The sequence below is a fragment of the Ceratotherium simum genome, chromosome 14 (genome assembly GCF_057802395.1).
Source record: "Ceratotherium simum simum isolate JZ-2026a chromosome 14, ASM5780239v1, whole genome shotgun sequence".
Lineage (NCBI taxonomy): Eukaryota > Metazoa > Chordata > Mammalia > Perissodactyla > Rhinocerotidae > Ceratotherium > Ceratotherium simum.
Genome location: NC_141913.1, coordinates 31,242,363 through 31,314,451, shown reverse-complemented (window position 1 = coordinate 31,314,451; position 72,089 = coordinate 31,242,363). Strand labels below are relative to the sequence as shown.

The following is a 72,089-nucleotide window of genomic DNA, read 5'->3' as shown; positions in this document are numbered from 1 at the left end:
ATGGTTTTATTGATGCAGTTTTGGTCAAACCAGACTTAGGAAGCAGAGGCTAAAGCAAAGTGCAGCAAGAAGAAACACCTTGAAAGGGAACTGATTTCAGATACAGAAATAAAGCCACCTCATCCTATTACAAGAATACTTGAACTGGCTCAGTCTCTTCCTTATTTCTTATTCTCTCCCAGTTGTTTCAAAAGGTGCATCTCATCGCACGTCTCGGGCTTTTCCTCTCATCCGGAGCCGGCCTGTGTTCTGCTCTTTCCTTTCAGATGCTGCTGGTCTCCAAGACATCTCCTCAGCAGCTTTGCCGTCTGGAGCTGTCTGCCTTCAGCTTGGCCATGCAGACTCAGGCTCCTTGAAACTGTCATCTCAAAACATATTGATTACTTCCTCATGCCTGGGCTTCTTGGTGCCACGTGCCTTCTGCTCTTCTAATATGCAGGGCAGAGGCAGTGTTATTTTACCATCTGAATTAGTGCTAAAGGGTGCTGTTAGTGAGAAGAGTGCAGCCTTGGAAGGAGAGGTAGGTATAACTTGAGGCTGCCTGCCAGCAACCCAGGCTGCCGATGTTAGGTGGTGTCCCATGCAGCCCCGAGGCTGGCAGGCAGAGCCACCGTCTCCTCACTTCACTGCTAGTGTCCATTCTGTGAAACACAACTGATGTGAAATGGATCTAATGTGACTATTTCTCCCTCTCACTAGTCTGATAATGTACCCAGATACCTCAGGTGGCAATGCTCTTTAGGTCATTGCCCTTATTCTCTCCATCCTGTAGAAGAGCAGATCGCTCACAGAACAGAAGGGAAAGTTGTTTTAGAGACCAGAGAACCTGGATGTTCTGAAAGGCTCACTCCAAACAAAATGGCAGACTTGCTAAAGTCTTACAGACAAGACTGATCTACTCCTCCATGAACAGTGAAATCCATTTGCACATTTGTATTTGCAAAACTATCTTTGGGGTCCGTTAATCCCATGGTACTACATGGTTCTCTCAGTCCTTCTAGTAACAAAATCACATTTCAGGGACCCATGATAAATACACTGAACCAGAAATTTGAGTGTATCCTCTAATGGCAAGAGTTATATCTCACAGACATTGGATAAGGTTCAAAATAGATTTTACTTTTTTAAAAACATGTGAACTTCACTTGTTCAGTATCTTCATTCATACCATTGTTTCTTTGATTATGGATTCCCCTTAATTTATAACATTAAATGAATGAGGGTAAAAGTGACACCTAACGTGTCCCACTGCAGTATTAGACAGATGCTCTGATATGAGCTGCTGTAATAATGGAAAAGGAGGGAGAGAGCTCCGAAAGGATTTTAGGGTTCAGTTTTGGTTGAAGAGGTATCATCAGTTACATGTGAGAAATATTAACATTTTCCATTAATTCCAAAGAACTTCCCAAATTTACATGGATTTTCATGGCTACTGTTATGGTGCAAAGGTAATGGGGTCTGAGGAAGAGAAAGAGACTAAAGTTTTTGAGGGTCTACTAAATGTCGAGAACAATTGTATATCTTACATCTATCAGGCTGTTGAATCTCATAAGATCCTCTCAGCAACTATACATGGCAAGTATCGTAATCTCCATTTTACAGATGAAGAAACTGAGGCTCAGAGGACTAAGATCAAGGTGACCTCCTGATGAAAAACTTACTTTTAGGGTGTTAGTCTATCAGGAAAGCAGCTTTGCTGGTCTATCCTTTCAGAGACTCTGGCAAATAAATAATGACCACATAGTTAAAATCCCAAGAGAGCAAGGGATGGACGATAGGGAGGGTGAAGGACAATGAGGCAAAGATAAGATACATTTGGTGAATTCTACTCAGCCTCGGGGTTGCAGGACTAGAGAAAAGCATCACACTCCCTCTGGATCTATCTATTTGCTCAGACCTCCCTACCAAGGACCAGGCTGAGGACCAGGGCAGTCTGGGGGAAAGTCCTCCCACAGCACTCTCCAGGGGTCATTTTTGAAGTGGAATAAAATTGTTTTGCCCTATTCTTGCTTAATTTTCCCTTAGCAAAGTAAGAATTTGTGTTGGATGGGGAAATAAAAGGATAAGTTACTAACACCCTCTTGGACATGATGGATGGAATCAGGTTTCAAGTATTATTAAATTTTCACCAAAGACTGAGAGGAAGTGAAGGGCCTAATGTTGAGTTATTATTATTTTTTAATCTCTATTCTCATTCTTTATGCTCTTAAGAAAGAGATGGATCAATGCCCCCAAAAGTAAAGGAAATAGAAAAAAGTGCAATGAAACACTCAGACAAATAAATAAAATATAGGGGAAATATAAATGGTGCTTTCTGAGCAATGGGAAACCCAAACGACCCTTGTTGTCTTGAGATTTATAAGTCCGCATATCACAGATGCCCTATTGCTTTATTCATACTGTTAAGAGAGAAAGGCAGGCCCTAACCATCAGCACCCATCATTAAATCATTACAAAAGCACTATTGTTAAAGAGACAAGGCTTTAAAAAAGACACACACACACAACATCATGCAGTTTTATTTTACCAGAACTCAGGGTGTTTAGATACTTTTTGTATTGCCTGGAGAACACACAGAACCTTCAAAGCCACTATTTTAGAGAAATAAATACACTCAAATATACTTTTTTATTTGTTTCTTTTTTCAATCTTATCATTGTTTAGAGACCTAGATCAAGGGCAAGTTTAAGATGGGTTGAGGAGAGAGAAATGGATTGGAATGAGAATCATTTATTTCATTCCAATGCTACATTTAACAATGCTAAACTGACTGCTACATATATGCCTATGGGCTACACCATTTTTAGGAGGAATCTTGATGAGGAACACTCCCATCTTCCTTGAGTCCTGGCGCCATTTTGTTGTCTGCTGATTAGATTACACACACTTTAAATTTGCCTGAGGGGCTCTTGGATTCAAGTTTCCACTAAACTTTCTATCATATGTTCTAAATCAAAGCAAGGATAGGTGGTAAAAGTACAATCTGTCTTCAGAGAATTACAGAGTTGTGATTTCAGACAGTTGCTTCACCCTAAAAAATGACGTCTTCTTATAGCTTAGATTTTTAAGGCAAACACTGTGCTCATGTTGGTAAACATTATGGTGACATAAAATCCTGGGTCTCTTGCCCCCTTTGTAGATGAATATTCCTCAGCCATTAAGATCATCCATCTTTATAAATAGATATGTATAAATTAGCATGGTTTACAGCAAATTTTGTACATTCATAGAAGGGTGCTCAGATTTCACTTCCTGGGGAAACTTCCTGACCAACCAGCTCCCTGTGACTTCTGCACCTCTGACTTGAATTCCTATAGCATCATTATGTCTACTGTCCACTTTACTACCTACTTGGACTTTAGCAGAGGCTTAGATCTTAGTTTAGCTGGTCTTGGTTTTGAAACTTCAGGTAAATGTTAAACTCCTCAATGACTGAGTCTTGGTCTTCAATTCTCCTTCAGTAAACTCCCGCTCCTACAGATCGCTAGCACAGTGTTTCACAGCCTCATTCATTCACTTGCTCATTCACTTATTTGCTCATCAAACATCAATGAGTACCTATTCTCATTGCTTATGAGGATAGAGTAAGTGATTGTAGCCATATAAATGAGATATTAAAGCAATATAATCTATATAATAATAAAAAAGATACATTAACAGAATGAATCCAATTGTTCCCCAATCAGGGTAGAAAGGGGAGAAACTTAGATAAACAATATTGTCTGCAGTCATGGCAGATATCAGCAGAGTCTTCCAAACACTGCAGGAAGTTCCACATGACATTTATAACTGACGAAACTGTCTTGTTTGCAAATGTGTGCTGTTGGTTGAGATGTGCAGAGAGCCCATAACACTTGAATTGTTTACCAAATGCATCTTTTTTATTCATAGATCATTCCACTATTTTCATTGTATTTCAAAAACAAATAAGCAAAAAAAGAAAGTCTTCAAGTATTATGTATATTTTTTTATTTTTTGGATGTCTCTCACATCTTAATCAAAAGTTGGAAGAACATTTTAGGTGGCTTTGACCAAAAGAAGAAATAGATAGAAAAGAGTTATACTACAAAATTTTGGATCACTTCATCCAGTTGACTTGTGGTGAGGATGGGAGGTTGGTAGGAGGTGGAAGGTCAGGCTGAGGTGCTAATGACTCTCTGATGAGCCACGGGACTGTTGCTGAGAAAGGATCTTATGTGCCAGGAGGCCATGCTGCACAACCTGAAGTGACATTCATCTCAGAGTCCATGTTAATGGTGCTTCCTGGGGATGTGAGTAAAGTTGTGCAGGACACAGCCTGTGAGGCCTCCCTGCTTAATTGTCTGGGTCTGATCTTGGGTTGACATCTGGGTGTTACCACTAGGACCATTTTGAGTCTCATGCGTGAAAATTTCTATCCATGGCAGTTATGTTGTTAATGCCTAAAGTTTAGAGAGAATATTTGTAGAAAAATCCATTCACCTATCCTTACTCCAGGAAATTATGTTTCTACTTTGAAAAATGTTACTGTTCATGTGCATATTCTTTGCTTTTCTATCCCGTGGGTGCCACATACTTGATGTGAGGGTATTTCTCCTTCCTTTTTGGCAATAAGAGTGCAAAGGTGCCCATGAGGACTGAGGGTTTGGCAGAATTTTACTAGTGAACACAAGGGTGCCTACCGTTGGCAGACAGAACCACAACTTATTTTGAAAACATTCATTTGGGCTAAAAATGATAAATCTGTATTTATCTTCTAAAAATGCTCCCAAAGGGGAAGAAAAAGGAAAAGAGAGCTTGGATCTGGAAAGCATAGAGACCAGAGAAAAGAAGAAGGCAAAATCTGCTTTTCCCAATAATTTATCTTCTTGAAACTTCCCAGTGGGCATTGGGTACATTTCCAGTCTGTATTTTGAAAGATAAAATGAATATTTCATTTAACCAGCTGTATTCCAGAATATGTAACTACCCAAAGCCTCATTATGCAAAGCCAGAAGAGGCTGCTTTTCCTCATCATACATAAACCAAAAGAAAGTGTTTTCCAAATAAGAAATGGTATATACTATTCCCAGACATCATAGTAGCTGGCACTTTTGATAGCTCTGCAATATTTTCCAATAATTCTTTCTGGTTAAGTTAGTCATGGTTTCTAAGATGCTATACATATTACCTAAGACCATATTTTGTAAGCAAGAAGTAATTAAATATTTTGAAAGATAAATTGGAGTGAATGGAAGAATTTTGGATGTTTATGATAAAAGAAGCAACAGCTCAATTTTCCCCAAAATGGATAGTCCAGGGTCGAGAATTAGTCTAATTACAATACAATCATATTATAATAACACATTAATAAATATATAAAGGATTATTTTATCTATATAACCTAAACAAAATATTGTGGTAATTTTTTCTTAATTTTTTTGTCTTAGTTAAAGGCCAGCGATTATTTTCTTATACAATGCTTATCCAACTTTAGTGTGCATATGAATCAACTGGATATCTTGTTAAAAATGTATATTCTGATTTGGAGGACCTGAGTAGGGCCTGATTTTCTGCATTTCTTTTTTTTTTTTTTAAGTGAAGAAGATCAGCCCTGAGCTAACATCTGTGCTAATCCTCTTTTTGCTGAGGAAGACTGGCTCTGAGCTAACATCCATTGCCTAATCCTCCTCCTTTTTTTCCGCCAAAGCCCCCCAGTAGATGGTTGTACGTCATAGTTGCACATCCTTCTAGTTGCTGTATGTGGGACAGGGCCTCAGCATGGCCGGAGAAGCAGTGCGTCCATGTGCGCTTGGGATCCGAACCTGGGCCGCCAGTAGTGGAACGTGCACGCTTAACCGCCAAGCCACGGGGCCCGCCCCTCTGCATTTCTAATACGCTCCCAGGAGGTGTCAGTGCTGTTGGTCCACAGATCATACTCGTAGCAAGACTCCCTCTCCCTATTTAGAGTATTGCTTGGCAAATAATAGACAATAAACATTTGCCAATAGTTGAATAAATGGATAAATAAATGAATCTCATGCACATTCTTATTTTCAAATTCCTTTTGATATTGTCTCCTAGTTGAATTAATTATTGAATTTAGTTAACACAACCAAGGTTAGTATTTATACTACACTGGCAAGGGCCAAAATATAAGCTTTTCAAGCTAAAACTAACACCCTCTTGCTACAGGAAAAATAGATTTATATAATGTAGTGGTATCATTTTATTCAACAGATTAGGAAAGGAGAGCCAGAAAAGTCAAGGTCAAGAAGCCACGTGATATAGCTAAAAATAAAAATTGGGGAAGGATGGTGGTTATGTTAGACAGATCTGGTGTCAAACCTTACTTATTCATCTTATCTGCTGTGTGACCTTGGGTAGTCACTTCACTAAGCCTCGGGATGCTCCTCTAAAAATGGGGAGAATGTTTCCTATATAAAATTAAGAGGAGAGAGACTGAAACAAATTGTATAAATGTTAGGTTTCTTTATCTCTTCCCTCACCCTTGCCCAAAGTACCATCATAAGGAAGTGTCACAGCAAGATGGCAATTCCAAAGCAGTTAGTTGCCAAATCAGTTAGTTGCCAACTCTGCTCATAGAAGGAAAAATAAGATTTCTGTAGACATGCTCCTCCAGTTTTGGAGATCAGATGGAGGCCGGTGTTAAATACTCTTAGGAGTATTTATTTCTCCAGCATCGATTATCTTTTTACTATCTTCAGCATAAGAAATGACCACTAGCTTTATGTGGTCCGAGAGTCTGAGAAAGTTCCTCCAAACTCTCTACTTCAGAAAGCTTTTTCTCAGAAGAAAACAGGACATTAGCCTAAAATGCAGATCTCCTCCTGCTAGTTCTTCTTCTTTAAATTTTCACAATTTTTCTCAATAGCGCATTTTTGGTTTTGCTGTCCTGGTGGCAAGAAAGTCTTATGTGCAAATGCAGTAATTTAAATATATTTCCTTTTCTCTTTTTAGATGGAAATAGAAGATCCTAAGCAGCCTCTTCTTGAGGAGAGGAGAAAAAGAAGCAATATTTAATGTGCTATTTACTTTATATTTTCTCATTCAATCTTCTCAACAATCCTGAGCTGAGTGTTATTAAATCCATCTTATAGATCATGAAATTGAGCTTAAAGAAGTTAAACATCTTTCCCAAGATAGTAGCTAGTAAATAGAAGTGAAGATTTGACTCAAAGTTTCATTCATTTGAAAAATATGTGAAGATGAAGCATGGCCAGTTTGGTGCTCTATGCGTTGGATATGATGGTACGGGGTCAAGAAGGCACCTCTTCTGATGGATATTGTAGAATCAAGATGTGGACCACCAAGCAACCATTTTGGCTCAGCAGAGTAAATGTTCTTATGAGGAACGTCCTTGCCCAGAGCTATGCTATGGGAGCTCCTGACTAAGGAGCTGTGGGCTGTTTGAACCCAAAGGCCCCGTTTTTCCCCATGGTGTGTCACTTCTGAATGTTGATAACAAAAAGAGAATCACTATAACATACAGGAGCACATGAATTCAGTCCCCTCCACCCTGTAGTTCAGGTTTACATAAAAGGTAATACAAATACTTGGAATCTTTAGTCAGCCCCTTGGGTCCAGGACTTTATTTTTTCAGACTTTTCCCTGAAAAAGTAAATGGTGTTTTCAATAAAGCCAGACTTAGTGGAAAAAAAAAAAATGGGGGTTAGAAAGACCATAAATCAGGAGTCAAACGTTTCATTGATTTTCCTTTGGTAGACAATATGGGAAAATATCAGGTTTTGATTATGGAGTCTTTCTTCAACATAGGATTCCCCTCAAGATAGGATTCCTCTGATAGGCCAGGGAGAAAGCACTGTTTTTATTTTTGTTTTTAGATGAAAGCCTGACTTGGTGCATGGCTGTTATAGTCTTCAGAACTTTCTCCTGAATTTCAAAGAAGTTATAATCTGTGCCACATAATTGTTCAGTCTTTGAGTCTGTCCTCTATGCTTTTTTCATTGTTTCAGGCATGATAGATTTGTCCTCTGAGTAAGTTTACATATTATGTAAAGCAAAGTGTTGTGACTTCTTCCTCCTCCTCCTTCTTATTTTGTTCTCCTTCTCCTTTCCCTTCTTTTTCTTCTTCTTGTGGAATTTAATGAAGACCAACCAAATGAGAAAAGTAAAGGCTATTTATTTTGAGCTTGCTATAGCAACGGAGTCAGCCACCAATACTTGAGTAGGCAAGTAGAGGAGGCAGAGGAGTTGGAAAACTTTATAGTGGAAAAAAGGGAAGGCTTCAGGTGTGCCCTGATTGTTGGCTGTTGGTATGGAGAAGCTGTGGTTGGGCTAATTAGAAATGGGGCATCTATGTGATTGGTGAGCAGGGCATATTTGGCTTTCTCTCGTTAGTCCTAAATTGAAAGCAGGGACAAAAATTAAGGAAGCTGTTGGTTAATAATCAAGTCCTGGCTATTTTGAGCCAAATATCATAGAAGTTATTGTTTAGTTTCCTGGATTGTCAATATAGATAGCAACCTGGCTTCCTATAAGTCTGACTTAGAGCACGCTGGCTTCCTGGCTTATTTATTGTGGATTAGGGGTTGGTTTCCCATGCAGGTTGCTGCAGATGTGGATCAGAGTTCTATTTTTATGTATGATCTGGATATTGTCCATTTGTATATTCAATCTCTTACCTTCTCCTCTCCCTCTTTCTTCTTCTTACTTTGGTATGCTCCATACCAAAAGTCAGTATAAATATAATTTATGGAATATTTTCTTTTCTCTTAGAGACTTTAAAATTACAATATTTGTACAGACCTATTGAAAGGACAACGGAAAGTTCACCTCTTCCTTATCATGGTGGAATAGCCATTAATTAGCAGTTTGGTGCATATTTTGTAAGATATTTTTAGACACATACATTATTCATTTAAAAACCAAAATTATAGCATGCTATATATTTCAACTTACCTATTATCACTTATTAAAATATCACAGATGTCCCTCTAAGTCAGTACCCACAAATATATTTTATTATGCATTTAATCATAGACTCTGAGCTTACTGGAATATAAACTCCATGAAGACAAGAACTGTAACTCTATTGTTAACCATTGCTTTCCCAGCCTTGAGCAGTGTCTGGCACATTGTATGTAATCAATGATATTTGTTGAATGAATAAATTTAGGTTGTATCCTGTTTTTTTTAATTTTTTCAAATAATAAAGAACATGTAGTCTTGAACTAAAGTATCTGCACACTTGCGTTTCTGTAGAGTAGATTGCTAGAAGTAGAATTGTGGTAAGATGCACAAACATTTTAAATCTTGATATAGGTATCAAAATTTCCTCCAAAATAAGTTATTTGGTTATTAATTTTTTATTTTGTTATTATTTACATTAATAACAACAGAGGAAAGATTAGATATTATTGGCTGCTTACCCAGAATCCTTTGCCTACTCCTGTCTTACCAATCACCTCTCTTGAAAATAGACTAAGTTTTAATTGGTGGTCTACCCCTCCTCTTGTAATCCTGTTCTTTAAAGGACTCTGACCCCACTCCTGCTTCAGTTCAGAGACCTGGTGGGCACAAACCAGTCAGCACATTCTATTCTCCTGGCCGCACTCATTAAGCATCTGTTGTAAGCAATCTAATCAGAGTCAATTTCAAGACTCTTACTAGGGGTACCAGGGGAAGAAAAACATTCTGTTTGTCTCCTTCAGGATGATGTTGGCATGCAGATGGGAAGCCTGGAACCGCAGCATCAAATTTGTCCTCACTGGGCAGTCCAGTCATAGGATGAGGCTGGCACTATAAAAACAATTGGGAAGGTAGAACTGAGCCAGGTCTGAATCAATCCAGCCCTGAAGGCTGATCTGCTGCAGGACTTCCACTTACATTAAGCCAGTTGAATTATGTTTTCTGACATACAGCTCTACAGTTCTTCTCAATTATTTTATTCTGATGTTTTTCCAAATCATCTTGGAATTAAGGATACTCAGAAAGTAAATATCTTCTAAGCAACTCACCTTCCCAAATACCTCTAACAGAATCTGGTCACCTGAAGAGTTTCTCCTTGGACCTTGCATCCCATCTTCCACTGTATTCAGTTTTCCACAAAAATGCTTATCAATTGCTCAGGAGTGGAGGATACTGTGCCAAATTCTATTTTAATTTCATTTTCCTTGATCCCCTGTAGAGAAGAAGCATCTTCTCTCTCACTGTTAGCATCTACACACAATCAGCTTGGTCACGGTCTAGCTCAAGACCCAATTTTAAGCCCAAGTCAAAGGAAAACCTTCCTTGTGTTCAGGTGATTCAGATACTGTTGAGAATAAACTTGCACCTGAAAACAGAGTTTGGCTTCTGAGCCATCATGGAGCCAGCCAGTGTCTTGCTGGATTTGTCCAATAAACTTTAAGAGAATAATTATTAAGATCCATTCAATGAGGAGACGCTTAAGATGTAGAGGGAATGGAAAAACTCTGTGAGAAAATGGAATCTTAGTTTCTTGACATAGGTGGGGTTCAGACTGGCCACTGCTCGGGCAAGGCCAGCACATCTCATTAGCACCAATGAGAGCACAGCATAGGCACAGATGTTGGTGGATAAAACTTGGCCCGAGAAGTAGAAGGTGAAGACCTGGAGGTGTTCATCTGCTGTGACGCTACATACCAGTGCTTTATCAGTGGCTGCTCTGCAGGCTCACTCTGGTAGAGACTGATTTTGGTGTGCCTGCCATTTTTCTCTTCCTCTTCCCTACCATCTTTCCCCATCCTAGGTATTTTTAGACACAATCCAGGGACAACATGAAACCAAATATATATTTTTGCTGGACTTGAGAACATAATGTCGTGCGGACTCTGTAATACCAAGCATCTCTACTTGTTTTAAAACCAGACATAATTTTTTTCAGGTCTCCGGAAAAAATCTCAAATATTTCTTGAATCTATCAATCTTTCTCAGTATATTTTTCACCTTGTTAGTTGTGGCAGCCATACTCTGAGATGGCCCCCAATCCTCCTCATCTCCTAGTATTTACACAATTGTGTAGTGCCCTCCCACATTGTATGAGGGTGGATGGGGGCGATGACTGTTGATGGCTGACCTTTGGTTTCTCTAGAGGTGGGAAGCCATGACAGCACAGATTTATAACCAACAAAATAAGGTCATAGCCACTGGAGATGAGAGGATGGAGGGGAGAGGTGATCTTTTTACTGACGCCAACTGGCAAGGAAATTTCTAGCCCTTTCTGAGGTTCAGAACATGGAGCAGAATCCTGGAAAGCTGGGAGATAGACACAAAATTAATTACATCACAAAGTTTTACATTTTAGTTCAACAAAAGAATAAAATGTGAGAGAGAAGGAAGAACGGCCCCTGTGATTGAGGTCAGTTGGTTGTCCTCAGAATCTACTCACATAATGGGTGTTAAAAATACGGTAGAGCCCTTTAACTTCTTCAAACAGCTTTGAGGAAGGAAAGAATGCTTCTTCATTATTTCATGACATTTCCTGTAGGGCAGGAAAAGGTGATATATGCCATATTGCAAGATTCCATGGCTCAAATTATCTGTAGGAATTTATGAAAATGTGCAGAGATAGATATGTTACTCATATATAATAGAAAGATTGTCTCTAGTACTGCAGAAAGGATGCTTTAACCAGATATTGATTCTAGTGCTTATTTTGCCAATTGTGCAAGTGTGCTGTTTGGTATGCCCCTAAATCTACTTGAGACTCAGCATTCACATAAGCAAAATGGGACTCTAAAGAAATGATCTGAAAGTTCTTGACTAGTTCTAACATTCTGAGATTCTATCTCCATTGTATCTTGGATCTTTCAGTCACAGAACCTCTGTATACAGAGGTATACAACAAGAGAACTGTTCCCCTCCAGCTTTGCCCATTAGATCTTTAGCACAGTGGTCTAATAGAATGAAAACAGCCTGGTGCAAGGAAAGTTCCAGGGTAATCAAAAGGGGCTGAAAATAGAATATTTTCTCCCTAAGTCAATAGTACAAGTTTGTGTCAAGAGTTCCTGTGTTACTGAGGACAGTCAGAAATTTTAAGTAACTTGCACTTAAAAGCACACATGGCTGTTTCATCCAAGTAAGTGAAATGGATCCAAAGATGAAAGTCCCATCTTTTAATACTGTCACAAATCCAAATTAAGGAGAGGTGTCTGCAAAAACCTTTGATTATAGATCATAAAATCTCCAGCTTATATCAGATACTGTAAAATTGCTCAGTGTCAAATGAAATGCCTATGCACTAAATATATCTTTTATGCACCTTGCAGCTCTGGTACGTTTATCTCTGAGATACAATAGTACTTCTGCAGGTCACAGGTACAAGGTCAGAAGTGCTGGTTCTGCTGGTTTGGAATGTAACACTTAATGGCCCATTATTTGAGGACATAGAGCAGAGGCTTCAAGCAAATACACAGACTATATTTCATGTGGAAACTTCAGAAGCCAATAGACCAGCCATATTTAGAAATAATGATAGACCAGACCCAGCATGCGCGTGTATGGCTCAAAAACCACAGGCACCCACCAGGATTCAGCTTTGTAACAATAGCTTGCATCTGAGTAGTGTTTTGTAGTGTTTCAAAGAACTTTCACATACAGTATCTCATTTGATCTTCACAGCAACATTGTGAAGTTGGCAAGGCAGGAATTATTATCCTCAGTTTATAGAACAGGAAACTAGACTCAGAGAGGTTAAGTGACTTGGCCAAGGTCACCTAGATGGCATGTGACGGAATTACAGGATTTGAATATACGCCTTCTGACTTCAAATTCAATATTTGTTCTATTACAACAAGCAAACAGAAGCTGATAATGTCTATTTAGCTACACTGTTGGCCATTTCTAGTTCTAAAACTCTACACTATGGAGTCAAGCAGAAAACTGTAGTATGCATTTGACAAAATTGTTTTTGTCTTCCCTTGCCATTTCCAAATGCCTAAAGGTGAAACAGGAATATTTTGACAATGGAGATAGCAAACTATCTCAGCTGGATGGCCAATGTGAGAGGTTTCCCCAAGAGCAGATTTGGATATACAAGAAGGAGAGAAAGCAAGGAACCAGTGGATGCTGAAATATGAGAGTGGCAGGAAGAGAAAAAGAGAGCAAGTTGATAGTAATAAATGGAAATCAAAATACTGAAAACATACTTCTTGACGTTACATTCTGATCCAGTGAACACCTGCCTCATCCTCCTCCAATCCTTTCTCTAGCCATTTCTCTTTAGTGATGCTTTTGTGTATTGTCTTGCTATTTCTTGGCTGTTGAGAAGCCCAAAGATCTATTTCTCTCTCTTCAGGTAAACGAGTTAAATTCTGCCCCGCCTCCCTCTCCTTTGAAGTGACCGGTCCTATCTATCTCTAACTCCCTCAAAGCCCTCCCTTGCATCCTGCTAAACAAATGACCCAATCCACTCTACATGTGATATATGAAGCATAGTCTTCCAGGTCATGTGCTGGCATCCTACGAAGAAATACCAAATCTAAACTATGGCTGATCACCATTGTGAATACTGACATTCCTTATTCTCACTCCTATGGCACGAACCATCGATAGATCTCAGAACTATTTTTTCTATTGAGCTCTGTCAGGGTATCAAATTCTTTCTTTACCCAGTATTTTGGACAGCTGCCAATAATTAATCAGAAAAGGGAAGAGAGATGGGATCTATTTAACATCGTTGTTCACCAAATACCCTATGGGTGGAGCAGAGATAAACCTTTTCCACAACCCCTTTTCCACCCAAATAAAACCACATATTTGACCTAGAAGGCAGCAACTGGCTTTACTCTACTGTTTTTAGACTCATTCTAGTCCATCTCAGACTAGTATGTTCAGAAGCGCTAATAGAATACCTTGCAACCCATGAGTGACAGTTCCAAATCTTGCATGTAAAAAATTAATAATCTCTGATTCCAATGAGCATTTTGTTTTTAATACTTCTTTTTATCCTGTGATTCTAACTCATGGGACCAAAATAAAAATGCTAAGCAGGGGAGAAAGTGGGATAACTAACCATGTCAATCAGTGACTTGAGCCTTAGTATCTGCCATTTCTTTGAATTTTTCAGAGATTGAGAGAAAAATTCTTCCTTCAAATTTTGCTTGTTGGAAACTAAAGAGAGGTCATAGATATGAGTGTTTGGTCATTTCTTGCCTTTTCTATGTAGTGAAAGGCATGCAGACACTCCCCTGACTTTGTACAATGAATTTCTGGCTTCCATCCTTCTTCTCATCGAGGAAGCTCAGAGGCCCAGATAGTAAGTTTGGTTGAGATGATCAATAAAGGACTCCTAATTTCACCTTGCATCCAGAATGGCAATCCATAAATGTACTCTCGGAGGGTATTGGAAATAGAATTAGGCCTCCTTACAGGAAGGAGAGAAACCGATTCTCCTGCCAGGACTGCTTGCATTTCATCTCCAAAGGAACTTTGCTAGTGAGAAGCTTGCTCCTTCGAGGTGCTTTGTATTAAGACGTGAGCAGGCACCCAGGGAGGCAAGGAACAGAGATACAGAAGGAAATACCTGTAATAAAAAAGTGAATAAATTTAATTGGAAAAGAATCTTACAAGAACTCTGTGTTCTGATTTTGTTGGTGACTTGCAGGGAGCAGTGGGAAGAAAGACAGGTGCTGGATTTGTAAGGCTGTGCACTGAAATCAAGGTTTCAATGTAGGCTGTGAACAAGCAAGAGAGGGCAGTGTTGGCACATCTAAAGCAAGTCATAGAGTCTTACAGGCTGAGCTGCGAGAGGCATTTTTTGTACAAAATTTATGAATTCTTGTTGTTGTTTGTCTCAACCCCCAAAATATACCCCCCCATACACACATTTCTCTTGGAAGTTTTGCCTGACCCCCATCAAATAAGAAATCCTAAAGTAACATCTAGCTCGGACTAGCAAAGATTTAACTGAGATGAAGGAGTTGAGAATGGAAAACAAACCAAATCTGGGAAGGAAAAGAAAAACATGATAAATTACTTGTAACAAATGGAATCATTTCAATCAAAACCATTTTTTTTTTAAAACGAATGAACTTGCTTCTTTGCTTGATTCTAGCTTTAGCAAGAAGATCAAAGAGATTTATGACCTGTGTCTCTTCAAGCCTGATGCCAGAAATGAACATGTTCTCATTAATAGTCATTTTCTCGTCAAAAGAAGGCTTTTATGCAGACAATGTGCATTGCTTTCATAGCTTGGCAAAATTTTTTATTAGAAGTTGGATGGCTTGTCTTAGGGGATGATGTGTTGTATGTGTGTTTGTGTGTGTGTTGGAGACATTTAATTGCTTTTATGTTTCAAATGTTCCAAACTTGAGCGGCCTGTGTATATTTCAACTTGCAGAATCCTGCTTACTTTGTTGAAGTGGGAGATTCACTGACACAGTGAGAGGTTCAACAGATAAAGGTAAATCTCTAGTCATCCAGATGTTTTTAAGTCTGATGATGTGAGGGGATGCAAATTCCTTGGGAGTTCAAATTTTGCACATTTTAGTATGGGCAGCTTCACACTGAGACTCTCCAGGGTGACTCTTGTGGAGACTTAAACAATTATCTGCTGAATTTGAGCAGCAAAGTTCAAAAAGCCGAATAATAAAAAAAATGAAATAAATAAATACAAATCTTTCTTCTTCTTTCGGGAACAGGATGTTTTGTTCCTCTTCATTGAATGGTTTCTGTTTGCTTGTTTGTTGAGTACATCAGCCCCAGTCTGTGTTTGAGTATATGTTTAGACACACAAAGAAATTATCAAGTAGGAAGGACTGAAAAGTTCAGTTAAACAACCAGTTTGAATTTATGTCACGTAATTAACCAACAGACCAATTATGTGGGATATTATATAATCACAGGAAAGTAATTTGGAGAAATTTTTCAGTTAGGCTTTAAAACTAAGATGATGCCAAAACATAATATCATCTATAAGCCTCAAGTCACCGTAGGCTGGCTTATGTCCCCACCCCTACACCAGGAATGGCCTACGCTCATGGCAACTTTTTATCCCTATGTTACTGGGCACAGCATTCTCCCAAATTGACTGCTTTCTTTCTCAAAACATTTCATTTCTTGGCTTTTATGATTCTACACACTCCTAATTTTCTTTCCGCTTCTCTGGCTACTTTTGCTCTTTCTGTTCCTGATTCTTTCTCCACCATCCAAATATTAGAATTCCATCAGTATTAGTCCTGGGTGCTTCTGTTTTGCAGTTTCTCCCTAGGTTATCTCATCCATTGCCATTCTGTTAAATGGTATTGACAGGGTTTGGGATATGCCAACCCAAAGTATGGCACCTTGGCATACTGAATGTTTTAAGCTGAAGGTATTTGAGAAATGGCAGGTGCAAGAAGGACTCTCTGATCTCCCCTGTCTTCCCTGAAGCAGGTCATAAGACTTTTATGTGAGAGATGCCCTCTGTATACCCGGTGGAAAGGAGCATCCTTACATCAGAAGATGGAGGCATGCCCAGAGGAATCTGGACAAACAAGCCTTGCTAGATTTCTTCAGGTTTACTACCCTTAGCCCATAACCTTTGTCCTATCCCATTTTTCCATGACTTGCCACTCTTCATCAATCCTAGCATAAAATCTCTCAGGTTTAGCCATTTCTTTGAGTTTTCATTTCATTACGAAGCTTTCTGTATCACATAAAAATGATATTAAATAAATTTGTATGCTTTTCTCTTGTTAATCTATCTTTTGTTGGTCCAATTTACAGATCCCAGATGGAGAACTTAGGAGGGTAGAAGGAAAAAAGAAATTTTCCTCCCCTGGAGCATCTAGACATCAATGACTTCCATGTTTCAATCCAATCCTGACCTCTGAGTTCCTGATTTGTACAGCAACTGCTTACCCGATGTCACCACTTGGATATCTCACGGATGTTTCAAAGTCAAGAGGACCCAAATGGCATTCTCAATTCTCCTTTTCCCCTGTACTCTTTCCCCCCAAACTTTGTCCAGAGAGGCTACCACGATTCAGCTGTCTGCTCAATTTGAGTTCTCTCTCTCTCATCACTCAGCTTTCTTCATCTGCATGTCCAGGTGTGTGTATGCATATGGGTGTTTCAAATAAAAATAATACATAAATATATTTCACCACCACCATCTCTCACCCAGACTACTGCAAGTTTTCTACCTATTTTCCCTGTTTACATTCTTAGCTTCTGAGATTCATTCACTGTGTAACAGAATAATCTTTTTCAATAGTTTCCTGATTATTTTGCATCCCTGTTTAAAATTATTTGACATTTTTCTCTTTCATTTTGAGTTATATTTTACCTACATACTTGGGCCCACACGGTCCTTGCCTTCCTTTCCAAATTCATCTCATGCCTCTCTGCCCCTCATTCACTCAACTGCAGCAGCCCCTTGGACTTCTTTTGAACACACTTGCTAAATTTTTTTCTAACTCAGGGTTTCTGCACATACTATTCCCTTTGCTCTTCGCAAGAATGGATCCTTCTCAGCCTTTGTGTGTAATTTGAGTGTCAACTCTTCACCACCTCTGACCACCAGACATCACTAGTCTCCTGTCTAATCGTCTCTATATCATTGTACCCTGTTTTGCTCTCACAACACAATACAGGAGAACAGAGAACAGATTTGTTTTATTCATCAAGTGTTCACTCGGTGTCTAACAGTGCCTGCTACTTATATCCCTTAATAAATATGTATTGAAGAAAGAACTTTAAAAAAGAAGGAAGGAAAGGATAAATCTTTCATAACTAGTGAAATGGCTATTTTTGAAGGTGGGCTTGAAAAGGGTAAATTTTCTTAATAAACTAGAAAGGCTTCTCTTCCAGTCACATACGTTGCTTTATTTATAGAATAAATTAGCTTTTGTGGTTCATAGGTACTTTAACACATAAACTATTTTCTTTTTGTCAGATCAGTGACTACCTGCTTGTGATAGGGAGAAAGCAAAGGTCACTTGAAGATACTATCTGTCCCCAAGATCATGGTACTTTTCCTCTAATGAGCATGAAAATTTCTGCTTGAAAACATTTAATGTGTCAGTGCGAATATTATATTTAGTTGATTCTGAAATGAAGGTATTGATTCAAAACCACTTGTCTAATGTGATATGAACAATCATTTAAAATAGAATCTATGTGGCCAGGCACATATTTGGGGGGTTGGCAATTGCTCCCTTGAGACTGAGACTCTGCCTGTGATTTGTGGTATCTGCCTCCTAGTGGGATGGTGTCTTGTTCATTGACAGAGCCAAAACATTTTTAAACACCCCACTGGTCTAATTGGATAGTGAAAAATTACCAGAGCCATATAAATCTAAAACAAGTAAAAATAAAAAGCAACAAAGAATAAAACCTAGACTTGGTCCAGACAGTGAAGACTTCAGAATGAGTCAGAAAATTTCAAAAGGAAAACAAGATGGGATGATGTTCTCCTTTGTGATCTGCACGATACCATTCTGGTCACCAGTGTTTCCGTCATTGTCTGGGTTGCAGTGTAGTTTTTTCGGCAACCTGTACAACTTGGCCTTTCTATTTTTCTCTAATGAGAAACATGATCTTGCATTAGGAATAACACACTAAATAAGATTTAACTAGAAAAAGAATGTAAGAGAGTACAGAACCAAAGAAATTATGATGCTGAAGTTCCTAATCAACTCGATTAAAAAAAAACCTATTCATTATTTCAGCATTTTGTATGTACACTAAATATCTAGTACATTGAGCGAACTTTTTCACATTTAAAGTAACATTCTTTCACATAAAAACAATATGGGACACTAAAATAAACAGTTACAAGGACAACATCTTTCATTCTGAAAAAATTATACCAATCTGTGAATACTAGAATGTGTAATTATCGAACACACTGAAAGCCAAAATGTTAACATATAATTAACTGATAAGTTTTTACTGGAATCTGCGCCAGGCCTCACTCTCTGGAATGAGGTGGGTAACAACGGATATGTCAAAGATATGGGAAGGGGCAGACACCAAGGAACCAGTGTGTTCACTACTCATGCGGAACATTTCAATCTACAAATAAAAGTCAATTTAAGAGCAAATATCTGCCTGTCTTCTTCCATATTAAATGCACAATCCATAGATTTACATTCTAGGGTCAGCTGTCCCTAATTGGAACCCTCAGAGCTTTCCTATCTTATTTTCTACCACAACTTTATAAAATCATGTTCTTCCAGGTGAAAACCAGTTGTGGCGATACCAGGAGGGGGAACGACTTCTGAGTTGAGAATGCACTAAGATTCCTTGGCCTGCCATGGAGATTGTTTAGCAATTCCCAACTTTCTCTTTTTTCAGTTTGTTTACTTTTCACCTTTCCCAGTTATCTTTATTTACTTGTATCACAAAGCATGGCATCTGATTGGCAGGAGCAGATTTTAGTTCCGCTCCTCTCCCGCACTGCGTGCGCTAGATACAGTAGTGCATTGAACACTCACAAACTCCTCAGTGAGATGTGTCTTATTGTCTCACCTAATGGAGGAGAACTTGGGGCTCAGAGAGGATGTTACCTAGAATGTCAAAACTGAAACCGCAGGATTGGTGTTTTGCTTTCAAAGAATATGGAGTCTGTTATGTGTTGAACAAAAAAATAAACTCCTCTAAATAGAGCTCCTTTTATCTCACTCCAGATGCCCCGGAGTCTTGCCACCTCAACTCCAGAAAAAACACCATTTTAACTATCCTGCAGTTTTAGGAATGTATGCATAAAAAGAACAAAAGGTGGCAGTTGGTGAGGCTTTAGAAAACATAAGAAGAATCCTGCGGGATGAGTCGGGGCTATCCTAATTTTGAAGCTAGGTGCCCTGGCCATATTGTCTATCTTTTTCCGTTTTCAAGCCCTCCTACCCCTGTTCGGTTCCTCTGGTTGGGATTTGTGTGAGCAGTCGAATTTGACAGGTGTTGATCTTCTGGGTTAGAGAAAGGGAGCACGTAAAAAGGTTTGCTATAACGACAAGAAATTATGGAGCAGCAATATTCAGTGTGATACAGCACAAAATCCTCTCCGTGAGAGCTGAAACTGCACCAAGCCAAAGCAGGGCTGGTCTGTGCGGAATGGTCACAGGCCACCTTTAGTGATAACGTTGCTAGGATATGAAACTCCAAATGCACTGTTGGTGTGAAAGTGGGATTTCATATTTGAAAAAAAATGAAAAGGGAAAAAGAAAAAGAAAGAAAGAAAAGAAAAGTCAGGAAAACAGTCAGTCCCTGGTGCTTTTCCTGGGCATTAGAGGCACAAAGATGACATCACCAGCAGCCTATCAGAGCTCTCCAGCTTTGTTCAGGTTCCGAAGCCATGTCATCATCGCCGATGTAGCCCAGAAATAAAAATAGAACCGTCTCTAAATATACAACAGTGAGAGTCAAGCACTGCTTTAAAAGGATGAGAGAACCAAGAAAAACTCCTTAAATCAGAGTCTTCCTTTCATAAAGTATACATAAATCTAGAATTTGGCTCCAGGAGCCACTAACCTTGATATTTAATTTAGTCTGCTTGAGACTTTGCAAACTGGCAGTCAAAGCTAATTAATACAAAACCGAGACCACCACCCAGTCATTCCAGTTTGCCCCTGGATGTGGGACAGAGGCAGGCTCTCTTTCGTAAAAGGCAGCAGTGGGATCATGGCTGCAGTGTCAAGGGGATAGTCTGCCTGGTTTGGGGCCGACAGGGGGATATAGGGCTCTCCAGCAAGGTGGGTAAGTGGCTGTCATTGTCAAAACGTTTCACTTAGCTAAAAGCATAGTTTACAGTTGTTGAAGTTTGATTGATTTGTTGATAAACACTAATGTTTTCCAGTTGACAATTTCTCCATGTTAATTTCTTTAACGCTGGCAGACCTGCCTGGCAGGGCCCTATAAATAGTATCAGTGTCATCATCCTTTTTAAGTTATTAATGAGCCATCGTGTTTCAAGGGGCTGGGATTTGGGGACAGGTTGTGCTTGACTGCAGTTTCTGACATTGATACGTTAGCATTTAGAACTTGGTTGAGATGAGAACTTGTTTCTTAAAAAGATTACAGCACTGGCCAAATGCATCCATAATAAAAGAGAGTTGTTTATATTTAGTGACTAATTAAAGTTTGAAGAGAGGAATAAACTGCCAACCCCCTACACACAGCATGTCCTCGATGCTGGGGCCTTAGCACTGTCCCCACCTCAACTCCAGCTTCCCTCTGATTTCTTTGCTACATTTCTCTACATATAGCCTGTTATTGCTGAGATAAATGAATGCCTGACTCGATTGGAAATCATCTTCGGCCCAGACTGTTCTGTCCGCCAACTGGTGACAGGGGACCAGAGCAGACTTCTCCAATTAGCAGAGTCCCCCATCAGGCAGCTGGACGCACCGTGTTTACATTTGGGGGTGGCACACTGCAACAGCTGAGCCTCTGACTGAGGTCTCCTGCACAGATAAAAGAGTCTAAAAGTAAGACAGATAAAGGGACAAGATAGCACGATATCTTTTGATGACATTCTCTCAATCCAACTCTCCTTACTCCTTTAAGGTGGTTCAAATGAGCACCAAAGGTATTATGCAATAATGATGGTAGAGGTGACTTGCATGATGGCGGCAGTACTGCTGGTTAGGTGCAGGCTGCCTAATGGACATCAATCCGAATGGGACACCTGCGTTTGTTATTGTAGTAACTCAGGTATTTCTCTAGTCTTCAATTCTCACATTGCACAGAGATGACCCTTTGCAGGATTTTCTATTTAAATGCTTGTGCCCAAATCTTCCTTCTAGTTATCCTATTTCCTTCATTTTGGGCAACTAATTTCTAATTAGAGTTATCTGTTTTATTCAGAGTTGGTTTTGGATTCCTGACTTATGGATAAATATATTACTATTCTGATTTCAATAGTTCCCATATGTATTTTCAAAATAATTTAATGGCTTTGTTTCCACCCAACATGTTACATTCAAAAGATCCTTCTCAGATATCCTAATTTCAGGAAATGCAGGGGCTGATGCTCTGTTGTCTCAATTCCAATACATGCGACCTGGCAGCTTGGGAGCCTGGAAATACAGAGAACTTACATGTTTAGTGTCCACTAAGGGGATTTAGCTCAGCTGAGCCAAAATGAAAACAAGCTCTCAGTTTCTCTGCTGGGTCTGCTTCTCATTTCTTAGCAAAAGAACTCAGCAAAAGTAACTTAGGACAAACAGCAAAGCTGATAAAACCATTTTTTTACAATAATCTAATGACATTATCTGCCATCCAAAGAATATTATGGAAAATTTGGGTTTATATCTTTCTGTAAACCAACAACTTGCAGTATATAATTATTAGCCATAAACTGGCACCAAACAAATATATGAGTTCAACAATCTTAATTATATTTAGAAGCATTGAAACATATTTTTGAAAATGAAGGTTACTAATCTGTTCACAGTTATAATGAGAAATGGTTTCATAATACTGAGACTTGCTTCCATGTATAAGAAGATAATTTGAGATATTTAAGGAATAAATTCAAATTAATGAAAATTAGTAGATCCAAACATCGTATAACAGGAGGCTTGATTAAAGTTGAGATGTGATTATAAAACAATAGCAGTTAGAAGGAGAAGAAGTGGAGGAGAAGAAATTGTGTTCATCTTTTCTTGGGTGCGTTCTGAAGTAGCTGTCAAGGTAACAACAATGAGAATTGCCAGATCTGAGTGATGACAGCCTTACTCGGGCAGCTATGTATCTTCACAGGAAGCTAATGTGAAGAGGACATACACTCCACTAAGCTTGATTAAAGGAAAAATAGTAATATTCTCAGATAGCCACTGTCCATTCCTTAAGCATCACTACCAGAAAATTGTCTAAAGCAATCATGGGCATCTAAGAGACAATGAGAACAACAGAAGAAATTGTGGAAAAATAAAGAGGAGTCGAGTGGTTATATTTACTTGGTCCAAAAACTGTCTAATAACATGCTTGCATATATGAATTCCACATAAAAATCCCAGAAAAGGTAGAGAAAAGAAATGTTATGTTGCTTTAATTCAGAATAACAAAAAGCATTGTGGATATTAGACAAAGTATGGGACTAGAAGTGCAGAGACCTGGTGACTTGCAGAAGTCAAATTTTCTGGACTTTTTTGGTGCTCATCTTCAAAAAGAGAGGTGTAATAGATGATGTCTATTAGCAGTGATGGCCTTGATATTGAATTATTTTGTGTTTAACTATCTTTTTTTGTATGTGTGTGAGGAAGACCAGCCTTGAGCTAACATCCGATGCCAATCCTCCTCTTCTTTTTGCTGAAGAAGACTGGCCCTGGGCTAACATCCGTGCACATCTTCCCCTACTTTATATGGGACACCGCCACAGCATGGCTTAACCAGTGGTGCATCGGTGCACGCCGGAGATCCAAAACGATGAACCCCGAGCCGCTGCAGCAGAGCGCGCACACTTAACCGTTTGCGCCACCAGGCTGGCCCCATGTGTTTAACTATCTAAGTTGTGTATACATCTGTGTGTGTATATATATAATTTTGTATATAACCATCTAAAGTATACCATATATATATACACATACACGAATATGTAATATATACATGTGTATTCACGTGCCTGCATATGTATAAAGAATCGCATGGCCAATCTGGTAGAAAATTCACTTTCTGAAATCAAAGTATAGCTAAGCAGTCACGGCAGTCATCTTCCTCTTTATAGCTATAATTTTAATATGTCTTATGATAATCTCCAAAGGAAGTCCACATTTTTACATTTCGGAATACATTTCTCCGCCCCCAAAGTCTTTCGAGATTTGATTAAAATGTCTTTTCTCAGACGTAGAACAATTTAAAACAATTCAAACAAGCAATAAAAAATCTGTTTTAGGAAAGTTTGTTCTGTCACCTCAGGTTCTATGCCTCGAGGTAACAGTATAGGTGAAACAGGACAGAGTCAGGTGGGTTTTTTGAGGAGGAGGGAAAAAGGTGTGCTTTCAGTGGTGATCTCTCTTGGCCTTGATCTAAGGAAGACTCTCTTGTGTTCAACAGGACTACAGACAGTGTTATAGGGAGGCCTGTTGTTTCTTTTTTCTTCACTGAAACATTCACCAGCAACTTTACCTCAACAGTAATCACATTCCTGGTAGTATAGAAAGAAATCTCAATTTTTTTTCTCCCTAATAGTGCAATTTTAGGATAAAAGGGGACAAGTTACAAAGAAAGAAATGTCATTAGGGATTTAAAGTTTTTTTTGTAAAACACACTGCAGGCTTTGGTCATTGCTCATTTGGACTATTATCTACACCAGATTTTTGGAAAGAAACGTCATACAAGCCTGAGATAACAAACATATGTATGTTGACTGATGCCCACACTGCCTGCTGTCACAATGTCCTTTCTCACAAGTGCAATAGCCATCCCATTTGCTGCATTTCTGGGAGAGCAGGACATTGGTCTTCAACATGGGCTCCCCTGTTCATGAAAAAAGGTATTCCCCCCACCCTCCTTGCAGTGGGTGCACTATTCACAGATCCCACCTCACCTGATAAAGAAGTCGCACGGTCATCTCAATCTTCCCTCGCCTAAAACACCCCTCACACACGAACAGTTTCCTTCAGATGTCACCTGTTCTCTATTACCACCCACTTTTAAGTAGACAATGACAAATGGTGGCTATGATACACAGAAGGAACCAATGATTACACCATTATCAAAGAATGATGCAATTTTAGTCATCAAACTGCCCTGATTGGAACAGAAATAGGGCCTAGCAGAGAGTTTAGAATAGTCGCTCAGTAAATATTTTATATATATATATTTAGAGAGAGAGAGAACTGTTTGTAGACGTTTGTTAATTTCCGATAACGAACTGAAAGAAAGAAAAAGAGGATTTCAGTTAACACTTTACTGTTCAGAAATTCAATAAATCTCATTTAATCCAAGTGTTATAGTATTCGCTATTTAATTCCAATCTGAATTAATCTGTCTTTATTATCATCATTATAAATAAATATTTATTAAGTATTTACCAGAAAAGTGTTTTGGAAGCTATAAATGTTGACAAGATATACTGTGTTTACAAGTCTGGGTGGTATTCTACTGTGTAACAAAGAGAATGTCTCCAGAAATTTTACGTAAATCTAGAAAAAGATTCATGGTGAGTTCAATTATAGAATGATTAGCTAATTCTTATTGCTTGTTTTAGCTATTAAGCCCTCCACACAGACTTTAAAGGTGTTCTAATGAATACCCTGCCAGGACTTGCAGTGTAACGAGATTTGTATTAAAACCTTATAAGGAGAGTCCTGCAAAGGAAGGTCACTACCATTTATTCTTATTACGTGTATAGAAGGACACAAAGAAGATAGAGGTCTCCTGGTCTCTCATCTAGAAATTTTTCTGCAATTAGCTCACATGGATGCCTGTTGGGAAACTACTCAAGTTCCAATAGTGCGGACATTGTGTATTATGGGAAATGGATGGCTAGCAGACACTGCTCTGTGTTATTGCCTCTTCCATCCTGTGAGTGGCATATATTTAGAGAGATACTGCCAATGCCTCAGGATAAACACAGCCTTAAAACCTTCCACTCCAAAATATAAACTGCAAGCTCCCTCAAGCTAAAGCCTTCCTGGAATACTCTATGCTTTATTGATTTCCCTCTTCTCTGAGCTCCCAAAGCTCTTAAGGTCTGTATCACACCATTAAGAATGCTTTCATATACCATCTTGTACTATTAACTAATTGTTTCCTGTGTACCGGCCTTGTTCAATTTGATTGTTAGTACCTCTTGGGTAGAAACCCTTCTTCTTCTTTTTACCACCCATCACCAAGAAAATCTTAGGAATGTAATTGACACAAATAATCCATTGAATTACTGAGTAATGGATTAAAATAGCTAAATTAACCAATTATATCTTAAATTTGGGTTATGCTTCTGGTTTTGGCTGGATTTCAATAGGAGGATGGTATGATCAAGGGTCAGGAGTCAGGAATTAAAATAATACCTCAAATATCCACCAGCTGCCAGGTAGCCTATTCCCAAAGAACTCTAAATTGTTATTTAAGAAAATTACTTTGTCTTCCCAGGGAAGATTTTGAGAACAAGAACATAATTAGAGAAATAATCTAAAGCTCAGAAAATTTCTGTTGAAGAAAATTAAGGATTTCAACCCAAGTTACTAAGTTCAGTGTTTATCTCCATGCAAAAAGCCCTGTAAGTGTTGAACTCTTCAATATTAGGTAAAATAGAGTCTCTATCCTTAACCAGACACATAAATGAGTGTTTGTGGTTCTGCATTAGAAGCACAACGTTATATATATGAGGTGTTATGCAAGCATGGGGAGCCAAAGGTGGGAGGAATCCTAATGAAGAACTCAAAGAAGAAGATTTTAATAAAGTGGGTACTTACAGAAGTGTAGCTGGGGTTAAGAGGAACAACAAAGCATGTTAAAGTGCATAGGCGCTAACAACTATTGGAAGCTGATACTATTCCTAGGCCTGAAGAATAGGAGGAAGAAATAGTATTACTGGAACCCAATGATAGAGCTGGAACTATGGAGAATGTGCCACCCAGAAAGGAGTGCAGTCATGGATAGAATCAGCGACTGCCAGAGATATGGTTTGAACATGGAAGGGGGAAGGGAACTGTCCCTCTTCCTGCCTTTTGATTCCCTATTTGTGCCTCCCATTAACTTAACTGGAAGACAGTTCTCATCACATTTAATTGGCCAAAGTAAGTCACATGACCAAGACTGATGTAAATAGGGCAAGAAAGCATAATCCTCAACCAGGGCATGGCAGCTAATATTTGTGAACAACAATACAGTCCACTGAGCTCACTATGTCCATTGTTGCTGAAATTGGAAGCAAGTTCTTGAGTTATGTGGCTATGGGGGCTAATGATATGATGTATTGGTTGTTTATTTAAGGACAGTTTCACAGCCTGTAGGACAGCATCTTGACCTTGCAGGGTGCTGTGTCCCAGATGGCTTCTCCAACTTTCCTGAATATATGGGTGACTAAGAGGTGGGTTGTTTTGTCCTCTCTTCCTCCAATGGCATCTCCCTATTTGACCTTCCACATCCATTTCCTGCACTTCTTTCCCTTGTTCTGTGTCCCAGGAGACTGACTTCTATGGCTTGCTTTGTCTTGCTCCCTTCTGGTTGGAATTAACCAATGGGAAGCACTAGTGGAAAATCAGGGGGCAAGAACAGAGAGAAAATTAGGGTTACGTTATCAAAGATTTCTTCCTCCCTTTGACATCTAGCAGTGGCTGCATTCTCCCCAAACAGATGGAAAGCCCTTTCTGTGCAATGTCTGTGCCATACTCACCTTCTACATCCTCTTAATAACTATCTGCATCGTGATGGCAGTGTTGCTAGTCAGTCCGAATTGGTGAAGTTTGTAGACCACTGCTGAATAATTGTAGAAACTTGTTTGCCTGTGGAGGATGGAAAAGTATTTTTATGCTTTTGGTAAAATATCATTTTTCCATACTTATAACATGCATGGTATTATTTTTATATACTTTGCTGTCTATTGGGATATTTGAACTTCTATTCCTTGAACATTCTTATCCATATGTAATGGGATTCCCAGGAATGAAACCTTGCCTTTTTTCCTTTGAAAGACCGCATACCTGCTCACACCACCCAGTAAATAAACCTCACTCTGCCTTCCACTGATCATAGCACTGTTCAGTGAGTCTTATTATTCAGTCAGTAAAATTACTGCACATGATTCAAGACATCTCTTTATTAGGTGGATATATTGTATTTCCTTAATTTGGTATATCTAAATGTTACCTTTGGTTTATTACTTAAGTAGAAGAATAAATATTCTCTTTCCGTATTTCTATCATATGATATCATATAATTGACTTCTTGAAAAATATTTCTTATGAGGTATGCTTGCTTTAGGGTCTCCTGAAAAAGCACTCATCACCTTCGGGTTTTTAAAAAGAACCTATGAATCTTTTTAGAGTTTGGAAAGTTCAACAAGTTTTCTCTTCCTAGTTACCACTAGAATTAAGTTAATTTTCGTATGAAGCAAAGATTCTTCAAGGCAATAGGACTAGAATAGTTGCTTGGGAAGGGGGAGATTGGAGCAGATATTTGAGGAAGGAAAAGCAAAGTAATACAGGAACAGTAGGAGGAGCTGAGCACCTGGTAGTCACCAAGCTACTTTGGTGAAATGGTTCTAGTTAGAAATGTCTGATGTCTAAGAATTATTATTTATCTCCAGAGGAGAACTCTCAAAATTTCTAAAGACACTCCTGCCAATCATCCTTATGAAAGAAGAGGACAGATTTGATGCAGCATTTCTAACAGTTTATTTTATAAGCAAGTCTACAGACTCTAGATGTGCATCTTTTATCCCTGAATGTCCTCTGCTCCTCCCTCCCAGAATGCTTCCTTTCTGCCTCCATCCTTAACAATCTCACCATTGTTTGAGACCGAGTCATTGGGGCTGGCCCAGTGGCCCAGTGGTTAAGTTTGGCACGCTCTGCTTCCGGGGTTTCGCAGGTTTGGATCCTGATCACAGACCTACACCACTCATCAAGCCATGCTGTGGTGGCATCCCACATACAAAATAGAGGAAGATGGGCACAGATGTTAGCTCAGGGCCACTCTTCCTCAAGCAAAAAGAGGAATATTGGCAACAGGTATTAGCTCAGGGCCAATCGTCTTTGCCAAAAAAAAAAAAAAGATCTAGTCAAGTAAGACCCTATCCAATTCACCTGATCCTGATTAATCTCTCCTCTAAACTATAAGACTTACTGATTATGGGGCTCGCTGGCCAATCAATCATGTACCACTTACATTGCTCATACTGTTTCTTTGTATTATTATTGAACTTTTCATGCATACATATTATCTTTCTACATAAGAAAGTTATTCAAAAAGTAATTTTACAAGGCCAATTCAATTTACTACACTGAAAACTATACAATGCTTGTGTTGGTAATATACTATTTGGTTGAGCAAGTGGGGCAGCCCTACCTGTAAATAGAATTGCTTGTAGCTCTTCATGATTTAGAGCATGCTTAATGAAGATAGCCTTGAAATTTGAGTTTTAAATATGGAAAATGCTTCTGATTTGCCCTATTTTCTTAGATTGATGGAGAGAAAGAGAATATTTTTATCTAACAAAGAATATCAAAATGATGGGTGGAGATTTAGTGATGCTATGTGAAAGAGGAGATCCAGGCAGGGCCCAGTATTTTGAGGAAAGCTGGAGTCAAGATGCGGTGGGATGTAGGTAAGTGGGCAAGGCTCAACAGGACTCTCTAGGGCTTTCTAGATCTACCATGGTGTAAGGGGTGAAATACACAATAAGAAAATAGCCCACAGTGTAGAGAAGAAAGAGGCAGTTTGGGACAAGTCACAGGAATATAATTTCTGATTGGCAGAGAAGCCTTAATAGGAGAATTACTACAGAAAAAACGTATACATAAACTAAGATCCTTGAATTGTTTAATTATCATCAAAATGTTTTTCCCACATAAGATACATATATGAATCTATTGGTAAATTATTTAGAAAAAGTACAATAATGTGCTTTAATATTTCTAATGATTATTTGCCCTATAATAAGGTCTGTTCCTTACACACACAGTATATATGTGCTTTGTTTCAGACCTTAATGGTTGCTGTAAACCTCCATCCTCACACCAGAGCCACACACTGGGCACCACATAAAAAGAGAACTCGGGCTCTCTCTTGCTGTTCACAGCCTTAGTTCTGAACCACTGGTCTTGACCCATTTTTTTGTGCCGCATTCCAGCCTGCCTTTGATCATCTCAGCCTCAGCCCTGGTTGCTCATACTCTCCTTTCTAGCATCACCCTGTCTCAACCTTTATTCTTGATGTGTTGCATTGTAATTCCCAGTTCTCCCCCCAGTGATCCTAACTCTACTACCATGGGTAAATTCTCCTCCTCTTATGACCAGGTCCCAGAACCCCCTGGAGCTGTGCTCTTCCCTTCAGTCTCTGGTAACATCTCCTGCTCCCTCCCTCCAGGTAGCACACCCTCTCAGTTCATCTCAGCTTCAACATGGGCACCAGGAACACTGTTGAATAGCATACATCTCTCCATTTCCCTGTGATGAAGGACGGTGCCCCATTCTTACTTGCATCCATATAGTACATGTCAAAATGTTGAACACAAGTCAAGAGCCTGAGACACGTTTAATAACTTATTCATAGACTAAACAAACCTCAAGAACACAGGGGCAGATAGAGCTGTAGAAATGGAAGGTGGATGAAAAAGCAAACTCCTGATTTCATAGTTTCACATCAGCAAAGGCTTTTTGTTAATTATTAGCAAAGTATGAGAATGACTCAGTGACAGTGGATGACGAAGAGGAGAAGCTGTAGCAGGAAGATGTAGGAGGCTACCCTAGGTCCAGCATGTTCCCAGGTAGGCTTGGACCATGGTCCTGCTCTGACCCTACCTCCCCCTCCTCTCCTCATCTGGAGTGATGAAGTCACATTTAGGTATTACAGTCTCTGGGTTCAGCTCAGCTTTTCCCTCACTGAACCAACCTACTTACTCAGCCAATACAGAAGAGACTCTCTTAGTTCTCAGCACTAGTTTGTTGTTTTAAATACAGTTTTGCTCAACTGGTAGATTGGATGAGAAATTATCAATTACTCTACAATTTTATTATTATCTTTTTCTCACCTGAGATTAGACTGCAACTTCAATATTGCTTCATATTCAGCCAATAAGAGGAAGAGGGCAAGTCACAAAACTTTTTTACAACATGGAAGTTTAGGCAGGGGGAAATTAAAGACCCAGGAAGACTGAGATGTATATACTCGCTGTCAAGAGCAGCATTAAAGCTTGCCACATCTAGAGATTTGGAAGATAACTCAGGTAAATGGCGTGATCTTAGTCCACAAACTCAGTAGTATGGAAATAGTACACTTTTCCCCCTAAAATTCAACTTTGTAAGAATTCCAAGTGACCATTTTGTCATGCTGGTGGGAAATTTAACCACAGTCGTTCTGGGATCTTTTTGCCCTAGAAGCCCATTACATGCTGCACATTACAAAGATGACTTGTGGTCCTTGGTCTCCTGTTCATTCAAGTTCTTACATCAGTCCCAGTGCCACATTCAGTTGGGGAAGGACATCAAGAAATAACTAACTTAGAGATGAACAAGGCTGTGACTTGAAATGTATTGGAGTCATTTTGGCAATATATTCAAATATTTCATAGCCTGCTCTGTGTGACCTTCTTGTGCCCCTACCTATTCCGAAAGGTGTAAAAACTTAGGAAGGGACTTGTAGTCATAAATAGAGCTGTTGGCAGTTTCTAAATTCTGTGATTCAGTTTTCTTTGTTTGTTTAACAGGGTAAAATATTCATTAATCAAGAAACTCTAGCCATTGAAGATGTGGTCATAAATCAACACAATACATGTGTTTATATATAGTTTAGGAATTAGCTGAAATTGAATTTAGGACACTCATATCTATGGAAATAATTTTGACTCCTCTGAGAAGTACACACTTTTGCCATTATTTATATTATTCCTTTTCTCAAAGTAGAGAGAGAACTCTTTGAGAAGATTCACCATGTGTGCAGATTTTGGAATTCCTTCAATATCACAGAGCTGAGCCATAGTAAGTGTTCAGTAAATACTTAATAAATAAATTGGGGTCAAAAATATTGTTTGTATGGAATGTGTTTCAGTCAATCTGATTATTTTGTCACAACTCCTATTCAACTTGCATATATACCCTAATTCATATAAATCTGGTAAGAACACACTTGTAAACCCAATAGTATTATCTCACCATAGACATTTTAATTTCTTTATCTTCTTCCTAAGTGTAAATTACACTTGCACATATTTTAAATGACGCCATATCTCCTGATGTGGGAAAATGCCATGCAAGAGGAAAATGGCTGCAAATACCACAAACTATAATACCAAGGTGCCAGATGAGTTCTGGAGCCCCTGCCAGACATCAGCTGGGGAAACGTAAATAGGCCCAGGAGAAGCAAACAGGAATAGTGTTGGGTTTGAAATTTAGCCGACTTATAACTGTCATAGACTAAAACAAATACTCATCCTCCTAAAGATTGTCCTTTTTTCTAAAAGTTATCATTCTTACCCACAGATTTTGATAAAAATGATTCTGAATCATGGTTCTATGTCACATCATAGAGTGACTGGAGAATTTAGAATGCTCAGACTTGGGGGTCTGGGGAATTGTCAACCTATTGATCCCATAAGGGAACTGTGTACATTTGACCACGGGACCCAGAACAGCACACTCTACTGGAATGTTCTCCTAAGTCCTTGCTGGTGGCAGAGTGTGAAGGTCAGTCAGTCTTCCATGAGACCTAAAAGGCTCAGACCTGGAAGCAGGTGAGGTGTTGAGAACTAGAGGTAAAATGAGGACTAGGTGTGAAGAAGGGCGAGCAAACCTCCAATCTGAGTTTAACAGGACACATTTTACAAACTTTACTTTGTCTCTGCTTCCATGTTTTATAGTCGAAGGCTGTGTTCCACATTCACTGATCCTCAAAGGAGCAGTTCAGGTGTTTAAAAGCCTTGTGGAAGAGCCTTCCTGAGAACTGGGGTTTGCCACTTTAAGAGGAAAGAGCGATAGAACTATATTAGCATAATGCATCCACTCCCTCCCCCACCCTAAACCCCTAGAAAGTCAGTGTTAACCAACAGAGTAGCCAAGTAAAGGACAAACATCAGAAGTGTGAGAAAAAAGCAATTTTGGACTGCATTAGCCCAGATGGATAGGAGAAGAATGAGAGCTGTAGTCCAGGGGAAAATCAGAAAGGAGGTTTTCTTTTCCTAAAACAAGAAGGCAAGACAATTACTGTGGACCTGGTTGGCAGGCTTGCTTTGAGTTACTAATTCATGCTGAGCCTCACTCCTTACCCTGAAGGGTTGATAGGGAAACAGGATTGTTGCTTGAGGGGAAATTAGAGCCCTGTTTCCTTAATCCCTCCAAGGGCCACTCCCCATGGAACTCCTTAATTCTGGATTTGCTTTAGGCATTCCACCCCACCAGTACACAGCCTGGGGCACAGCTCTACTAATAAGCTTTGGGCAATGGGCTGGAGAGGGAGGAAGACTCCCTGTAGGAAGGACAGTGGCTAGCAAATAGGAACATCTCTGCCCAGACCACTATAGAAACCTGTTGTAGGAGACCTGGAGGGGTATTCCCTGATATAACAGCTTAAACCACTAAAAAGTAAAGGGAGAGTTTGGAAGAAAATAGGGATAGTTCTTTTCAATCTATTTTGCTGCCTGTCAACCTCTCTACTCACCTATGCAGTGGTTGGCTTTGGCAGTATCCTCTTAGGCTCAGTATGGAGGTTCTTAACCTTCCAGGAGGTCATAGACTCCTTTAAGAGTATATTTGAAACTGTGAATTCTTGTAGATGGGATGCACAAAGGATAAAGGACAGAATCAAATGCACACAAAATTTTGCATTCAATTTTAATATGTTAATAAGATCTTTGAAACCCATTCTTTAACACTCTAAAGATTCTTGGATGTGAGGTTAAGACCTCTGTTCTAGATATACACAAGCTCATTGATTGTGTTCAGATATTTCAAACAGACTCAGTCAATCAACATGTAATGATTATGGAGCAGAATAGTCTAATGGTTAAAGACATGGAGCCCGCCTGCAAAGCAAGTGCTTCACAAGGGTTGGTGGTCACACTTTATTGAACACACTGGTAAGTGTCTAGCATCCTTGTGTCTATTACCTGCCCATCTCTGTGAGGCCTGTAAGAAAGGAGAAAAGACTATTCCACTACATGGTTTCTGACCTCAAAGAATTTGCAGGGTAAGGTGAGGAAGGCAATACTAATGGACAAATTAGATAATGTAGTAAGATGTTAAGTGACTAGGTACCGAATGTAGTACAACAAATATGTGCAGAGAGAGGACACCTTAACTAGGTGGGGAAGATTGAGACTTCAACAGTGCCCTATGTGGTGAGTAGGATTTTAAGAGAACATAAAAATCAGAAAAAAAGCATGTGAAAATATGCTAAGGTGGGAATAAGGCAGCAGGCTGAATAATCAATCCTAACTAAATTAATGAGTAGGCATTGTAGGATAGTGGCAAGTAAACCTGACAAAGTAAGATATCCGTGAGACATTCTTATTGTCTTATTGAACTGATTCTATAGAACCCTGAAAGCTAGCCTGAGAGGCTTGAAATGTATCTAAAGGATGTGGGAGAGCTATTTCAGATTTCCAAAAAGGACCAATCTATAGTTCAATCTACTATAGAGCTCATTACCAATGGATCATCCCAAACCAAGAAGATGTGGCCAAGGGAAATAAAAAAGAATTCTTTACCAATCAGGAGTAAAATCATGTCTCATTTAAGTCAGGAGCCATAGGATACTTGAAAAGTTCAAACAAGAGCATTCAACATATTTCTTGTGCTTAAAATGATTAATCGGTAGTGATATTAATAAGTCACGTTGTCACTCTAAAAGCCTCCATGGAGAACTCCCACTGGAATGGAAACTACATCCTGTAGCCTCACAATTGGGGTGGAAATTGGACTCAATAATAGCAGAGGAAAGGAGAAATTAAATGTTATAAGCCTGATAGAAATGAGAGGGCATAGGCAATGAGAGTTGAAGAGCAAAAAGAAATTTAATAAGGGTAATGTAATAAGCTCTCTTGTCTGGCAGACTCTGAAGGAGATGACTCCCCCACCCAAAGGAAAAAGGATGACAGGGATGTCTAGAGAGACTGATTATTCAGGGGAAGTTCAGAATATGTCCTAGATGAGCTACAATCACAAAAAATGCCAGGTCTGGGATACTAAGGATACTCACCGACGCAACTCACCCAGCATCCACTCCACCTGCACTGCATCTGTGCGTCTTGTTACGTATTTTTGATATCAACTCTGATGAGCAGCCTGGCTCTTATCTTTGTTGCATCCATGTCATTGCTCAATAAAAGAAGTCCCTTAGCTCCTTGCACATGTCTATCACTACATACTTTGGGAAAAACCATTTTTATTCAATGTTTCTGCTCTTTACAATAATTCTAAGAAGGCGTTAAATCAGGAATTATTATCTACATTATACAGATGCAGAAAATAAAGTCCAATATGATAAGTGGGTTGTTCAAGGCTAATTATGAAGCTGAAACTTGAGTCTCCTGGTTCAGAGTTCTGCTAATACACCTTTCTGTATTTTTAAGAGCTGCAAAGGGAGAAATAAGTATTCTTTTCCCCTATGTTCTCAGTACAGGTCAGAGAGCAGGGCTCTGTGCTGCTAGCTGTGTAGAATAAATGCTGTCACAGTAAAATCTGATTCTGGCATAGAGCTTTACAGAGAGACATTTTGCATAACAAAGTCATTCTTGTATCCCGGGGGAATGGTCTACGGTAATATAATTTTGTTGATCTAGTCACAACAAATAATCTACAATTAATAATGTTATATAATAAATGCCTTCTGTCTTGCCTGTTCATAAAACACGCAGTCTCTAAAATAAAATGCTTGTCAGTTTATTGGTTAATTATTGCTTAATTACTGTCTTTTAAAAAAAGCAATCAATGGAGGAGTGTGTTTTGTTAGAACTGTAGGTGAGAAGGTGAGATCTCCAGCTTAGCACCAATCCAGCTCTTTCAAATTTAGCTTCTGCTCTCAAGCATTACTAGTCAATTCTCCTACTTTTCCCTAGCTTTCATCTACCACCATTCATTTGCCACTCTACCAGAAAAATAAAATGCTATGCAAACCCTAGCTATAATAAACAAATAATCTTGGAGGTGGGAAAGAAATATGTAATTAACTATATCAGATGACATCTTTTGATTTCTGAAGTCACTTTAGAACATGAATACTCTATAAATGTTTGATAGATTTTTGTTTTGTTTGTTAGCTCCAGCTCATGCCAAGGGTGAATGTGATTTATGAAAAAATGTCATTACGAGACTAAATAATTTGAATTTTTTGTATTGTTTGCAATAAAGTATGATTGGTATCTCTTTCCATTGTATACTCTTATTCAGAATAGGAAAATAGACAACCCTATCCTTTTGCATACCTGAGAATTCTTTTTGAGCAACATTTATTAATTTTCCTTTTTAATCACCTTTCTCCAAAGTCCTCCACTTCTTTGATTTTTGCCTGTCTTATATAACTATATATATGTATAGATATATATAAAACTATATAACTATATATATTTGCATAAGTACATCTACATACGTATATATATATGTGTGAGGTTTTTTAAAAATGTATTTGGATTGAAATAATGACAATAAAGAATTGGATGAGAAAGGGGCAGATTATAAAGTGCAATCACATCTCATTCAATGGGAAGTTTCTAAACTGGTTTTGATTGGGCTTCAAAAGCAGTTGTCACAGCCTCCATGTGGAAATGGCAAAAACTAGAACAATCATAATACTCAAGGCTACACCCACGCAGAGTGCCCAACCTGTGTCAAACCTTGAGCTAAACGATTGGCCTATATTACCTTACTAACCTCCTAACGTTCCTACCTAGTAGGTGCTGCTGCTAATTCATTGTGCAGATTTAAAGAAAATATAGGCTGAGAGAAGTTAATTACATTGCATAAGAGTAGATGACTAGAATTTTTTTTTTTTTTTTTTTTAAAGATTTTATTTATTTATTTTTTCCCCCCAAAGCCCCAGTAGATAGTTGTGTGTCATAGCTGCACGTCCTTCTAGTTGCTGTATGTGGGACGCGGCCTCAGCATGGCCAGAGAAGCAGCGCGTCGGTGCGAGCCCGGGATCCGAACCCGGGTCGCCAGCAGTGGAGCGCGCTCACTCAACCACCAAGCCACGGGGCCGGCCCTAGATGACTAGAATTTAATGAAACTGGGAGTCAAACCCAGATTTCTTCTACTCCAAGCTCTGGTTTTATATACAGGAAACTTACAGACAAACATAGTAGAGATGGGTTAAGAACAATCAAACTACTGCATAACGGAGGGGGTTTTCGGAGGTACCATACTCTTTTTCTGAATCAAAAAAGGTAGTACAGACAAGAGTTGAGCTATGAAGTTTTAGACCAATGCTTCTCAATCTTTTCTTCATTATTCCCCTACTTCTCCATGGAGTCTTTTTAGAAAATTTTTTTCTAATTGCTCTTCCCCTGAAATGTTGATTTCACAATATTCTGCATTTCTGTGTGTGTACTTATGTATATCTGCACTTTATACATAGAAAGAGTAAATTTTTTTCATCCTCAAGATCCAATTTACATCCCCGTCAAGAACACTATTTCTAGAGTAATCTAAGTGGTGATGGAAAATAATCTTAACATTCAAATATACAGAGCTCAGAATAATAACAACAATCTTCAATCTTTCCATTTCTATTCTTTTACCTGTAACTGAAGATTTTTCTGGTATTTATAAAAGGTAAATAAAATGTAATCAATATATAGACTTTTGCTTAATTAATTTTAAACATATTTAATTAGCTATTTGTTACTTCGCTTTATTATCAGCATGTTAAAAGATAAATACAATACCTGATAGTACTAAATTGACTTCAGTAGATGCTTCTGTTCAACTCTGACAGTTACCTGAAGTGAAGGCATAATTTTTATTAGCAGATTTTCATGTATTAGCAGAAAAGAAAAAAATAAAACTAAAAGTCTTAAGTGTAAGACAAACACCACTAGCTAAGGAAAGTTTATATGCAAAAATAAATTGCATACATGCATTCAATTTTTGCAATATAAAAACATAAACTCTTTAATACTGGCTTGCCTGAAATTCATACATTTTCTTTTCAAATATTTATTGCCACTGCCTTGCTCATTCCGACCCCTAAAAGTTTACTTTATTTCTCTTTCTATTACTCTGTAACTAATTTCTCAATTGCATTATCTTTACTTCTCTAAAACTCTTAAAATCCTCAGAAAGCATCATCATTTTCTGTCCTCAGAATTTGAAATATTATATTTTTTAAGTCCCTTAGGTACAACTTCATGATTTATTTGATTCCTTTACTCTTTTGATCCCATGATGAGTGTGTAATTACAAAGTTGCTATTCATTTATTCGTATATGGGTTGAGTACCTCCTACCATCATGTCACAGTAGTATCCCAGACCCAGGGGACAGCAAACGCACAAGTCAGGCACAGCCCCTGTATGCAGGGAATGGATGGCAGTGTTGGGTAATGCTAATAGGTGACATTCAGACATGAGTTTGATACTACTCATGGCTTTTGAAGTTAAAATGCTCTATCCCTTCCTATTTTTATGACTTTAAAAAATCCATTTAATCTCTCTCAGCCTCAGTTTCCTCTTATGATAAATACTTCTACTTTTCCTACTACTACCATTAATAACAATGGTTATTATTATTAAAAAATAATAAAAATAGCAGCTAAAATTTATAAGATATTTGCCACGTGTCAGATGTTATGTTTATTTACTCAACCCAGGAAATCTTGAGATATGTACTACGATTATCTGCATTTTACAGATAAAGCCAAAGCAAAGAAAATGTAGTCCTCTTGAAAGGGATGGCAGAGCTAGGCAATAACAGGATAAGATTTGAACACAGTCTTGAGCGGAAAGCCCATATTTTTAACCATTACACCATGTACACTGGATTAGGTGTCCCCTAAAGTTCCTCCAAACTCAGCTTCTTTCTGGTTCTGTGATTTTTCATTATTCTATCAGGTTTGGTTCAGCACTACAGAACACCTTCTTGAATTTAATGATGGTGAAAGCTAAGGCTTTCCTTCAGTGCATGCATGGAGTATAAGGGCAATAGGACATGACCACAGGAGCACAGGGGAGTCACACAGCGGCTACTTTTCTCTTAAGTCCTTTTTAACTCCTTCTACTTTCCTAGGCATGTTTCTCAAGTTATTAACCCAACAATGATTGGCCATTAACCATCACCAAAAATTTGAAGGAAGAGAAAAAGAGAGACAGAGAGAGAAAGAGAGAAACACCAAGGCAGCAGAAATTCACAGAGAGACAAAAAAAGAATTGTAAAGAGAAGAACCAGCTAGAAGGAATGCAAAAACAAGGAAACAGCCCCTGTATTCCCATGGATAAAAATTTAGAAGGATATTTATTTTGGACAGATATTAAAAGTTTTGGTGGAATTGGTTACCTATAAGCATGTAAGTTCCTCATCATATCTAACTCATGGCTGATAAGTTAAGCTAATGATTTGAATAGCCCCAAAGGCTGAAGTACTTTCCTAGCTTCCAAAATTTCACATAAATGGATTTGCTGCCTTTTTCTGAATTAACTGAATCTAGTAATTGATTTGATCTCTGGAAGACCCCATAGTCTCTGCCTTCTCAGAACTTCTGGTCTAAAATATACCTCATTGATATAAGAGAACCATATATAGGCTTAAGATTAAGCATATTTTCTGTCTCAATAAAAGGAACTCAACATTAGTCAATTAATAAAGTATGTTAATGAGTGGCTGCCATATTCCCTGCTCTACGTAGAATGAAATATCAAGACTCTTTTGGAGCATGTTGTGAAGCATTCTTTGCCTATGAAGAGAAACCCTGCTCTCTTTATGGTTAAGTCTACTTTTTGCATATCGCGTGTGCTTCAAAGGCGTGGGCTGTGTCTTTTATACTAACCTGGGATGAAGCCAGAATGCAACACACTTGGGTTTGTGTAAACATCATTGCTCCTGCTTCTTACATTGAGGAGTGAGAGCCTCAGCTGGAATGAGCTACTCTAATTTCCAGCCCTTCAAACTAACCACCAGACGATAACTACTCACAACAGATATTGACTTTCCATGCATAAGGATTCATTTTATGTGCAAAATATTTCATAGCATTCCAGTCACAGCTCACTGGTTGTTATTCCAGAAAGCATCTGTCTGAACCACTAACTGGGGTTTCTTAAACAAACTGCATTAGGCATCCCTTACTTGGTTTTGCAAATTTCTTATAGAAAAGATTCAAGATTTGAAATGCTTGTGTATTATCATCGACAATATTATCAAATATACAAGGTATAGTAAGGCCTATGGTAGGGGCTTATTTTCGTCTGATATTGGTAGAGATTACATGGAGGAATATAAGTTTCTCAGAACACGTTCTTTTGAATATCTAGAAAATGATCTTTAGTTAAATAACTCTGGGAAATAATACACACTGCATCTTTCTTAGAAATTTACAAACACTCCAGCATAAGAAAGGTTTTAAGAAATCCTGTTGCAGAGGGGCTTACTTCATTGTGTTTAAGACAAAATTTCCTCAGTGAATTTGTATTCAGTTGTTTTTTCTTCTTGTGACACATAATTCCAACAAAAAGAATTAGTGCCCTGGAGAACTCTGGGACATGAGGATATCATGAGAACAACTACTAGTGGAAGTTAGGAGCCTAGCTCCCGCTATAATACCACTTCTGTGACCTTGGCCTCAATTTCATCTTTCAGATTCAGTTTACTTATCTGCCAAATTCAGGTAAAAGTATTTATCATGTTAGATAAAATATAGAATTTGCCTAAAGGTCAATTGTTGAATAGCTTTGAAAGCACATTAAAGGTTAAGAGTAATGTATAAGTGTGAAGTACTTTTATATCTCCGGATCTTGGCTACAGCACACTACTAAATATATCACCGAAAGTTCTTCTCGTGTTTGTAACCCTCATCTTCATAACAAAACATTTACTAAAACAACAGTTAGCTAGTTAGGTCCTGTCGACTCTATTTAAATAAATTAGCTAGGATCTTTTCTGCTTTTGCAAAATCTAGACTGCTATTGATATAAATAAATTCAGAAGTATAAATTGAATGTGTATTCAGTTAAACATTACACAAGATTTACCCCCAGGTTGTGGTGATTGAGTGCATTGTAGCTACTTTATGATGCTGATTTTGGTGAAAGAATTGCTCCCTTTAATTATGTAACTGTCTTATCTCTGACTTTTACAGTATACACCTCTGATGTTTGGAAGAAGAGAATAAGCTCTTGGCAAATCAAGATTCATGACATAACAGGCAGCTATATTGTATCAATTGACAGATAGGGCTGTAAAAAGAAAAATATTGACACATTCTCTTGTTTTCTTAAGGTTTTTTTTTTAAACATGTGTAATGATTGATGTTACTTGATAGATTGGGGTTTGAAGGTCTGCATTCCAAATTACTATGCCTGTTATTGGGTAAGCTGTCAACAGGTCAACAGAAATGCCTGATTCTAGTCCAAATACTTTGGATTCCCGCTATTCAATCAACTCGCAGAGTTAATAACAAACATTTCTGATTAGTTGATCTTTCCTTCAATCAAAACAACAAGAAAAAACCTAGCTTTAGCTACAAAACATAAACATTTGCTAGACAATGTGTTAACACAAATTATACACAATTAAATCATTGCTTGTTTGTGTATGTACATTCTATTTTCTCACTAATCAGGGACAATCCTCAAATACTGCTTAATCTGACTGATTTTCTCCAAAACTTCAATAAAATTATCTCTCTCTAAATTTGTAAAATTTCTGTTTCTCTACTTGATGGTTTTATGATGCCCAGGCCTCTGGAGAGCCCAATTTAGAGACTTCATTTTTGTTTTGTTTTTGTTTTTTTCAGATAAAGTAAGTAAGTATAGAGAATTCACATTCTCTAGGTATCTCCTTGGAGTCTATGTCTTAAAACAGGGATGACTTGAGACCATCTTAGGTCTGAGCACTCCCTTTTGAAGGTCTACTCCTCATCACACCAAACATCTACATCAAACACTATGTTTATATGATTTGAGATGCAGCTGATTAGTGGAAGTTATGCTATGTTTTATAGATGTGATGAAATACTTATAATTTCAATTTTTAAATTTTCCTTTTTGATTTTGGATCTTGGATCTGTATTTCTTGTTTTAGGTCTCAAGCATTATCTTTTTGTTATTATTATTTTCTGTTATTATTTTTGTCTCAAGCATTACTATTTTCATATATTTTTGAGCCCCTTAGAAACCTCATAGATTTTAGACACTGTAACTAGAGAACTTAAAGGATAAACACCTTGTTACAAATACTCACATTTTTCTAAATATAGAATCCATACCACCCAAGCAATCCCTCTCCCTGCCCTTCTCTCTCACTCTTTGTGTCTAGCAAAATCCATCTATTTTCAGGGCCAAACTCCAGCCCCATTCGTAAAGACTCTCTTGTGGATTTCCTCCATCTCTGTACTTCACATCTGAGAATTTAATCCAGTATCGTATTTTTCCACGATTGTTGTCTAGGTGGTGCTTTTGTTTCCTCCATTAGCCTGCGAATTTTCTATGAGGAAGAACTGCACTTCATTCTCTCCTTTTTCCCTGCAGGTATGGACATGTGCTCCAGTGTACGGTGAATAGAACTTTAGGATACTGTTTTGGATTTAAAAATGTCTTCTGGTGTGTTCTGGTGGTGCAGTCAGTGCAGCATATGTCCAGAGAATGCATAAGGTCGTGCTCATCACTATTGCCCCTAGAGTGTCCTTTCCTCACACAACCAGGGGACAAGCAATCAGAGAAATGCCGCATATGGCTTCATGTATCACTGAGTTTTCTCCAATTTGCTCTCCCTTAATCTAGGGGGTGACACAAGCTGTTGTGTCTAGAACACAACTGTTTACTGATTGCTACACAGTTGAGTAAAGAGTGATTATAGAAAACCTGAGGAGTACACTTGCTTCCCATCTGACTGGCATCGCAACAGCTGTATTCATAAACACTTAGTATCCTCGCCCCAACTTCCAGTGGCCCAGGGTTGGCGTGGAGAGGTCTTGCTACAGTGCAGCCTTAAGAGCACCTGCCAATGGCTTCACACTCCTTCTACAGCCTTTTAGGAGGGCTGGTGACAATGCCAAGCCTGGGCAGCACAGCCCCCGTTTTACTCTTCCCAGACTGTTCTGGTTTGACCCCTGCCAAACTATTAGAAAGCAAAAGGCTCAGGTTCATTTTTGAAGCTTGCAATCTCTGTGGGTTTAGCAAGGTGCCATCTCTGGGATTCCCCTGGGAATTGGAATGAAGTTGGATGATTATTTTAAGATAATGATTCCTGACTTTCAGCCTGTCTGTATCTCCCAGCATCACACTTTTTCATACAACACACACACACACACACACACGTATGCACATGCCCCATACATATCACATATTCACACCATACACACACCAAAAACATATGCATACATGCCACATGCACCACATATAAACACACGCCACCCAGACTACGTAAGCCAACACATAAGCTGCACATGCACTTACATACACTACACACTCATCATATATACATGTGTGCACACACATATGATAAGAGCCTCTGCTTCAGTACCAGATCTGGAGTACAGGGATGTTGCTATAGGGGCTGCTTATATACAAAGAGTAAGCAGTGTGCAGAGGTTTAACCTGAATGCCGGATATACCAAAAACAGCCCTGACTCCCATGTATTTACATTAGCATATTGCTTTCGAGCTTTTAAAGTCAGGTACTCTATGTCATGCAAAGCTTGAAAACTACTCTGTAAGGGATCATCCCCAATTTGTAAACAAGAAAATTCAAACATAGTGACTTGTCCCAGCTATAAACAAAGTGAATTTGATATCCAAATTTCCAAAGCAAGTCTCCTGCACCTATTTTAGTGCTTTTCTCAGTATTTATCATTTTGCCTTTGGCAGTAGCATGAAGTTGGCAAATATAGAGGCTTGGTACCCCCAGGCAGCCTTGATTTTGTTGTCCTCTCCTACTTTCCAAAGGGACCTCTTTCTCAGACGACTAGGGCTCTCAAGATTGCTCACTGTGAAAGCCAGGGAAAGACTGGATAAACTCATCATGTGGAAGGGTAAGGAAATGAAGAAATGTAATGTGCTTCTGTTCTCAAGAGTTCCAACCACGTGGGCTCTCTTGCAGTTTCCTTAAAATGCTGAAAGTCTGCAAGCTTTCACAAATGCTCTTTCTTCACCCAGGCCACTTGCTTCCTATGTTTCACCTACATGTTTGCTATTCTGTTTTTGGGGCTCAGCTCAAATTGTACTTCCTCAAATGGGCTTTCCTTCGCCCCACAATCCAAGTCAGATGTCCTAGTTACTCCTCACATAGCACTCTAGGAATTTTCTTCTTAGTTCCAAAGACATATCAACATTCTGTATTTGTTTACATGTTGTCTAAATGTCTAGTCCCACTGGTGTGCGTAATCCAGGAGAATAGTGACCACACCTGTTTTTTTTTTGTTATTCTTGTTTCATCAACTTCTAGCATAAAGCTGGGTAAATGGTAGGATTTCAATAATGATTTTGAATAAATGAATTTGTGGGTCAAGAAACGTGTTCCTGTTTTTCTTCACCGGCTCCAGCTCCTTTCTCTAATTTCCATTAATTTGTGCTTGTTAGCACTGCTTCCAGGAGAGGCATTTTTTCATGGATTTCAGTGAATTAAATGATGAATCTGTCCCAAAGTTTCAAGTAAGAGATCTAAACCACTTTTATGAGATAAACATGGCTGTAAATGACAATTGAAACTCTAGATGGCCAATGTGTTAGAGGTTTTAGGAGGGGGAAGATCATACATGCTGGGTGGCTCAGGAGATACCATGAAGAGTATAACATTTAATATGAGTCTTGCGATGAACATCTGCTGCTTAATTGAGACCCTCCATACCCCCTTTCCCTTGGAGAAACTGTTTCTCTACAAGCTTAACTGTGTGATTCTGGTGGGATTTCCAATCCTATGGCCCCTGCCTTCATGTTTGCCCTGTAATCCATGCTCAACCATTGATAGTGCCCTACTCAGCTGATCAAGCTGGGCTTCTCACTGTCCTTCTTTGGAAATTTTCAAAATTTAGAACTGGAAGTTCAGAGGCCTTACCTTGAGGGTCAAGGAGGAGTTGAAAGGAGGTGAAGCTTGAGCTGTTGCAGTCCTGGACCACACTGCTTAAGAAATGCTTTCTGATAATAAGAGATAATTAAACTAGGCAGAGATAAGCCAGGCAGAGAGATAGGTGAGGGGGTGGATCAGAGAGAGTGAGAGAGTGAACATGAGAGAGATGGGACATGATGACATGATCTGAGTTGGTGGGCCCAGTGAGCAGAAGGCTAATTAAACTCTGTCCCTCTAGTTATCTAAGTCAGTCAATGTCCTTTGTTGTTCGTTTGCCTTCATTAAAGCTAGTTTCAGTAGAGTTGCTCCTTACAACTGAATAAGCTGTTCAGGTATTTATCAATTGAATTCTTAGATGATAGTCTTATAGGCAGGATAAAAGAAGCAAAGACACTGAAGTAAAAAAGAAAAGAAGAAAAAAACATGAAGTATATTCAGGAAATAGAATCAAGACCAAGATCGCAGTACCCAAGGGGTAGTTCTACTTCCCTGATCATCTAATTGTAATTATTATCTTCTAGGTCTGTGTCTTCCACCTGTGTCTCACTAGCACTTGGAGCAACGCCTTGAGTATGTGAGGAACTTAATATATGACTGCTGAATTGATGGATTCTGATAATAAAAAAGTAATAATCTGATGAACATTGGTTTATAAGACTATTTTCAGATTCTGGTTTCTGAGAGCTAGGATAGAAGGAATAACAACAATAAAAGATACAAAGGCTTTAGAATTAAACATATGAATTTGTATACTGTCCCCTTAATGCACTAGTTTTATGAACTTGGACAGTTTCATTTGCCTCTTTATAAAGAGAGCACAATAAAATCCAGGCTCAAAGAGTTGAGTGTAGTAAGGGTTGTATGAAATAATCTATATAAAATACTTCTAGAAATGTCTGACTCATTTTCAAGAAATGAGTCTAATGAAATGAGTCTAATGAAAATGTCTAATACATTTTCAAGAAAAGTCCATCTGTTGAAGTTCTAGAATTCCAAAGGATTGGTCTTCCCAATCCTTTTGGCAAGATAGGAATCCTCCTCATCAGATCTTTGTTAGATGGTCACCATACCTCTGCTTAAATATATTCAGTACTGGGTAGACCCCTGCTTTCTGTTCCATGTTTGGACCACTTGAGGTGCCTTGTCCTATGTTCATCTGTGACTTTTGGTCCTTCTGACTTTACCCATTGTTTCTACTTCAGCTGTGGAGCCGTACAGCTATCAGTCATTTTTGAGGACAGTTCTGTGGTTAATTTTTCCCTAAATTCAAAATTAAGAATACGTGAAATATTGTATTTTAATTTGGATGCAGAGATGGTTTTTGAAATCAGTTTTTGTTATAAATCAGAAAAGAAAATACACCATATATATTTTCATTTAGTTCAGTCAGTCCTTTGCAAATCAGTATGATTCTTTTCAAAGTTTTATTTCATAATTTGGATTTATAGACTGAAATTAAGAAAATTTTCTGAAAAGAAAGTTCAAAGTTCAAAATGACCTACCAAGTCCTACATGATCTGTCCCCTCTGTTCCCTCTCTGACCTCGTCTCTCACTTTGCTCTTCCTTACTCACCCACTCCAGCCCCACTGGCCTCTTATTGCTTCTCTTCTCTTAAATAAATCTCAGCTTTTCAATTAGGCCTCTCCTGACAACCCTTTTAATATGAAACCTGTATCCCATTCTCCTTCTTGCTCCTTTTTTCCCTTTTGTTTTCCATTGAATGCTTCAACTCCACATGCTATACAAGTCCTTTAGAATGTTTACTGTTAACAGTCTATTTCTCTTTGCTAGAATATCAAACCTTCAAAGGTGGATCTCTTTATGTTTTTTGTTTACTAATGTGTCCCAAGAATCTAGAAGCGTGCCTGCTTGTAGCAGGCTCTTCATAAGTGCTTGCTGAATGAATGAAATGAATGTGTACATACATACATGAAAGAAGAGAGAAGAAAGAGACAACAACACTCTACCTTAGGAGCAGTTCACTCCCCTATGACGAGGGATGATCTCTGCCCATGCAGAGAGGCCACAGAACCATGAAAAAGGGAGAACAGAATGGGATACCTTAGAAAATGTACCCGAAAGGCTTGGGCAGGAGGGGAGTCAGCTTCAGACTTGATGGGCAGGAGGAGAGGAGTGGTCAGTAGGAAGGAATGCCTGCTTTTCCTCATGAAAAGTGTTAACATATGCCTTCACTCCCAAACCCAATCACCCATAAAACCACTAAAGATGAGAGTCAGCTCGTGAGCCTCATTTACTGCCTCTGAACAAAAGCCTTTAGATCACATCTTTGTCTAGGTTGGTACTATTAGAGGCTTCCCAGGAAAATGACTTGATGACATTTATTGGATTCTAGCCATTGTACTCTGATTGCTCCACTTGCTTGTTCAAAATTCTTCACTACAAGACAGCATTCACTTTGTCCCATGTGTGCTACTCAGGTCCCTGTAAGGAGAATTTATCTGGAAGCTGCTAAAGACTAGATTTTATGCTTCTGTTTTACCCACTAGAGCTCCTAACATGTTGTTAAGGTTATAGAAGCTGCTCCAAGGATAGAGCCAGCCAATTAGCAACAATTGATATCTTATAAAAGCATTTTTACCACACAATGGGCATGATCTGCTCACCACAAGACAAAGCCAATCATCTAGAGGCAAGATGGTGGCAGAGAAAGAGCATTTTATTAAGCGATAAGCTAGCAAATCAGAAGATGGGGGGACTAGTGTCCTAAAGAACCATCTTAAGGGGGGCACAGAATCTTGATGCAGTTATATAGGCCATGGGTTATAGGGGAGGTGGGAGGGGGTTAGGAATGTTGATCCTCTGGTGTTACAGCCTGGGAGTGGCCACACCAGATAAACTCTCTGTCTGGGGGTCATCACATTCCTAAGGAACTCAAAAGAACAAAGTTATCGTCTTATCGCAGCTGGGAGGTACATACACAAGCAGGGGTCGTAAAATCTACAGAGCAGTTAGATTTCCTGGAGGGTGCATATCCATCTGGGTTAGTTTGTCAGAGGTCATTCAAAGTTACAATAAAGTTTCTTTTCTACAATATGGCTTCCCTTATGTCAACCTTGTGTCAGGCTGGTATCAGCATGATTGATTTATTATATTTATTTTGTAGTGTGTCACTGAGTGTTTATTCAGAAGACCACCTAATATAGGGGCATTTTGCAGAAATAAATATTTCCAGGGCACAAGTGGGCAAAAAATCCAACGACCATTTCACAAACGGAGCAGGACTCTATATCTTGCCCTCCTATGCATAAAAAGTCAAATGGCATGGAGTGCAGGGGTCCCCAGACCATAAACCAATCCAGCCTTCCCATTCTCTGACATCAGCCAATCTCTAATGGACAATGAGGTCAATCCCTCCCAGCTGTTCTTTCTATGCTTTTTGTTGCTATGATCTTTAAACTAAAAGAGAGAAATAACTGAGCCCTGTAAGAGTTCTGCACCTTGTGTTCGGTACTCAGTGCAACTTAGGAGGCCAATCCCAGCAGTCAAATTAATTGACCTGTGCTTGGCCAAAAACTAATTTAGAAGAGACTCTGTCACTCTTTTCAGTTTTACCCTCAGCTGACTTCCAAGCCTCAAACCATCTACTGAAAAAAAAATTGCTGGGTACCTTAAAAAGAAAAAGAACATAAATGCAGTAGGTGAACATATCACTTACCATTTATCATGCCTAATTATCCAGAAATCTATAGTAGTATCATGCGTATTTGCTTCAGAAGCTATTTGCTCTTTCAGACTTCCCAATTCAAAAGCTGACTGTGCATTAACGCACCCTTGTTCTCTGCCGCTTCTCTTCTCAGGTTGTATCTCTTCTTAAATTTCATTTCCTCTTTTATGTATTATGCCTTTTTACCACTTGGTCTTCATTTTTTCCCAAAATACGCATGTGTCTGTGTGTGTGTGTGTGTGAGTGTGTGTGTCTGGATCCTGCAGTAACTGAGCAATTTAAGTTTAATAGAATTTCAAACTCGCCTTTGGAGATAGGAACAGCTTTTCTGGGCAAAGAGGAAGAAATGTTTCCTTAGTGAAGCAGAGAGATAGTGCCAGTGAGGAATAAGATACTTCCATTTACAAGTTTTCTAATATATATGTCCAAAATATGTCCCAAAAATTGTTTTCATAAATGCCACATAACCCCATCATTGACAATAGAAAAGCAAAACGGAGCAAAACTTCCCCAAATAACAAGAAAGTATTGGAATATTTCTCAGGTTGCAATTTCATTTTACTCATACAAAGCATTAATATGGATCTTCAGTGGAGGGAAATGGGCTGATGTCAATCCATTTTTATAATCTTCTGTATAGAGTTTCAAACAATTTAACAGCTGTTGAAAGAAACCAGTATCTTGATGAAATAACAAAGGTGAGATTGTTGTGGAGAGGAGAAAGAGAAGAAATGCAAGGATCCATGAGAAATTACAAAGACCATCATAAAAAGTGGGCTACAGAGTTTAGAAATATTATAATAGATGTTTTAGTCCCAGCACATAGCAGACACTTAATAAATATTTGTTGGATAAATGGTTGTGAGGAAAGAAGGAAAGAAAGGAGGGAGAGAGGTAGGGAGAAAGGGAGGGAGGGAAGGATTCTGTTTTCAGTTCCTGTGAGCTGTTTCAATATGTGAAGTGTTGCTTCTGGGAGAAAAACCTTCAAGAATAGTTTGTCAGTAAGAGAATCCTGAAACTCCAGTCCACTATAAGCCTCCTGAGTTCTTCTTTATCATGTTCCAAAGACCTCAGCTTCTGACCCACTAGTTGTAAAAATGGGCCCCGAGGCTGGAGACTAAGCAAGGGGTCAAAGGTGAGGTGTATTATGTAACAGGAGGATCTGGAATAAGATCTGTACACATATTTCTTTCCCAGTGAGGGACCCCCATGGTCCTATGAGCAGAAAACAATACACTGGAAGAACACTGACTTTGGAGTTCCCTGAGTTTGAATCCAAAATCTATTAGAGACATACTTCTACTTCCTTTACCTCAAATTTCCAAAGGACATCCATGAGAGCACCTGTCCCATCCTCCCCACCACCTATTACTCAAGGTTCTCCAGGGAATGTGTCACTTACCTGTCTGGCTAAAACAGGACCCATCTGAGTACACTCACCTCAGAGGGTTCTCTGCTGCTCTCAGGTCCATGTGCTCTCAGAGGATGTGCTTGGGTCTGCTCTCAAGTACGCTGTGGAGAGGGAGGATTGTGGTCATCCACTTATGCCAGTGACTGAGTGGGGCAAACTGATGTCTCACTAACAGAGTCTATTATGACTATAAACCCAAGCCATACTCTCCAATCTCACTTTTATGTTCTCCACTGTAGTTTACTGCTAAGGCCTTGGGTAAACCACTCATTTCTTCCGGGAAAAAAAAAGGTATTTTCAACTACAAAAGATCATTGCGAGGAAAAGAAAATAAGACACTGATTATAAAATGCCTAATTCAGTGCCTAACACATCATCTATCCTTTATAAGTGGCAGCTGAACCTTCTTGGTAGTTCTGACCATGACTCTTTTGTAGTAAGTATTCAATAAATATGTGTTCATTCACTACTGTCAAGTATGGTGCCCAAGATTAAATCAGGTAGAAAAGCAAGATTTTTAAAAGTGTCCTTCTAATCTTAATTACTTTTTTATATAACTTACTCCTCACTAACCTCACAAACCTGAAGCAATATAAGAAAAGCAAAGTGTTAATTTAGGCATTTTTTGGTGACGTTGATTAATGCAGAAAGATATTACTCACTAATTACAGACAGAACCCCCTCATTTGAACTCAATAACAGTTTTAATTAAAAGTCTTAGTCTCCCAAAGCATGGCTCCCTTAACCTGGTTTAATTATTTTGTGGGTCTTGCCTATGACCTTGCATTAATTTGCATGGTGCTAAACATGTTTTTCTATTTGTCTGGCTATGTGCTATTATGAAGGAATTTCATATTTTAGTTAAAATAAACATTAACCAAAGATGCCAGCTGATTAATTGGGCTAAGAGATGTGTCACACATGCACTTAAAATGCAAATAAATGGAGGACTTTAACAGTGAATATTTAATAATAATGTGAGAGATTTCAGCTTGTTCATAATTTTCATTAAACATGAATTTGTTAACTATATGCCGCTTAAATAGTGCAATATCAGAAGGCAGTCTTCCTTTAAGGATTTTGCAAACTGTTATTCAAGATGGGATACAAATCAAATATCAGGTCTAGATCAAAAGTTAAAATGAGCATACTTCATTTTAAAATTTAAAATGATTTGCAAACGTATAACCAACTCTACTTTAGGATTTTGCCTTGCAGATACATAAATATGTGTACAAGAAGGTTTCACACGGAATTATTTGTAATAAAGAAAACCTGAAAATTACCTGACTATCTATCAATAGTATGCATCTCTACAACAAGACCAACGTATAACTACGTTCAGGAAACTATGTTCACGGTACACTGTGCAGCATTGCAAATGGGTTGCAGAGCTGAGAAAAGAGATGATGCCTGATACAAGGATGCAATCTATTCACCCGAGGATGCAGGACTTAAGGAAGGTGAAGCGATAGCACAGGGAAGGAGCAGGCACAGCCTGCCTTAGTGCAATTTGCCACTTGCTCTGGGTTCCCTACAACGAAAGCCATTCTAACAATGATCAAGGAGCTGAATTCTTGCTTTGTCACTGACTTCGTATAACCCTGTTCCTGTTCCCATTCCTGAAGAATGTAGACTAATAATCTACCTTCTATTTATGGTGATGTTTACAACATTGGGCCCTACTGGTCTTGATCTGAAGTCAGCACCAGCAAGACCACCTCCCATCAAAGGAATGGAAATAGAATTAGTGCACGGATGTCCTTATTCAACGTTTCTGCATCTAGCTCTCTGGGGACCCAGAAAGCCTGTCTCTCTTGAAATTACATAAAAAGTAAAAATAAGAAAGAAAGATATGAGCAAATGATAAAATAGTATTGATAGTATAAACACATTAGTCTTATACTCATTGCAAAAAGAGTAGAAGAAATTACATGAAAGCAAGAGCAAAGTTAGACTTTGGATGGTGAGTTCATGCTAAGTTATGTTTTCTTCCTTTAGTTTTTCTGTACAATCCAAGTGTTTTTTAAAATTGCACGTGTATACTTCATTAATGGAATCCTAAATTAATGTTTGTTTGATCAACACACTTGATCAAAATCAATTTAGTCCTTCACAAGTTTTCAACCACTAGAATAAAAAATAATAAAACCACTGCTTCCTGTGAAAAAAGTGAAAAAAAAATAGAACAAAGCAATTAATATGTCATTCACCTAATTAATATAATAGCTACCTAATTGTTTTAAAGATAACTCAGCTGAAATTGAGCAAAGAAGCTGAATACTATCCACATCTCTCTTTCAGTCTCACTGTTCTACACATATCTATGCATACATATATTTACACCCACAGTAAAGGAAATATATATATAATATATGGTAAATTTGTATTAAAATTAAAATCAAATAGGTAATTTAAAAATAACCTTTTTCTAACTGTGAACTTGCATCTGTACATTTCAGACTTTTTCTTATTTTTAAGACAAAATTCTGTCAGAATAAAGACACGACTTGATTCCCTATAACCTATCAGAACGGTATAACCATTCCTTATTAAGGAATGTTCTCAAAAATAAGGTACTGAATGCTTTCAAATATCACCTGCCCTCTGAACAAGCATAACACATTTTAGGAAGAAGTAAATGAGAAATGGTTTAAAATATCATAAAGAAAACATAACTGTGCCCAATTTCATGGCACACCCACCCCACTCATTCATAGCTCATGCTTCACAATAATTCTAAAATCCCGAGTTCGTATGTGAGATATATTAAAAGAGAAAAGATTTTCATTAATATTGCTTTAAAATTTGTGGCTAAACTAAATGATTTAGACATAATAAATTATAAATTAATAAAAGTATAAGATTTAAAGAGAAATTAAGCTTTATTACTTTAAATTCTGTACAGACAGAAAACAGGATGGCACTTTTTACAAAGTAAAATTCTTTAGAATATAAGCATTTTGTTCTGGGTAATCTTAAAAAAGAAAATAAAGAAACTACAAATCTGTTTCGCTTTGCCATGTTCTTCCATGCTGTACTTCAGCTCAGTTTTCTCCAAGTATGTCATTAATTCTATCACAAATACCTTGTTGAAGAACATAATATTTTCACAGAGAACTCAAGGGGTTTCTTATAATCATCACTTTCTTTTAAGTCTTTTGACACAATCTTTTAATAATTTCCCTTAGACTTCCAGGTCAATATTTTTCAAAACTCTTAAGTAGGCAGAATGAGAAGTACTAAGTTCTGGGAAAATTTTATTTAATGTAGTATTTTCCCCTTTCTGCTTTTCAGCCACCTTATCATTTCTCCGTGATTTTCTCCCCAGAATTACTAATGTTGATTATTTACAGATTCCTTTGTTTCCTTATGATATAATCCGCCTGGTTTAAGAATTTTGAAATTATTTAAAACAATCATTCATAACTCCCCTCCAAAGTTTCTGAAGTTTCAATTTCCTCTTAATCAAGTCTATCTTATCCTTTTAAGTGTGAAGATCATTCTTCCTGTTGTCAATAACGAAAGGAAAATAGAGGTTGATTGGTACTGCCTCCTCTGTGTAAAAATCTCATGGTGCCAGCTCATCTAAAGGTTTGAAAAACTCATAATCACGTATTAAAAATATCCAGGTGTTATTCCCAAGTCTATGACTTAATTAATCTGGCGTTGGATTCAGGAATCTCTATCATCAATAAGCTACAATGTATTCACAAACTTGTGACTTGGAACCAGAGTAAGAATCAGGAAAACTCAGATCTTATAGGATACTACTGAAAACCTTTACGGAACAAGTGTGTACCAAGGTGGCTCAGAGGACAATTCACTGAAGTGGGAGCCAACAGAGTGTAATTCTCACCCTTTACATGCTGCAAACAAATTATATCATCTAGTGAGCCTGGGATTCTTTATAAAATTCTAGAATTAACCTAAATCAATGTAGTTGACACTACAATTTGCCTGACAACACTATCCTCAATTCCTTTCTCCTTGGCTTGTCTTTAATAGAGAGGGTTTAATACATGTTTTCCTGACCGCCTCTTAATTTAGTAGTGGATCCATGACACAGTACGGACCTATGGGACCTAAGTGAAACTCTTCTGGAAAGGATCTTGAGGAAACTTGAGCTTTCCTGAGAAAAGGGACCAGACTCCATTGCTTTCTCTTTGCCCTCTTCTTCCCTGCCTTGAATGAGTACTCCATGCCTGGATTGTGGTAGCCATTTTGTGAAAACTTGTGAGTCAAAAAGTCATTAGCTTAGGATGAGGGATTGGAAAGGTTACATGTAACTGGATCCCTGATGATATTTCTAAGCTATGGGACCACTGTCAGGGGCCAGCTACTTCAGAATCCTTGAGTAAAAAAAATAAATGCTTCTAAGATTGAGCTTTTGTCAGCTAGCTACTCTGTTGCACAAGCAAATGTGTTCCTCAATCATTGTTTCTCAAATTCAACTGCTCAAAAGAATCACAAGATGATTGTTCAAAGTACAGTTTTCTAGATCTCGCCTTTAGAAATTCTATTACTGTAGGTTTGGAATGAAAGCCAGCATCTGTGTGTTTATTTAAAATTATCATTGAGATATAATTGACATATAGCATTACATTAGTTTTACGTGTGCAACATAATGTTTCACTATCTGTATACATTGTGAAATGATCACCACAATAAGTCTAGTTAACATCCATCACCAGATATAATTACAATTTTTTTTCTTGTGATGAAAACTTTTAAGATCTACTCTCTCAGCAACTTTCAAATATGCAATACAGTATTATTAACTATAGTCAGCATGCTGTAGATTACATCCCATGACTTATTTATTTTATAAGTGGAGGTTTGTGCCTTTTGACTCCCTTCATCCATTTCTCCCACCCCTCACCCTCCATCTGTGGGGAGTACCAATTTGTCCTATGTATCTATAGCATCTGTGTTTTTAACAAGAATTCCAGGTGATCCTTAGGTCAATGTTTCCCAAATTTACATGATAAAATACATTTAATAAACAAAATATTGTCAATTATCTAGAAACTTGGCTCTATTCTTCACTTGGTGTTTGTCAATGCAGGCCTAAGGTACGCCAGTAAAAATATAGAGCTGAGAATTTTTCACAGGTGCTTCTCATTACCTTCCCTCCTCTGATGCCTGGGTCCCTGCCACCTTGACTCACTCTCTTCCACCACCATCCATCACCTTTCCCGTTTTTTTCCCTGCAGTCTTTTCTCTTGCCTGCTGGAATTCTCACTTTCCCTGGAATATTCACCTCCCATGTGTCACTTTCTCACATTACAGCTCCCCTTCAATCCTTCTGTTCCTCTTTATTCTATGATTGACTCTCCCTGAGAAACCATTTGTGATCCCCTATTATGAAGAATTCCCTATAAAAATAAATTATATTGTGCTGTGTTTGGGAGATAAACTTGATGGGGTGAACAGCTGTACACAGCAGCTCTGTGCAAACAAGTTTAAAGCAAAATCCAACCAGCTGCTCAGCATGAACCCTCTGAGAGCTGAGATCAGCTGCTGTACTACCCAACAGTTGCCCTACAGAAAGCCAGGCTTGCTGGGAGAGAAATTAAAGAGCAGTATCACCAGGTGATCGAAGCAGGGGGAGCAAGTGAAATGTGTACAGTCAAAAAAAGGATGCTACGGTGATAATCTTTCTTTACTCACTTTGGCATGTTTCATCAGGAGCAAACCAAAATGATTTTAGAAACTGTTTTGTTGAAAGGAGGACCTTGATATTGGCATTGCTGAGGCAATTTGATGCATACGTATCCTGCCTTTTAGAATAAAACACCAGAGGTTGATGGTAGAAATTAAAATCCCTTCCCCCTTAGGAGGTTGTAGGCATATAAGTTTCTGATAAAACATTTTCATATTCAACTTGGAGATTCCTGAAGTTTCACTTTCTTCCCGTAAAGTTTGTTTTTTCTTAAAAAAAAAAAAAGAAAATTAACCTGTGTTTGAAGAAAAAATCATAAATATCAAGGGTTGGTTTGGACCTTAGTAGTTTTCTAGTCTAACCACTTTTCAATGTTCAAACCCCCTCCACCATACACTCAAGTGACCTTTAAGAAAAGAGAATCCCCACCTCCAAAGGCAGCCTATCTGATAGTAAATCTTTGATGAGTTTCCCTATGTGGAGCTAAAAATCAGTCTTTTTATGTTCTACCCACGAGGCTTCTTGTGGCCAAATAGAATAAGCGAACCTTTGTCAGCAAACCTTTTAAACCTTAGTTTGAGGCAAATGAATCTTCATACCACAAGACACCAGTCTTCTTTATTCCAAGCTAAACCTTGCCAATTCCTTTAATGGAATATCCTGTCATGAATTTAGCTCTTCCCAGCATCCATCGTTTGAACAAGTTCCAGCTTCTCTCTCTTAAAATTTAGGGCTCAGAATTATGTGAAACATGCAAATTGAAGTCTGATAAGTAAACTATGAAGTGGGATTATTATTATCCTTCATTTAATGTTATATGGATGTTAATTCCAACCTTTCTTGATTTATGATTTTGGAGATCTTTCGTTATATTGTTGATTCATATTTAGCATTTTAACTACTCTTAGTAAGTATTTTTTTCCCCAATATTACATGTTACTACACCACATCTCTAACTATTCCTGCATTTGTGTAGTTGGATATTGGCTCAAACTTTTAGGCATCGACATTAGCCTTGTTAAATTTTACCTCATTATATTCAGCTCATATATTCAGATTTCTATGAATCCCAACTCTGCCATCCAACTTACTTTCTACTCTTCCGTCTTCAAGCCATCACAACACTGCAGAACCATTGTTTTCTTCAATTTCTCCACTAAATTTCCAACCCTCTATTAAACTAGGTTATCATCATAAAGACACATGTCAAAACTCATTTTATCCTCTCCTTGCCCCACTTCACACCCCCAACACAAGGACTTCTGAAGTTGATTTATAAAAATATAATTTAACCACATGTCCAGCTTTCATTGGTAAAGAAATAGCTATATGTAGAAACAAGATCACTATAAGAGCATTGCTTGCTGTGTTGCATAAGGTCTCCACATAAACTTTGTTCTTTTCAAATGGTTCTCTGACTTAAGGAGAAGGAAAAGCTGAGGAAAAAAATAATTTTTTTTTCTTTCAATCACAATGTGAGAGCCTTATACCTCATGGAATTTCCCCCTTTGCTGCATTGCTAGAAGGCTCAGAATAAAAGTTTGTAGTAAGTACCTTTAGCTTTTATTTGCATGAATATTTTGATAGTATTTGCCTTTTATATTACCCTTCAATTATTTTGCTTTTTCTTTTTACGATATTAGTTGTTTGTTAGATTTTAAACTATATAAATATACCAATAAAATGAATTAGTTGGCATATTGGTATAGTTGTTAAATGAAAGAAGATTAAGGACAGAACTTACCTCTGTTTCTATAATCATTCTGGTAGGTTAGTTTTAGTCCATTAGTATTCTTTAGACCTTTTAGTCAGCTAGTTACTTATCCACGTATATTTAACATAACGTAATCCATAGTTTTTCTTTTGTTTGAATAAAATGTATATATTCACAACCTCCATCTCCCCATCTCACACTAACTCTTCAAGTCTCTCCAAGCCAGCTTTCTTCCTAATAACTTCACTAAGATTCCCTTGTCAAAATCACCCCATATGATTAAATCCAATTTACTTCTCAGTTCCTGTCCTACTTAACTTCTCTTTGAACACAGAAGCTGTATATTTTCTTAGATAGTGTGCAATGCGTATTCCCTTTGCCTAGACTACATTTCTTCCCCAACTTCACCTAACTGGTTCTTACTCTAATTTAAACCTCAGCTCATTATACCCTAACTACACCCATTGGTTTTTTCATCAAAGAACTTATCGATATATGATATTTTTCTTAGTCCCTCACTAAATTATACATTTCATGACAGCAGAAGCTTGCCTGTGTTATTTACTTCTGTATTCTCAGTACCCCAAACAGCCTCTGGAAGGTAGTGGGTGCTCATTAAATATATGCTGAATGAATTAATAAATCTGAGTTTTGACTTTGCCGACAAACTTCAAGTGGAGCTTATACAAAATACATAACTTTACATACTGCCTACTTTTTCTATATACCAAAAAAAAAAATAGCAAGAATTTCCAATTATCCAGTTATGATGATGAATATACATTCAGCTCAGTTAAAAATGTACTGAGAATGGTGCTTTCAGCTTCAGTATGTAGTCTGGTTACTAGATTTGAATAACATTTTACAGCTTTCAAAATTCTTTCCTGTATATCAACTCATTTCAATCTAACAGTAACTTGATAAAATAGCCAGAATAATGTTATAATCTTGATTTTTCATATGGAAAGCAAACAAAAAAACAAACAATGACTGGAACAGTTAAATTATTTGCCAAGAGTATCTCATTGTCTAGACCAGTCTTTTGTATGTTTGCATAGTAATACCAGGAAAATCCGGGAATCTCCATCTTAAATGTTATCATGTTGTTAAACTAGCTATGTGACTTAGGGGAGTTAATGATATTCATTGAGTTTCAATTGTATTGTTTCTAAAATTGGAACTAAAAGGTCACCCTCACCAAATTTTTGAAAATTGTGAGCTCATTTGTCATACAAGAAAATTAATGTGAAATATCTTTGACAAATAATAAAAAGCTATAGAATCACATAACTTTAAAGATAGAAGAAACTTCATAAATCAAGACATATATGAAGCCCCTTATCCTTCATAAAAGAAAAGTGAGGTCTAGAATGGTTAAATGAATTGCCAAGGGACATTGAGTTACTCTGGAGAGGAGATAGGACTAAACCTTGGATCCTGAATTCTTGGGAATGGGCTCTTCTCACCATATCTCTTGGTCTTTTTTCAAAGATGTCCACGCCACATTAACTTGATAGTCACATTCCTTTTACCTCAAGGATAGATATTACTTATTGTTTTGAATAATAATATTTTGATATCCTAAAATAAGTAACATATGAGAATAGTGAATTCGATAGATTATCACAATGTTCCTAGTCCTAGTTCATATATTATCTATAGAACAAGTTCAATATTCCCCAAATTAACAACTTCTGATCATTTTTGTATAGTTGGAGGGAATTTGGACATGCCAAAAAGTCAATATCAAATAAAATTAAGCTACTCTTATGCTAAAGAATTAAAACTGTAATAAGATGACATAATACATGTAACAGAAGGAAAGGAAAGGAACACAAACATTCAGTTTGAAACGTCCTATATTGAGGGATATATATCTTCTAGCTGAGTTAAAGCTAAAACTCCAATCAGCTGTTGGCTAGTTTAACAAGTTAGATACGGCATCTACCACTTCCCAGACAAGAAGCCATTTCTTGTCTTAGTATTCAGCCCAACAGCCCAACTACTAAAACATAGATTCCAAATCTTCATTTTCCATCAATTTTCTCCCCTCTAGATCAGGTGAGTTTAATTGTTCTTATTGGTTAGCTAAAACACAATTATCAATCATTCATATTTACTTACTAGGGAATTTATTATTTATTATTCTCAACAAAAATGATAATTTTTGTAACAAGTATGTACCAGTAGAGATGGGATGAGTTTGTGGTGGCTTCAGACTGTTTTACCCTACTTTTACTATTCTTTTCTTGCCATTTGCTGAGAGCCACCAACAGTTCCAGTATTTGATCCTTGGAATGTAGCAAAGAAAGGAAACTCAAAGGCAGCTGGTTAGATGGGGTGGTAGCCCCTCAAATTACAGCATTTGAGTCAACCATGTGGTTGTTACAGAACTGGCAGTGTCTCACTTACAGTGAGAGTTGACCACATATTCAGTGGTCAGTACAAATGTGTGATGCAGGTGATTATCCAATAGACAGAGAGCAAAGGGAGATGAGTATTGGTGAGGTCAATTGTTAATTGTAGGAAGTCTCGCATTTGAGAGTGTTATCAAAATGTCTGAGATGAAAATAGTTAAGATGAACAAAGAATAAAGGGATTTGGGGAAGAATAGGGCTCTGCTCCCTACTTTGAAGTTGTTTCCTCAGTGTCTTTTTAGACAATTTTGCAGATTATAAGGACAGGATAGTTGTGTCATCTTAGGCATTTAGAAAGGTGATGTTCAAGATGTTGTGTATGTACCAGTGTTTAACAAATTTCATGTGAAACATTCATATCCATTGACTTTCATGTGGCCCCTAGGAATGAACATCTATAACTTTTCTCAGACATGATATGGATGGGCTTAGGAGATAAGACAAATTCACTGGAAGCCAAGTTGTCCTTGAAAGGAAAAAGCAACAGATAAAAACAAAAATTCAAACCTACAAGTGATGAAGAAAGACAGACTTAGCAACAGGTCTTGAGTGTGAGAAGGGGTAGGGGTTCCCAATGGAAATTTGAAGCTGTATTTGAACCCTTTCTGACGTCACCCAAATATTTCAAGAAGGAAAAAACTGAGAGTTAAAATTGACAAAGTAACTTAATAAAGCAGTATGTGGGAAGGGCAAAGTATTTTCTCATCAGAGGGAAAGAGTGCCAGCTATCCAAATACACGTGGCAGTGGCATTTTAGGGGATGGTACTGGAGAGAATTGATGGCCTGAGAGACTGTGGATGCTCAGAAAGATCAACATTACTATGTGGGCAGCCCAAGAGGAACCGGTGACATGGGAAGACATTTTTTGACCCGAAGGGAAAAAATGAATGCTTATTTTGAGGGAAGAAGGCAAGGATGATAGTGACAGAGAAATTGTCATGTTGGAAGATTGGACCCAGACTCACCATGTGGGCACTCCTGTCAGAGAACCAGTGGTTTATGCACTGCTAAAGTTACCTCAAGCCATGGCAGCCCAGAGAGGGAACAATGGCAGCTGGAGCAGAGGGGTCGCACAACTATGGCAGTGAGATATCCTGGCCTGCCCCGCCCAGCCCATCTGCTGCTTCTGGGGCTCTGATAGGGTGTTAAGAAAGAGGACGATCTCGTGCTCTAACATTTGCTGACTAGGAATGTTGATCCAGTTATTGAGGGGTCAGTTATTAAGACTGGTTTATCTATGATCGGTAGGCACACTCTTTTCTAGATATACAAATTTACTTTCCCAGAGTTAGCCTGTCAGTACTGTTTGCTTTATGTAAGTTATTTCATGAGTCTTTGTTTGCATCTTATTTCAGAAAAAAAATTAGCAGATTATATTGCAATTTTAAATTCCAAGAAAACCAACTTTCTCATTTAATTTTGTCATCTGTTCCTCTTACTAATGTGTCAAAACACTTTCTAAGAATGACCATCTTCAAGCAGAGGCCCAGGTGGTTTCCAGGAAGTGGATGCATTACAGGACTTTGGGCATTGAGTCATGTTTAATGTTAGGAACTGCTGGCAGTTTATTCCTTTGGGAAAGGTGCCTGTAGGGAAACACTTGTGTTTACTTCCTTTCTCCCTTAAATAGAATGCTCAGAAATCAGAAATTAAAATAGCTCAGGAACTCTTTCATACTGCCTTTGTAAAGTGGATAAAGATGGGTACTTCGTGTATGACTAGACTTTGACTAGTGGACAGTGAGGCAGGGGTACTATGAGAAAAGCATTGCTTAGTTTTGTCTACATTTCAGCTGGAGGGAACCAATAGCTCAGGGCCAGCATGGGGACAGTCATAATGAAAGTAAGACCTATAAGCCATGTCTTCTCTGCTCTGGAAATGTTACTCTAAGGGTGACTGGTAGGACTATGCTCAAATTTCACAAACAGAAGTAAAGCTAAATATTAATGAATATGGACAAATGAGGTACTATTTTTACTCCTCACAACTGTACACTTCCTACCTGTCTAAAACACTTATTGACATAATATGTCCAATGCCACTTGTATTAGAGCGGTCACGTTTATCTTGTAATGTGGACTAATTGCACACACAACTTTGTTTAGGTGTCAAAGTCCTGTCCCACAGACAAACACACACACACACACACACACACACACACACACAAAACAAACTGAGGTCTTCCAGGAAGGGCAATATGTCTTCTACTTCCTTGGATATATTCATTCATTCAATTATTTACTAATTTACTCATTCATTCATTTAACAGATAATTTTAAATGCCTATTATATGCTAAACACCATAACTAGGTCCTTAGTGTACAAAAGAGATGGATACTAGCTTTCACAGAGCTTGAAGTTTTTGGAGACAATAGGCAAACAAATAAGCAAAAGATGGATATAATATACTTCAGTGAGGAAACTGTGGGATGCAGTGAGAGTGCATAGCAGAGGCACTGAACTTGGTTCCAGACACTCAAAGAAGACTTCCTGAGGGAGATGATATGGGGAACTGAACTATGAGTAGAAGTTATTCAAGTGAAGATTTGGGGGAGGAACATTACGGAAAGAGGCAACATCCTGTGTGATGTCTCAGCAACAAGGGAGAGTCTGATCTATTATAGGATCTTAGAGAAAAGTATTATGGCTGGAGTGTAGAAAGCAGGTGCAGAAAGAAAGAGGAAAAGATGGAATTGGAAAGAGAAGTTAGGGGAAGGGTAATTTAGATTATGAAAGCCCGTGTAGGACTCTACCACTTTCTTACAATTCAGGAGACCTTGAACAAGTTATTTAACCATTCTTGTCTATTTCCTCAACTCTAAAATGGATCAGAGAATTTAAATGCCGTGCCTTCACATGATGGTGTCAGGATTTGCTCTCAGAGCCTCTGACATAAAACTCACCAAGGATCTGTGTATCATACTGAATCTCTTTGAACTTATGACTCAATTGAATTATACATGATTTTTTTCCTTGATGTCCCTTATGTGTAAAATGTGGGTCCATCTGCATTTTTACTTTTGTCCAAAGAATGATGATTAGAATATTTAGTTTAGAGAGGAAAGGCTTAAGGGAAATATAACTTTTTCAAATATGTGAAATTCTGTCATTTTAAGATGTAATGAGATATTATTGCCCCAGAGGGCATAAGTAGGATATATAGATCAAATTTACTAGTAAGTAGATTTCAGCTCAACTGAAGTTTTAATAATTTGTAATATTCTCAAGTACAATAGGCTACTTCAAAGATAATGAACTTCTCATCATGAGAGGTGTCTAAATAGAGTCTAGATGACGATCTGGCAAGTATATAATAGGGAGATGGGAATTTGAAATAGATGACCCTTATGGTAGACAAATAGTGGAGTGACTTCCCTGAGTATTTCTCAGAGAATTTGCTTTTATCCACAATCCCAGCTGAATGTCAAAAGGCCACATAACTGCCTCCATTCCATTTGTCCACCAACCAAAGACACATTTAGATCACAGATGATTGAACAAAGGTACCCCTCATATTCTACCCTTTGAAAGTGAACTAATAGACTATTATCACGTAATAGTCCACGCTCAAACAGAAAGTTTCTATGATGTCAAAACTGAACAAGTGAAATGGTACCAAAGCCGGGGAAGGTTATGTGAGGACAGAAAAACCATTTGTTGTTAGTGTTGTCCAGCCGATTCCAACTCTTAGAGACCCTGTGGACAACAGAGCGGAATCTGGCCTAATCTTCTTGCACCATCCTTTCATCTTTTGGCGCTCTATCAGACAATGCTCCTGCTATTGACAGGATTTTCATGGCCAATTCTTTCAGAAGTGTGTGGCCAGGTCCTTCTCCCTCGTCTGTCTTGGTCTGGGAGCTCTCCTGAAACTTGTGTACTGTGGATGACCCTGCTGATATTGGAAATACCAGTGGCATAGCTTTCAGCATCACAGCAACATATAGCCACCACAGCATGACAACCAACAGATGGGTGGTGTGGTTCCCTGACCGGGAAATGAACCTGGGCCATGGCAGTGAGACGGCCAAATCTTAACCACTAGACCACGAGGGCTGGCTAGAGAAACCACACACAAATAGAAAAAGATGGACTTAAGGGGTAAGCAGGGAATGGCACACCAATACAATGGAATTCCAAGCAGCTCTATGAGAGACTGGGCAGAAGCTTTGGTTTCTAATATCTTGGATTTTTATCATATTTAATATGTTTTTAAGGTCTTGCCTAATATAGAAGAAAGCTTAATTTAGAAGCTAGTGCAGAGTAAATTGAAAACTGAAGAAGCAGAAGTCATAATCTTCATGTAATGTTTGTTCTTTTTGCATCTTCTATTCCTTCTCCTTAATCCTGAAAAAATAAAGGAAGAGAAGGATGGAAGGAAGAAAGAAAGGGAAAGACACTTGTGCATAATCCCTTGAGTTGGGAAGGGGTGAAGACTACTCTACTTGCAGGAAGTATTTGGACCACAGGAAGGTCCTCCAGAGGTGGATAGTAGAATTTTCAAGTAGATCTGTCACTCTTGGGTTGGCCTGACCACTGCTTTCATCCTCTTCTTTGGGTCTAGTTTTGCCACGGGGCATTAATAGTCAGACTATAGTTCTGTAATCTCAGTGCTCATGAGGTCTCCCTTCCTAACCTGTTAGCATTTTGGTCGCCAATATTGACAGATGGTGCTTGTTTATTTCTACAGATAGTTCCTTCTGGTGTACAAAGCACATATTATAATAAAATAATAACAACAAAAGTTGTTGTTTAAGCAAAATTTTACCATAATTTGGGATGGGGGGAAGTAGTCAGCAAAAATCAAAGTAAAAGATATTTTTCCTCCTCAAATACTCCTATACTTGCTATTTCTAGTTTCATTGTTTGTGTGATCCAGCTATATTGCACTTCCCATTTTTGCAAGTCCATGAGCTTAATTCCCATGTCTTTTAACAAACTTAAAAAAATTTTTTTTAATTGGTTTATGAGAGTTTCCTTCTTTACAACAAAAATTTCCCTAATTGAACAATCTCAACATTCAGAAATTTCAACCTCAGAGTCTTTTGGCATTGGAAGAGTAATTTGATATTTTAAAATGCCTGAACAATAATAATATTACCTTATATTCACATGGAGTTTTAAACTTTTAAAAATGAGTTCTTAAAAATCACTGTCTCATTATTGACAAACACAATTAGTGGCTACCTTTATAAATAAAGTCCTATGATTTTGGACTATAGGCAGTCATAGAGGATTAAAGGTCTAGAAGTTCAAGCCCATTATTTAGAGTGGAGGAAGCTGAGATATCAAAAATTGACCATACATACCCTAAGTAAAATGTTGAAGCAGTGGAAAAATTGCAACAAAATATAGGTACAATAATTTTTACCTTAGCCTACATTGCATTTTAAATAAATCCCAACGAGTGGATGTTTTTTCAGTGATTTGAGTTACTGGTGGTGACTGGATCATTTGGTGGGGGCACTTTCTAGAGGCAATGACTGTGGAAAGAACTAGACCCATTTTCAGAACCATCCAAAACCCCTAGTCCTGGTGTTCCTTACCTGAGCTCTGGTGCTGCCACGGTGGATTCACTCCTTTGATTCTACTCAAGCACAATGTTTATTAACCTGACCCCCCTCTCCAATGGTGAATATTATAGAGTTTTAGACTTTCTGCCATGACTTATTCTTAATATTACAGAGTTTCCATAAAGTGCACAAAGTGGAGTAATGGAGAAGGTATGGGCAGGAAATTCTACCAGTGCTACCATCATTATTACTCACTTTGTTGGGCTCAAATGATATCCATCTTACTTTCAAAATAAAAATTCCATCTGTGTTCAATGGTTTAAAACTAAGAGTCGTTTAAAATTTATCTTCAAATATGTTAAGAACTGTCTGGAAGAAATATTTTACCTCTCCCCTGAACTGGAGAGTGATTGCACTGCAACGTGAGGTGTTCTGGTCAGACACACGGAACAAGATCTATCAGACATACTCTCATTTTTTACCTTCTTCACCAATCCTGCTGGATTGTTCAATAATTCCTACTAAGTTAGGTTCAAAGTTTTCTGACTGGTTGTCAATGTGACCCAACCTATTTAGTTTTTTTGGTACCACTTTAAACTCTCTGAAAACTGAAAAAAGCAAGTTAGAATGGGGGGGGGGCGGTGGTTAGGGAGGAATGTAGCCCTAGGGAAGGACAAAAGCTTGGGAGAGAGGTATAAGCTGAGGTGGAATGAAAAAGGTATTTCCCAGCATCATGAAAAATCTAAAGGCAAGTCAAGAGAAGGACTGTGGAGAGAAACATGAGTGTGAAAAAATCTAAAGGCAAGTCAAGAGAAGGACTGTGGAGAGAAACATGAGTGTGAAATCAATCAAGAAAAAGCAACACTGGCTTTTACATTCATATTATTCATTTAATAGATCCTAGCATCTTTGATAGGTTGGCTATTAGGAAGTTTTATTGATTGTTCATCTTTTGTGTCCCTGTGTGCGAGTGTTAATCTGATATATTTCCAGTGTCTTAGATTTCAAGATTTCATTGGGTTACCAAAAGGCTGCTCAAAATGAGAAAAGCAAACACAGTATAAAATACAATACTTGTATTGCAGGTAAATGCATTTTGCCTTCCTGTGTTGTTCTCTAACTTAAACCACAATGAAGCATTACAGAGTATCATATTTATAACTTATTTGACTATTTTTAAACCTCTCTTTCAATTTGTTCCTCGAAGGCAATGCAATCCTGGAATTATCTAGATTTTCCTTTACATTTCTTCTCCAATTTAGATGACTGCTAATTAGGTCTATTTCTCTAAGTCCCCCAGAACCTAGCTGCATAAATTGTATATGGAAATATACATGAATACATAAGAGCTAAGGGTTTCTGTTAAATATTCATAGATTTTTATATGAGAAATCTAGTTTTGATATTTGGGTATTTCAGTTTAGAAAATTTACTTCGTAACAGTTGATTAAGATTTTTTGTTGTTGCTGTAGGTGACTTGAAGTTCAAGCACGGGAAAGTGCTGTCCAAATGCCAAGTAGAATGATACCAAGGGAAGCTTAGGCTTTATTTGATTGACTCATGTAAATATGTATACTCCTTCTACTGTGGCCAGTTTCATTGACCAAGATGAACTGGAATCCATTCCAAGGACGTAGATCAGTAGAAGGGCAGACCAGAGGAATCATTTTGCCCAAAGAGACCTACAGAACTAGAGGCGACAAAATGTTCTTCCCAATTTTCCCTTCTGGTCAAATCTGTTTGGTTTTTGGGAGCAGCAACCAGCTTGACTCAAACTCCCAATAATCACTGCCCATATTTTAATACATTGCCTTGGTGTATGGTACAACGTTCTCTTTCACTATTCCACAGTTCTCTCTAATTTCCCCATTCTAGCTTCTATTCAGTAGAATTGGAAAGTAGCTGGTCTGCAGACTCTGTAAAACCACATTTTGTGTTCTTAAAGATCATTATAGAGGCATTACATTAAACTCACATAAATTTAACACTGTTGAGAGTAATACAGATAGCATTTTTACATCAAAATAAAAGCACCATTCAAACCACATATGTATTTGGAAAGGACAAGTAACAATTAGTAATATATAGAAAGGATGAAGTTGTATGGAAAATAAATCATTTTGCTTTGCACAGCACCCTACTTAGCTCACAAAAATTTCATACTTACCTATTCAAAATGTTAGTGATAGGGCCGGCTCCGTGGCTTAGCGGTTAAGTGCGCGCGCTCTGATGCTGGCGGCCCGGGTTCGGATCCCGGGCGCGCCCCGAGGCACCACTTCTCCGTCCAACGCGAGACCGAGTCCCACGTACAGCAACTAGAAGGATGTGAACCTATGACATACAACTATCTACTGGGGCTTTGGGGGGAAAAAAATGAATAAATAAAATCTTTAAAAAAAAAAAAAAAGAATACAGATGTAAACAATAAAAAAAAAAAAAAATGTTAGTGATAAATTTTATTACTTGTTACTCAGTATATACCCATTTATTGTAGCAAATTTTCACTCAAAGGAAATGAATTGTCTGGAGAAATAAAGCAACTTATTAAATAGTACACTCGACACAAGTTGCAAAATTTGTATGCACTTTACCCTCTAAGTTTTCTTGAGTCATTATCTTGTAAAAGATGTTCATATTATACATGGAATGATCTCTAGCTTCTAATATCATGAGAAGCGGCAAAATTAAGTTTTAAGAACTTAGCTCTGTGGCCAGAGTGTCTGGATTCAAATCTGAGCTCCTTTACTTACCAGTTATCTGACTTTGGGCAAGTTACTTAACTTAACTTTGGGCAGTTACATATATAACTGAGCTTCAGTTATATATGTAAAATGGAATAAAAACGTATTTACTTTTTTGATTAAATGAGTTCATGTGCATAAAGTGCTTAGAACAGAGCCTGGCTTGTTATAAACACTCAATAAACATTGACTATAACAATTGTTATTACATTTAAAAAAAGCCATTGCTGAGTGGCAGGTATAAATGTGGCCTCTAACAATTTTTATTATGAAATTGCAAGGGAGGAACAAAATAATTTTCCCTCTAACCTTCTACATTCTCTGATGGGAACCCTGTAACAAAAGACAGATTATCAAGAGAAAAACAAACAGAAGTTTATTAACATGTATACCAGATATATACATGGAAGTTACCTGGAGAAAAATGAGTAACTCGCAGAGGTGGTTTATATTTCAGACTTAAATCCATTCTTTAGCTGACAGCAAAAGAGAGAGGAGTGTGAGTTAGGTCACTTATGGGGAGGTGATCAGGAAAAGTACTATAAACAAAAGTAAGCTTAGTTATGCAGATTTAGGTCAATGCTTTCTTAGGTCAAAGCTTAGTTATGCAGATTTAGGTCAATGTTTTCTCCATTGGTAAGAGTTTCTTGTGATTTAGTCATCCTTCTCTTCCTGATACAGAAAGGAAGACACTCTTACAAATGGAAATTTCCTTTATAAATGTAAATTTCCCTCATAAAAGCATAACTTCTTTTGTTTCTAGACCTTCTCCTGTGTCTGCTATTTCTCAAAATAATCAGCTCAAAATAATCCTTATACCAAAGAGGCATATTTTGAGGTGGCATATTCTGCCACCCTACAAAATGATGGAATTAAGGAAATGGTATATATCCCAAAGACCTACTCTTTAGGCAAACAAGGCTGGAAGTATACCCTGGAGGTCAGGATGTGCAACATTATCAAAATGTGCATATATTTCTAGATCTTCAATCTGGACACTGGTAAGTTATTATTTTCCTTGGCCAGTCCATCTCGACCTTATAGAGGGTTTTGTTTTTTTTTATTTTTTTACCATTTTTGGCTTATTTTGCCCAATTTTCTATCCAAGGACAGGTTTGAACTAATTCCTTGAGTGATATGGAAGAGTCATGTAGGCTGGAAATTGATATTGACAACCTGCCCAAATGATTACTGTAAATCCAAAAGAGCAACTAATTTTCAATTTCTCAAACCTCCAAATACTAGGTGGCTGAAACTTATTGCACAAAAAAAGAAGAACTAAAGAGGAAAAACTTTTATTAGTTAGGAGACAAATAGAGAGCACTTGGGGGCTTAAAAATATAAATTAATTTGATGAAGCCTCCCCTTTTGTTAGTTAAACTCATTGCGTATGCTTAAAAAGGGGAAACTACACAAGACTGAAATACAGCATAGAAATGATGACCATAAGGACTAGGGGTGAATGTTTTCCACATCTGCGCACAAACTGCACAAAACAATGTGACCCATATGTGCTCAGTCACGGCAAGAGATACCTTCCCTATAGTGTGAATTTATGCCATATACTAGGATGATGTCTTCAAATTTTCAAGGTGGAAATAATCTCAGAGATCATCTAAGAAAATGCCTTTATTTTACACAGGAGGAGATTGAGGCATTTTAAAAGAACGCTATGACTAATTTGGGAGATCTAGGTCTCTATAATCCAGCTCACTTTTCAGAGTCCCTTCTTGTTAGCTAAGCAACTCATATGCAATTTCTTCCCTGTTTGCGTTTTGCAAGTGGGCACTCCTTAACTCTTTGTCGGGTCTATTAAGCAGGGCTAACTTCCTAGGGCTGAACATACAACGATTTTTCATTTCTTGACAATCTGTTCCATTAAATTTGCATATTCAAATATGTGGCATTTGTGTCTGATCTCTAAAAGAAAACTCACTAAATTCCTAGTAGGATTATTTTCTCTTTCTCTTTGGTTAGGAACAAAGATTTGTATAACAACTGAAAGAGAAAGCAGAAGTTAGGCAGTGCTTTCATAAATGAAATTAGCAAGTTTCTGCAATTTAAAGGTTCTATTTGTAATTCTAAAAACCTTTTCCCTTCCTCCTTGCTTAGCTTCAGGCATGAATAAAAGCATTGGGGAGGGGGGAATGTTTGCTTTTCTTCCTCTTAATGAGTAAGAGACAACTAAATGCTGAATTTACAAAATACTTTGCTGGTTCTGGATTTTATGCATAAGCACAAGATGAATATCATGGCTTGGATCTTAACTGAGTAATATCTGCAAAGTCACTTTGCTGTATATATGAAAAATCTACATTGTTTAACTTGACAATCTTCTCAAATGATATCCACAAGTGTTTAGCATTAAAAAGCTCAATTTAGAATTTGAATTGCTAATGTTGAGTTTCCAATTCAAGGTTCTACAATCCAAAACAGGCTTGAAAAGAAAAAACAAAAAGAACAAGCATAATTGAGGGGAAACAGTAACATTGGCTCCCACTTGGTTAAGTTGCTTGCAGGCAACCTAAGGGGTCCTCTCTCTGTATGACTTCCAATCGCCTTACATCCTACCATGCTCTGCAGCAGAACATCCTGAAGAAAATGTTGATGTTATTGTCATCCAAGCTGAAAGAGAAAAAAAAGCACACACACACATTAAACTAAGCAAAATCCCAACATGAATTTTAAGAGAGAAGAAATCAGTCAGCTTCTGACACAAATTCACTGTTATAATCGACTTTAGTTCTCTGTCTTCTGCTCCTCCTCCCTCACCCCATGTTAGGGATCAAACCTCTGGGCTTGTGCAGAGTTGTGTGTAAAAGAGGCAAAGTTCAAAAATTTTATTTGTGTTCTACTTTTTCCTCCTTCTGTATTGATCTTCCTCCTGTGGACATACTTCCTTTCTAGAATTTGCCTTGAGAAGAGGATCTCGCTTTATGTTGATTGTTCATCTCTCTGAGAGTAACTGTATCACTTTTAAGGTATTTAGTTATTGTTACCAAATTTCTTATTGAAAATTATTCAGGAAACCCTGTAGCTAATTGCAATGGAAACCAAAAATGTTCACCAATGATTAGTCAATCTCTGGGATAAATTGTTCCTAAATCCAAAGCCAATTGAAAGTGATGGATAGCAGACTTATACAACAAAGAAAAGCCCTCATAGGAATCTTACTTTTTATTCCTCTACCTATGTTAAAGGGCAATTTTCACAAAAAGTAAAATCATGACTGTCATAGAAATATAAAATGAATGTGTGCCAAACATTTTATTCAATACGTTAATTAGTAAGGGTACCAGTAAGGTGTTAAAACTAGTTCAAATGAACATGTGAAGAACAACTGTATGTATAGTATAGGCAATCAAGAATCCTCAACAAATTTCCTAATACAGTTATGTGCCTTATGACAACATTTCAATGTCTGACCACATACATGATGGTGGTCCCGTAAGATTAGTACCATATAGCCAAGGTGTGTAGTAGACTGGAATACTTAGATGTGTGGTATACCTAGATGGTATTCATGTTTGTGTAAGTACACTTTATGATGTTCACACAATGATGAAATTACCTAATGACACATTTCTCAGAACGTATCCCTGTCGTTAAGCAACACACGACTGTAAATGTAAGACTGCTTAATGTCTTTTCAAAGGGAAATGACAAAGATTCTCTTCTTGACCAAACTTTAATCAGTCTCCTCTAAGCCCTCTTCTCAACTAGGCTTCAACATTGGGCTTCTGTGTCTGTCGTTGTTGGTCATGCATCACCCAATTTTAGCAAGAATCCTGTTGACTCAGTTTAGAGAAGATTCCTCACCCTTGATATCTGATCATCCTCAATATCTGGTCAAGTTCATCATCCCTCACCTCTGGCATCTGATCACCCTGGTTAGTATTCAACAAGAATCCTGTCAAGTGGTTTTAGCCAGAATGTCCCCTTACCCCTGCTGTTTCTCCTTAGTATTTTCTATCCTCTGATACCCCTTGCCCCTGCACACCCTGTTCTTTGGTTATAATCCTCACTTGTCCATGTTGTATAAGGAATTTTTCTCAGTTCTATACTGAGTTCTCTATTCCCTTATTGCAATAATTTCTGAATAAAATCTGTTTTTATAGCTTTAACTACTGTCCAGCTCTGATTTTATTTGACAGAAGTGAAAATCAGTTGTATCTCTATTGGACAAAATTCA

General features: G+C 38.0%; 1 long non-coding RNA gene across 1 annotated transcript; it reads right to left on the bottom strand.

Annotated features, from left to right (window-relative positions):
• Positions 1-37,422: 37,422 nt before the first annotated feature.
• LOC147915293 (uncharacterized) lies at positions 37,423-67,397 on the bottom strand. Its single transcript, XR_015554220.1, has 3 exons — positions 67,324-67,397; positions 49,879-49,950; positions 37,423-37,477 (listed from the first exon to the last, which is right to left on the bottom strand). It is a non-coding gene; the product is annotated as an uncharacterized LOC147915293 (long non-coding RNA).
• Between the last annotated feature and the right edge of the window lie 4,692 nt (positions 67,398-72,089).